This window comes from Diadema setosum, chromosome 5 (assembly GCF_964275005.1).
Source record: "Diadema setosum chromosome 5, eeDiaSeto1, whole genome shotgun sequence".
Classification (NCBI taxonomy): domain Eukaryota; kingdom Metazoa; phylum Echinodermata; class Echinoidea; order Diadematoida; family Diadematidae; genus Diadema; species Diadema setosum.
The window spans coordinates 11,697,650-11,769,738 of record NC_092689.1 but is presented as its reverse complement, the minus strand read 5'-3'; the positions used below and the strand labels follow the sequence as shown (position 1 = coordinate 11,769,738).

The window sequence follows — 72,089 nt, the reverse complement described above, 5'->3', positions numbered from 1 at the left end:
CAAAATGAACAATTTCAATGCATTTGTTTTGGGATTTACATGGGTTTATCACACTGAATATCATAACATCCACGGATAAATCTGTTGGAGAAAAAAAAAAAACAAACCCAAATCATTTACATAATACATGTACAATACTCATCACTATAATTCATTTCACGTAAATGATATTTATTATTGGCTTTTCATGCTTTTTGTCCAATACTAATTAATTGGCAATATGGTCATTTCAGCTCATAAATTTGCAAACATAACATTTTAACACTGCATGTTTAGGGTTTTAACAGTAACATACCACGAAATGATTGTCTCTTTTAATGTGTCTGCTACATCATACACGGTACATGCACACACATTGCATTTATCATGACAAACATTAAGCATACTCCACACACCTACAATAAGATGACTGCACCAATTCAGCTATTCTCAAGCTGAGAATACAGTTGTACGGATTAATCCCTACTCTAATACCATTCTGATAGTTTATATAGCCTATATCATTTTTATCTTTCATTATATTACTGCAAGTGTTAAGAAAATAAATCAACAAAACAAAACAAGACACATGTACAGCCATGGGCAAACATTCCAAAAACCTGACTTTACGTACTCTTATCATATGCCAATAAGTCCGATCTTATGAAGTCATAGCCGCAATAACACCTTGTGGTGATGTGAGGTTAAACATGGGGGATATTCTCCATCTGACAGTGAGTCAAAAAAGCCTAGCTCCCATGGTCCAGCGTGAACAACACATGACAGAGAGGAAGCCAAGGCAGACACCTCTTTCAATACCAAAACCTGCACTGACAGAGATTTGATCCTTAACTCTGAACACTTGCATGAAGCTCCACACCTGCTGAAGAACTGTGTGAAATTGCTGTAAGACCAAAAATATGCCTTAAATTAAAACAAAATAAAACAAAACGCCGGCTTCTCTTCTGTTTCAAGCTACAGACCAATATTTTCCTCACAAGCTTTAATAGTAGGATCGTCAGCTACAAACAGTTCTTTGCAACTGCAGTAAAAAAAAAAAAAAAAATAACACCAAGACAAAAACACAAATAAACACTTCTTTGCTGTATTATAGTGCTAGAGCAATGGAACATTTATCATTTGGCTGTTGTCTAAAAATTTCAGAAAAAAAAAATGCCCATATACTTAAACTAGGTACAGCTGGAAAATTGCTTGTAACCAATCATCTCCATCTCCTACATGGGTAGACCTGGCAAAATAACACACCTGAACAGTTACACATTTTAAAATGTTACAATGCTGTCCAAAAGGGCTTCCGCAGTGTCATTTTCAAATAAAACCTACAATTGTCCCTAGCTTTTGGAATACATGACTTGTTGAAATCTATGCCAAACATATGAAATTTAAGCACAGATATTACACTGTTCCTCTATTGCATGCAGGGAAATATATGAAAATTGTCATGCCAACATTGAAATATAGAGCAAAGGGGGATATCGTCTATGTACTTTTATCTGGTAACATCTTCCCTAAAGCCATCACAGAAACCAGTGTGATAAAACTTCCCTAAAAGCTGGTAAAGTCCTCACTGCCAGAGTGAAGTGGTGAATGTGACCTTTGAACTATGCACTTCTGACCTCCCACACTTCGAACTCACAGAACTGGCTGCAACAATTGATACCAATGACAAGTGTAAAAAGAAAGTAAATAAAAATGCAAACTTCCTTCAAATTTAAAGTTTAACTTTCTTTTTTTTTTAACACATCTTCTTATGAATCACTCAAAGAATTTCCCTAATCACGGTTTAATCATTGTACCAAGTAACTGGATTAAACTGGCTGAGTTGCTCAACAAACAATGGATTAAACTGTGAAGTTTAGGGTCATTCATGAAACCCAACTACACAGATCAATTGCCACTGCATAGTCACACAATGCATTTTAACAAACTTTTGTCTATTACATATTTTTTCTTTTCACTTTTTGCCCCACTTTGTGACACTGACGTTCTTGACACGAAGCAGGCCTGGGCTTTGGTGAGGCTACATCTCTATCGTCCTATTTCTAAAGAAGAAGAAGGGCTAACCAGGGGGCCACTTCATCTGTCTACCTCCGATGACATGAATGTGAAGGTGATACACAGACTGACTGCCATGTTTACCATTGTTGATCACTGCACATACAGGAGAGAGAGAGAGAGAGAGAGAGAGAGAGAGAATACATTAATTTATCACATCTATTAGTTATTTAAAATTAATAGACTCTCTGCAAGACACCATGCCTGCCTTGAGCATTTTCATTTTGTGGTATAATGTTACCCTTTACCCTGCACCTAACACGTCTAGGAATACAGGGCTAAAGTTGCTTAACTCTTGAAGATTAGTCCCGAGTATACTCAGGCAGGTGTTTTTGCAACACTTTTAAAAATTTTCTGTAGCAGTGTGAGGAACACTTTGCATAGACAACAAAAATGGTACATCTTCAAGAAAGATGCACAGAACTAGACATGGTGAAAATCAGACACAAATTTAGGAATGCTGAATGGCATTAATCCTCACCAATTCTGTAGCCTTCCTCAAGGGGTTCAGTGGCAGCAATCTTCCTGGCAACAGTCATCAAGTGTCCGAGTAACTGTTGGGTACAGAGTATAGCGGAGAAATCTTAGGACAGATGAACCACAGAGGGCAATCATAATGATATTTTTGGCAGTGGAGAAATGCTTCATTAACTCAAGGCTGCACACTAACTCATTTTTTTCTGCTGGACGGACCTGTCTGTCAGACCAATAGGCACCCAGTTTTTTCATTTTTTAAAGTGGTCTATTCCTTAAAAAGTTTCTGGTCCAACAGTGATTTGTACTGGTTCGGACCAGTGCCAGTGTGCTGCATTGATTAACTGTATAGTTCAACTGGTCTTGCTAATAGATGACGTGACTGGTGAGGGGCTAATTGGAAATGGTGATTAGAGGGGGAGTTATACGGAATGTTCCATAATATCCCTTTCTATGCCAGGGTCATTGGACAGTGTTTACAATGCTATGGGATTTGACAGGCGACTCAGGCACTTTCCAGTGTAACCTGCCCGACATAGCATATCATGCCCTGAGGCAAGAATGTGTTGACTTCTTCCCTTATGTCATAAAGGTTTAGAAAAAGGTGTTTGCTGTTGTACAAAATGTAGCCGTAACACAAACACAAAAGATCCATCCAAAAGATCCAACTGCTGTGATGTCAGAGCTCTAGTTACAGCAGCAACAGACTGCCAAGCCAATAGTGCATGAGCATTGCAGTGGCAAAAACTTGCTGCATTTCTTACTTTGTCAATGCTCAATGTTTTGTGAATAGAATGCTCACGCAGCTCAATTTTTAATGCCACCACATTTCACATCGATAATAGGCCTACTGATAAAAAAAAAAAAATTACATGCTTTGAGCTTTGGCATAAAACTATAGAGTAATCAAAAGTGTTCCAAATAAAACACACACACACAAAAAAAACAACAAACAAATATTTTCCAGTTACAAAGCAGATTTTGTGTGAGTGTGTGTGTGTGTTTGGTTTTGTTTCTATTATCTTAATTTATTTATTTATTTATCTATTTTTCTTTTCTTTTTTTTTTGGGGGGGGGGGCAAATTAAGGAGTCAAGACGTCAGAAAACCATTCTACTTTTGGGAGTGGGCCCTTAGCTCATCAGCTTTATAATATTGCCATCACTTATCTAACGGTACACACCTGAGAATCACTGTCCTCCGCCTCACTAATGGTCGGTATCTCCTTCCTTGGGATGACCAGGAAATGGGTTGGTGCAACTGCATTCACATCGCGGAATGCAATGCACTGACAAGAGAGAATGAAATCATTTTTACAGCACATTAAATTTAAACATAAGGCACAAAATTTTGCATCAAATTGATTTTACACTAAAGATATTGTCAGAAAAATAAAAACAAACATGATTCTCATTTTGAATGTTATGCAACACTCACAATTTCACACATGCAATTGAATTGTTTGTTTGTTTTTTCAAGATTTTTGTTTGTTTGTCTGTTTGCATACATATGTGACCCACTACAACAAAAGGATCTGAAAGTTGGGGGAGGTCCATTCGTTGAAAATGACATGACATTATTCCCTTACTCTTCCACTTTAATTTCACATATAACACACTCATAAAAGTCCTCTGTTGCGGAGATATCAATGATTTTATGAGATTATGTCGAGTGGTCTAGGAAATCAGCGTTTAGAGAAAACCGCCTCCAAAGTTTCCCTTCCAATGCAATCGCGCTTGATGAAAGGTAAAACAGTTTTCACCTCCTAGCAATAGAAGGTACATTCACTGTTAGCAACCTCCACGATGTTCATTCAAGCTTAGGCCAGGGGCGTAAGCTTGACCAGTCAGTAACCAGGGAACCACGCATTGACCACTAAGATCACTCCCTTGTTGCTAGGGCGGAGTCGATCCGCAGCACTAAATCCAAATCGTCAAGACACACTTCTCTAATGCTAATTTCTTGCCTTTTCTTTGATCATTTAGCTTCGAAATTTTGGCAGATGATAGACGAAACATTAGACTATAAAATTATGCCCAAAACAGAAATTTGATGGTTTTGACCGATTCTGATGATCTGACTTCAAACTTGATTTTCTCGGTTCAGCCTTCCGCGACTTCCAGATCCTTTTACATGGCGGGTCATATATATGCACAAAATGCATTTCACAGCTCTGCATCATTGTCTATGTGATACACTACCACTTTCGTGCATATCAAAATATTGTAAAAGTATGGAATCATTTTGCAATGATACATTTAATCATGAGATCCATGGCAATAAATTGGGCAAGTCTTCAGGGAAATCTGTTTATCATAGCACCTTGCTACATGCACTACAATAATACTGGTTGACACTAGCACCAAATCCACCAAAATTCACTTCGTTCTGTTTTGTTTGTTTGTTGTTGTTTTTTTAACACATTAAGGATGAGTCCCAAGTATACTCTGGCAAGCGTCTATGGGAAATGCGTGTTGTAGCAAAATCAAACTGTCCTCAACGAGGTTAATGAGCAAAAAATTATTCCTGGTTTCACAATGCAATCTGACATCAGAATCGGGGAGTAACTAAGCTTGAGTATACTCTTAAATGAGTAACTTTGCTAAGCAAAATGAGAATATTAAATGCCTATGCTATATGTCAGATTTTTTTTTTTTTCTCATCCTGGACTAAATAACCAGTATTTAACTCTTTATGTGCCATGGTGAAAACCCCCTGTGTGCCACGTCATTCTGAGACACGAAGGTAGTCATGCTTTGAGAAAGAATTCTGCTTTTCCAATTTGTATAACTTCTACAAATTACTGTTAAGCTGGACATAATAGTGAGCAAAGTTAAAGAGGAATGTCAAACCTTGCCTCTATATACAATGTATAGCAATTATATTTTCAATTTTTCTTTTGAATAACCAGCTGCTACATTACTGTAAAGGCATGACTTTTGCACATAAAGTAGTGACAGAAACTTAGAATGTACACACAAATCTAGTTGGGAACACCGCTTGATAGTCAATCACCACATAGAATGCAAGCCGTATGTGAGAGGAACAAAAGCGCGAGAAACGCTTTGATTGTACCGCGGGATTAGTGATTTATCGATCGGTTTTGGCGGCTTTGTTTGTTGAGCAGAATATGCGAAGTTGGCACGCCGTCGACTGAGCAGGACGTGCGAACGTGGCACATAAAGAGTTAAGAAAGTAAAAGAAAATTTGAGGTCTTGCTGTAAAGTGTCGCATGCTTCAAGTAGGTTGCTAATATGCCACACTCTATCGGCAAAATTGCAATACAAATACTATACAGTGCTGGAAATTCATGAGAAAAAAAAAAGTGCTCAAGATACATTGTACCTTGTATCGAGGATCAGCAACCCACTATGCAGTGCATCATTCTATTTTAGGAATGCAAAGCATACAGAAGTTGTTTTTTTTTTTTTATTGCTAGCTTTTGAATGCTTGTGTTATTGACTACATCCTCAATATGCCATGCGTCTTAACACAAGAAATTCATCCAGACATGTAATTTATTTCCTTTTAGCTTACTTTCTGAAGTGGGAGTGTATAGAATTTTAAACATGGATGCATCTTTCATAAATCTGTAGAATGGAAGAATTGCAGGCTCGTGCAGTTTTGCTTTGCAAATACTGAATTAACAAATTAACAATACTGAATTAACATTAATGTGAATGAATGAATGTTACCTTATAAACATAGGAGCAAACATCATGTTATACACTGTGAATGATTTACAAAACTCTATACCTGGTCATCTTCGTAAATAAGGTCAGCGGGAACCTCCTTGTTCAAAATCTTGGTGAAAATGTTTGGCTTGTCCTTCTTGCGGTCAGTCTTGCGAGCTTCTGATGCTAGAATGCTGGCTTTGACCTCTCCATCATCACAGAATGGACGGAGCTGCATCACAGTATAAAGAAAGAGAAAAAGAGAAAAAAAATCCATGAAATCTCTGTTCTTCCAAAAAGACTACTTCATGCATTTTAACAACTGTGCCATTCATTGCTATCCACCACAAACTTCTGCAGTTCCTATGACTCCAAAACTTTCTTACCTGAAGTGCCTTGAATTTGAAGTGAACTTCAAATTCTGATTCATTGTTATCCAAAGATTAAACAAAGTTTCATCTATTATATGAAATTTGTTTCAGGCATCATTCATTTCTAGTCCAGGTAGCAGGGAGAGATAGAAAAAAAAAAATCACTCATGACCACACCATGACTCACTCATGACCATGTGTACTCTTTTTTCCAACTCATTTGCAGCTGCGAGCTGGGGATTTGACATCACTCACTCAATGACAACAATTTGAATTCCCCTACAAAATTCCACATGATTAGTTGGCTAAATCACAACAATGTCCAAAAAAATCAAGATCTACAAAGATAAAGTAGAGTTCTAACGTTAGATCAATGTCTATTTTCTGTTGTTGTCATCGTTTTTTTTTTTTTTTAATGTTAACTGCTTGTAAGTTGAAAGGGTAGACCCCTGCCCCCCCCCCCCCCCTCCCCCCGGCTAAAATAGTATTAATTAAAGGTTCTATGTTGCAATGCAAATTGTCAAGATTGGTTGAAAAAGATGAATCGACAAAGGAGACTATCAATCAATTGCAACAAATTGGAATAACAGCCATTGCCTTTGACACCTATAAAATCCAGGTACCTCTTCGTAGCTTTTGTCCCATCCCAGGTATCACTACAGCTCACAGCTCAGCTCAGTACACACAATAGGCACTCATTATTGCCCAGTCGCTGTACACCTTCGCACAGCGTCTGATCAGGGTGTTTCCACCTCCCTGGTCTGATCAGGCTATCAATATACAGTTTAATACCACTTGCAATGCATGATCATTCGCCGTCTCGACGACAGCACATTCTTCAGTCCCATATATTTCAATATACGTTGGCACTTCAAAGTCTAGATATTTTAAAATCATTTTCTGATGTATCATCGTCAGTGGTAAACAGAACTTTACCCGTACATAATGGGAAAACATACCTGGACTGCAGTCAAGTGCTTAGACACCGAAATATTCTTAAATCTAAACGTTTCTGGCCTGCAGATTGAAGTTCGCACTGCATACCGCAGGAGTTGGCTCACACCCCTGCAAGCAGCCATGACTAATCTGTACACAGACACGTACACGATCGAGCGCAAAGCACGTACCGGTACTGTCATACTTGTATACATGTTCGGTATTCGTTACGGCGCCACGTGCGCCACTAGTAAGATGAGTTGAGATTGAGGACCCTGTGCTAATTAGTAATAGCATCGACAAAAAAAAAAAAAAAAGAGAGAGAAAAAAAAAAAAGAAGAAGACTGGGATCCATAAAGATCGAATAAAAAAGAAGGAGGGAGAAAGAAAAAGTCGAAGATGAAGGTCGAAGAAGAAGAAGAAGAAGAAGGAGAAGGATGAGGAGGAGATGGAGGTATATAGTTGTCTTTACAAAGCGTCTTATAAACATAAAAAAGATACGTTTTCAAGGATCTTAGAGATTGCTCCTCAGCAGGGGCGGATCCAGGAATTCCGTAATGGGGAGGCTCCTTTATGTTGAAGGGGAGGGGGGCGCATCCCATTTTTCTTTTTATGATCTTTCGTTTTAATCCCCATTCCCCCCCCCCCCCCACAAAAAAAAGAAGATATTATAAGGGGAGGGGCGGCCCGATGCGCCCCCGCCTCAGTATCCTGTCTCAGTATGTCTCATTCAGCCCTAAATTCCTCGAAATCGGTGCTGCAACAGCAAAATAACTACATGTATCTTCATAATTAACAGGTATAGGCCTATAGTACTATCAAACATGTCAGACGCTGTATACCAAAATGAAAGTAAAAACGATTTAAAGCACAGTGCGCATTTATACAGTTTCACAATCCTGCAAAAGTTGCAATTTATTGCTTTGTAGTCGTACAAAGTGCGGTCTATTGCTAGTATTCCGTCAGTTGCTATTATGAAGACAACCATAGAGTATAACACAAATGAAGAAATATGATGCCTATAGCTTGAGTCGCGCGTATGTTGCATATAGTGTCAACAGATTGAAATATAAGACCCGGGTATATATACGACCATGAGAAATAGCAATACAAAATTACGCTGTTCTTTATCGGCGTCGATTTGTTCTTTTCTTTCAAGAAACAATACTTTCTTAGTCCTTCGAAAAAAAGGAAAAAACATAGATCAAGGTAGGGAATAAAGGAGAGACTGATTATGTAATTTGAATATTTTCATAATTAGCCTGAGTATTTCAAGTTCGCCTTCCACAAAACAAAATGATTCATATTACAGTATAGTGACTTGGATATAGTGAAAAAAAAGTTGATTTCATTTTAGATGGGAAAAATCGAGAAAGTACTGGGCGTTATCATCTTTTTCACAGATAATGAATTAGAGTTGCAGCAGCCATGGAATTTATGCAGGAGGAGAGACTAGGAAGCTATTAGCAACATATTTATGTTTATATAATACTGGGGTGTTGAGAAACGTATGTAAACATAATATTGGAGAAGCAAAGGCATTCAGTTCAATTCATTTATTTAGTCATTCTCATTGTTCTTCCAAATATCCAACAAAACATAACATAAGGTAAATCAGAAAATCTATCATTATTAAGCATCCACATAAAGTGCGAAGGATAAACGATAACGATAACTAATATAACTATAACGACAACGATAACGATAGCTAAAATAGAAATAAATCATGTGTATAAAAGGGAAAATACAAAGTACATGTATATTATTTTGAGGAGAAAAAGAGTACTGAGAGGTCCACTAAAAAGTAGTGCTTGTAGATTGTGGACCACTCAAGAATTCATGACTTGAGTATTGGATATAATACCTGTATGGTACGCATCCACAGAGGTGATACTAGGACATGATAAGAAAGAGGGGGAAAAATCCTGATGAACAGTGTGAAACTTAAATCGGATTAGAAATAATGAAGTTATTAATCCATTCTGCTCTTTTTGAAACTTTTCAGTACAAACTTCTTGAAAAGTCGTTATAAAATCAGCAAGTTAATGATGTCATACTCTCACAATTTCTTATTCTTTTCCGCCATACACAAACTGATAAAAATCTCATATTTCAGTTGTGTGAATATAAAACTTGCCTTAAAACCCGCCTAAAATGAATTAGGAACAAATATTAACTCTGATATATATATATATATATATATATATATATATATATATATATATATATATATATATATATATATATATATATATAGCGAAGAATCAAGAAATAAACTAGTAATGCATTATTTCGCCAATAAGAATGAGTTTATTGAACAACTCAAATTAAAGGGTACGCACTCTCATAGCAACCAATTCTGTGTATATGGGTGCGCGCTCTTCATGTTCAATTTATGTTTTGGTATTCAGTTGACATTCCGCGTCGAGACTCCTGAAGAAGGTGGAGGCCACCGAAAATTTGAGTTGTTCAATAAACTCATTCTTATTGGCGAAATAATGCATTACTAGTTTATTTCTTGATTCTTCGCTATATTGGAGCCAATACGTGAATTCGCAACATATATATATATATATATATATATATATATACATATACATATTGTATTACTGAGTGGAGAGGTTCAGAGACACTCATTAGGCACAGAGCTACGTCAAGTATTGCTCCTAAATAAATGTCTCGTAACTGCTGAATCACGCCTGTCAAGGAATTATTCTTTGTGTCAAGGATGACAACATAACATTTATATACACTGTATCTTTATATCTGGGGATGGGAATAGGCCTTTGCTTTCACATGTATTGGTTAAAAATGCCAATTTTTCCTAATTTCATAATCATACAATCATGAAAAACTGCGAGGGTATGACATCATCAACTCGCTCATTTTGAATAATAAAAGGACTGGTCAAGGAATGTTTTCAGAAAAAAAAATTGAAATTTCAAAATGTCAAAATATGATCTTTTTTATTTGTTATCCGATTTTTGTCATTCCCTGGTTGGAACGTTGTGGAGGGAATTTTTCTTTTAGAGTTTATAATTCATATTATTTGGGGGTAGATTTCCTCTTTAATAATGTGAAAGCAAATAAGTGATAATGCATCCACCTCTCAGTTTCCCGTTTTGATCGTGGAAAACCGTAAATCAGCTAATAAGATCGGCAGTAAACCATAATTTTATTCCTGCTGCTGAATAGGCCTATTTTCAAAATATGATCGGTCGGAAATGAATTATCATGATTGAGACTAGGTCATAACTGCATCAAAAAAAAGAAAGAGAAAAAAAGAAGTAAAATGGAAATTTCAAGTAAGGGCCTATGTTATTTTGATAAACTTTTGATATAAATGGCAAGTTGTGAGGGGCGGTGACATCATGCACCAACTGGTTCATACATGTTCACATTGACCGTTTGACAATTTTTTTTCTCGAAAATAAACAAAACTTCACAATTTCATTATATTTCCTGATTACGATCGGATTGTCACTCTGTTGCTTATCACTCTTTCTTCCCGTAGGCCTGTATAGTTCCATATTATACAGTCAAACCTGTCTATAGCGGCCACCCAAGGGAAATAACAAAAGTGGCCGCTATAGACAGATGGCCGTTATAGACAGGGTGGCGGCCATTTTGAATTTCATTACTTGCATTTTATAATAGCCGAAAATACCGCATGTTATTCTTAAAAAACAAAACAAATCAAAAACAACCAACATATAAGTTTGCATGTGCAGCAGCTCTGCTATTATGGGGATTTTCGTTGTACAATTCACTTCATTTTTTTTATCATTCCCTCCTTCTATTCTTTTGATGTTAAGAATAATATTTCGGGCCTGAGAAGTGCTCTGGTTCATCCCTACCGGTTGGCATGAACGGGGTTCACGAGAGCTGAGTTCGATGGAGGATTGATAATGTGTAAAATTTACATAAACTGTAGAAACAATACCCAGTGGCAGACAAGTACCATGTTGTCCTTATTCAAAGGGACTTAAACACTAATTAGTCTGCATTTCGGTAACAGTCTAAGTTGTTATTAGGAGTTGCCTTTGCCTTTGTAGCATCTATTCAGGGCTGCATTACTGAAGACTAGATCTAATCTAGTCAAGTTGGTGGTAAGACGGGTTTTCGTGGCAAAGAGCTGCATTAATTTTGTCAATCATGTCTGTGTGATTGTGACTGAGCAAGGACTCGGTAGAAATCACGCAATGAACGTAAAATACATCGTACTCATTGCTGCTTTAATGGATCAACTCAATTTTTGTGGCCGCTATACGCAGGTTGATAGTCACCACGGGAGACAAAATGAGAGGCCGCTGGCCGCGTTAGGCAGGTGGCCGCTATATAAAGGGTCTATAATACAGCAATTGCGTTCGGGGGATTTTTCAGTGGCCGTTATAAGCAGGTGGCCGCTATAGAGAGGTGGCCGCTAAGACAGGTTTGACTGTAGTTATAACATTACGTCATCGTTGGTTGTGCACTATAGTCTAGCTAAGGAGTACGATCTGAAATTAGCCGTAAATATGACGTGTGACACTCACCAGTCGTATTTTTTTATTCATGAAATGTGGTTAAATCCCAACCAATATCACTGGTCCCTTAACCAATGTGGATTGGTTATAGATTAACCAATTAAACTAACCAATCCATGTTGGTTAAATGTGCAACCAATGTAGATTGGTTGATATTTGAACCAAACGAGATTGGTTACTGTAACCAAAAGATTGGCTGGACACATATCTACCAACGAGATTGGTTAAATTTAACCAATATATTGGTTATTCCAACCAATCTGTTTTTAGAGTGTAGAGTAACTTTTGACAGGTCCGGACTTTTGGATCTAGAGAAGATTTGTGCAGATTCTGGGTTTTTAAATTCAGATTAAAGTTTATTATCATCTAAAATTCATCATTTTGAAAAATATGCCCTTAACAGAGAGAGAGAAAAAAAGAAAAAAAAGATGTCAATTACTGTTTTCAGCAAGGAATTTATCATAAGCTGCTATTTTCGCGAATTTCGCGAATCACAGTTGGATCACGAATTTAACAATACGTGAAAGTGTGTCGCATTCAAAGAGGTTCTTTGGTCGCCTTGCGCTGCAGCGCATTGAGGATATGAACCAAAGCGCGAAAACAAAATCTCGCGAAAATGTCTGTGACCCCCTCATTCGCGAAAATATATGTATGAGAAAATAACAGCCTTTGAAGACCCAGGCAATCACGGAGCCATGGCCTGAACAACGTGAACAAACAGAGACGGTTTGATACATCGTACCACCACCTGCTGCTGGTATGCTGCCATTCGATCGGAAGACAGGCAAGTTTGGAGTTTTAATTATTTGTAGATCACAGTGGTTTGAAATGTGACTGAGGTTTTTTTCATAAGATGGCATGATCATCAACGAAGTCAACGAAGGTTTGTTGCAGAGGTGAAAATTAAACATGAATTGGAGGGGTATTACGCCGTAATTTACGGTTACGCCACTAACCTTCTGGCGCGCCGCGTCGTACACTCTCTCGTAGCTACACACTGCACTTACTACCCAGCTCAGGCCTATGTATCCGTCTATCCGAAAGGCGCCGCGCGAGGCATTCTCATAGTCCGGTCTGTTCATTTTATTGTTAGTTGATGTATGCAGCGCAAATTTATATGGATATGCAGTTAATGTTTTGGAACGGGTCAGCTTTTGCTCTCCAAGTAAAATGTCAGTTTTCATTTGATGTGTCGATCTTTGCACACTGGTTTCGTCCTTAACTTACAGGAGTGAACCTGTCTTATCGAGCATAAAGGACAAGTTCACCTTGAGGATTGAGAGAATGTAGGCAGCAAAATTAGTAGAACACATCAATACTCATTGAAAGTTTGAGGAAAATGGGACAATCCGTTCAAAAGTTATGAAATTTTGAAGTTTTTGAGCAGTAACCGCTGGATGAGAAGACTACTGGAACTGCAGTGCATGATGTCACATGCATACAACAATATAAGGAACATAGATCTACATTGTATAAAGAGAATTTCACAAAATTTCATCTTTTGAAAAAAGTACACATTCCCTTGACTCGTTACTGACATATGTTATGATGGGTAATATTGTTCCCATTGCCTTTAGAAAGAGGCAAGTCAAGTGCTCTTTTATTATGCAAAAAAAGTGAAAATATGTTGAATTTTCCTTACGGTGTTACATTTTCTTTATACTGTTGTACTCATATGACATCACAAGCCTTAGTAGTCTCCTCATCCAGCGGTTCCAACACAAAAATTTCAAAAATTCATAACTTTTGCATCGATCGTCCAATTTTCCTCAAACTTTCACTGATGTGTTCTACTAATATTGCTGCATTCTCTCAATCCTTATGTTTATGAAGGTGAACTTGTCCTTTAAAGCACACCGATTGGCATCGATCTGATCTAAAACTTACTGACAATACCATGAATACTGTCTGTAACAAGGCGTCTACACAACCATGACTACAGCTTCTTCTTCTTGGGTAAAGTTTCTACTGTCCAACACCCCTTAGTAGGGGCCAACCGGACATGGGGTGCGCTGGTGTTTATTGCGCGGAGAGAGAAGTTTGGAATCTACAATGTAGTTGCTTTGCTCTTGGACGTACTGAAGGATTGCTGCTTTGAAGGAGTCTTTGTGTTTGTGATGCTGGTGACTGTCGATGGGAGTGTGTTCCAGTCTGTGATAGTTCTTGACTTGGGATGAACGAGTATATACATTGTAGATCTATACTTATTATAGCAGTTTTTGTTCGTGGCGAGTGGGATGTAACTTGTACTTGTAGATGGTGATTTCCGAAGAACCCTACGGACCGGACGCAGGGCTTGTCGATATACCGAGCCGAAGTACATGTGCTGATGATGTAGGTCCCTACATTGTATGCTATAACTCTTAACTGGTAGTAAACTCCCTATCTAGAAGCTAGATAGTAGACCCCTGGGGTTGTATTCTGAGGCCGTAATTAAGTCTGTAATTAACTTCGAAATTAAGTCGAGAAGTTAATAGGCCCTTAATCATGGGCAAAATCGGTATTCTGAGGTAGACTGAGCTGAGGAGATTAAGGTATGATTAAGTCCCCTATGATTATCTTAGGTTCCTCCCATCGAATTGTTATTCCATCCAATCAAACGCATTGTTAGAAGCCAAAATGATGATCACGCGCGCAAATATGCCCTCAATGCGCACTCCTCCACACACCTGTAATTACAACGCAAGAGCTCCGTGCGCACACTCTGGTCTTCGATTACAACCCTTCACCTACACACGCGAAGAGCTCACATTAAATGACAAAATTCCTCGAAGATCGCCTATATTTCTTTTTTTCTCTGAATTCTATGGATACCATGACAACAAGAATCAACTGCTCCTCGGTTGCTGAAGACGGTAAGCATCGTTTTGGCCGGGAAAAAACGCTGCAATGCGTGATATCGAAGTAGTTAATGACACTCTATGGATGATAAGTTTTCCATTAACTTTCATACTTAATCACACGCTCAGAATACCGATTTGTAAGTAACTCTATGATTAAGTCCTCTTAGAAGTGCACGCGCGTCAATATGCCAAAGCGCGTAAGACTTTCCCGCCAAAACGCTTGTTGTCATGGTATTCAATAGACCCCCTACTTAATTAAGCTCTCAGAATACCAATTCGGTAATTAAGTGCTAGTCAGACACTTCATAAGCCCTCAGAATACGGCCCCTGCTTTATATATGAGAGTAGACATTCTATATTATAAATTGTGCATGATCATATCATGGTTGAGCATGCCATGGTGGTGGAATCAAAGTGGGGCCGATCAGGCCGAGATTCTTATAAATTTAAAGAATCTTTGGCAGAATCTATATCTTGAATCTCGTGATTTTGTCCCATGCACTGTCTTTTTTTCCCCTCCTTTCTTTCTGTACAACCAGATGTAGACAGGTATGTGACCTCATTTGTATGTGACGTGCTGGCCTGCCTTTCAAATTACCAAAATAATGGCTGTCCTCTTCTTCTATGATAGTGACCACAATTGCCTTGCTGATTATTCTGTCACTTCCTTGACCACTGTATTCAGATTATGGTAGGCCAAAGGGCTCCTTTCAAGAAAAAGAAGAAACAAAACAAGTTGTGTACAACTTACAATGTACAAGACTGTTCACGACTCTTGATAACCTGTTGAAGATGAATCCCGAGAATCCTCGGGCAGACGATGTCTAGTGTACATGGGAAATGCGTGTTGTAGCAAAGTCAGTCCGTCCTCAATAGGTTAATAGATGGCTTTTTGGTCAGTTTTATGTCATGGTGATTGAAGTTTGAGTGACTTTGAATCTTAGTAATGACTAAGGAAATCAAGCAGGACTTGATCCTTTCATTCATAATCATCCCTGCAAAATTTGTATGCTGCATCTTGTAGGTAAATGCAGTATTTATTGGGTGTTTAATTTCTGTGCTGTAAAATGAATTTAGTGTTGAATTAATCCTTTATCCTGAAATTACATACAGCGTATAGTCATAATGTATGACTTCAAAATATATTTGTGTCCACATTCTGCACAATAGGCAGCTAAACAGGCAGGGGATCTGCAGTGACCAAACAAGGAAGCCCAGTCAACATGGAGGTGCCAAGTTGTAGCACCAAAACTGCTGCAGAGGTTCGCATCGCACATGTACATTGTGTAGTGAAGATTGAACCCAGAGACTGGAGTGAAAATGGTAAGAGAAGCTGTATTACAAGTACATTTCTAGACTCAAAATCCTTTGATGCCATTTTCAATTAACATATATCACCTTGGTAAGAAGGGATCAATATGCAATCTTGCATCACAAAACCCACAAAATATTGCACACAGCTCAGTTTTCTGGGAAGACTGAAAAGGTTACGAGGTCAGCAATACCGGGTATTGATTTCTAATTTTTGGTATTATTCAGTTGAGTAATCCACCTTTCATGAAATGAGATTAAATGATTTTGTGTCTGTTTGCCAGCTGTTCTTGCTTGATTTCCCCCCAACATTGAAACATTTTATTTTCCCCGTATTTTCCAGTCAAAGATTGTGAGCAAAATTGAGTTTATGCTCTACGTTTATTGTGTACATAGTAGATGATATTGATAGATGGTAAAAGTTTTGTGAAGTGTTAATAAGTTCGACCCTCTCCCACATAAACCTAGGATGACTGGATTTTTGCTTTATACTGTACATTGTACGTTTACCAAAGGGTATCTGTTAACTCTTCGCAAGGCTTGATATCTATCAGGATCTCTTTGCCATGTTCAGTATATTTAGGGTACTTCTTTGATTTGTTTTCTTTAGATTTTGAATTTTTTTGTTTGTTTGTTGTTGTTCTTTTTTTTTGGGGGGGGGGGTAAAGATAAGCTTGATATGTTTGGTGACAAGATTTTTTTTTTCTTTGTACCCTGTAACATGTCAATACATTGTGTGTGTGTTTTTTTTTTTTCTTTTGAAAGGATTCTGCTTTTGAAGTCGCTCATTTTTCATAGAAATGTAAGCCAATTCTTACTCTGTCATGTTCATATTCAAATCTTTGTTGTAAAAGCAAAATGCAATGTCAAACCTTTCACATGACTTTAAATCAATTGCTTGATGAGGTTGTGCTGTTACAGTAACATGTAGTAAAAGACAGTGTCTGTGATATTAGGCCATGGGGTGAGCTGGTTTTTTCGCTTGTTTCGTTCCGACAACTGCGGCACTAAAATTTCTCCACAGCTACGTGTAAACAAATAACCAAAAAGGCTACAGGAAAAAGTTCGACACAAACCCTCCTGCAGTATTTTGGTAATTTAGGGGGAAACAGTGAACTTTTTTGTCACTGAGGAGCTGAATATGTACACTTTGCCGTGTACGATATTCATTCGCGAACGATCATGTGATGTATGTTATCCAATCCGAATCGAGAATTATTGTTTACGAGTCAAAATGGCCGCCCCCTGTGAGCCTGTCGGCGCGTCTACGTCGTCTGCTCTGCCGAAAATTAAGATAGACGAAACCTATTTTGTGTGCCAAAGAGTGGATCAAATTGAGTGGGGGAGACCGTGAAATCGCAGACCAGAGCGAAGTGATTCAGCTGCTCAGGGGGACTGCTGCAACCTACATGTACATAGGATAATTTACAGGTTAGTTTACGTGCGTACAGTCGTAGCAGTCGACACTGCAGTGTAGTCTCATCCTATGCGTAATGACTACAACTTAGTACAACGTTAGCTATGTTATGAACGTTGCTTGTGTATGTTATAATGGACGCTAATGTTGTAGCTTAGCCGTTAGCGTGTCTGTTACATTTTAGATAAATTATCTTGAATTTCACCTTGGCATGGCATAGCGCCGTTATACAGTAATGTAGCCTAGATGAATTTTACATGTTGTTCTATGTACAGCCCAGGTTAGGTTGATGTAGCTGATCGGTGATATTGTTTTGTAAAAATCTTGACACACAGGACTGGATTGAAAAAGGTCTAAACTGCATGTAAATTTATATTTTCATAATCATGGCCATGGAGTATTAATATTAAAAATCCATCCTGTCTCTCTCACCCCGAAATCGGCGAATCCCCCCTCAAAACACACATTTAGCATCTCATTAAATTAACTTATTAATATTTGATATAAATAGGTTTAAAAAACCAACAATGACAATAATGACATAATTTCAACAATTAAACTCCCTAAAACATATGATTACCATTATGTTGTGCCAAATTATAAAGCAGTGGCACTGGGTGGCGGTGATAGTGAAAGGCCAAGGATTACTAGTATTAATGATGATAAGGCAGTTGTATTCATAATTATGATAATTGATATTGCATGTGATCAGGTGCTGAAAGCTGTAGATGTCATTTAAAATCAGTAATTGCACTGCAAGTACAAGTTGAAGTAGTTGATGATGACAATGATCATGAGGTGTTAATGATTACCTGGCATAGTACTAGGGCCTATTGGTAATTACAAGATTCAAATATTGGCAGTCAATAGTCTACCGTACATTTAATGATATATTGAGTGTAATGTTCAACCCCTCCCCCTAGCGTTTAGCCTTTTTTTCCCCCTAACAAAATCCAACGGCTAATCATTGCTGTTCATTTCTCCATTGTATTAAATAGGATTCCATGAAACGTGCTACAAGAGGTTTATAGATAGCAAACGCCTGAATCTCGCTAGGAAACGAAAGCTGAAGGAGGAGCCTGGTCCGTCAGCAGGAGCATCTGTTTCCTCCCCTAAGACGCTCACATCAAGATCAAGATTTTCTTCTGGAAGCTCTTCACGTTCTGCTGTGTTGCCTGTAAAATGCATCATTTGCAACAGAGTCAACCTGCTCATTACTTGCCAAGGGAAATAGGTCAATATGATTAATATTGAAGCATGAAAACATTGTCATGTTACTATAAGTTGTCCTTGATAAAATGGAGCAATATATATACACCACTGAAACATTCACACACATACACAAAGAACTTCAGTGCAAAGTTCAGAAACAACAGAATGTACTGTATATGCACCAATGCTTTGGTCAATGTGATTAATGTTCAAGAATTGACATCTTACCAAAGTTGTGCATGATAAAATGTCTTTGTAATACAGATTGCTTCATGTATTTTGAATGCCAATGTTTATGCAACATGTTTTGACTCCTTGCCTCAGTATGTGATTGTTCGCCCTTTAGTAAACATTTCTGCCCACTATTATGATTTGATTAGGGTTGAATTATTCTAAGAACAAAGATGTTTTCCTAAGTGTGGTTTTTTTCATAAAACTGAATGACTACGATTAAAATTTGTTTCTCCCACTCTGGGGAAAAAAAATACCTATGTAACTATTATTAATACTGAAACAGAATGTTCATGTAGAAAGGTCAGTACAATGTAGGTGTGAGTACAAAATCAGTTTGCTAAAACTAATACCAGCCAAATGAAAATTGTGCATAAGTTGAGTCAGGTTTGCACAGATCCTCTGATATTGGAAGTTAATTGCAATGTTATCATAATTTTTAATGCCAAACCTGTTTTACTCTCTCCAAGATTTTCAGGTACACATTGCCTCCAATACAGAATCCAGCAGTTTTCACTCATGAATGGGTAAACTATAATATTGCCTTTATTTTATATATTGGCATTTTTCAAAACTTTTACACCCTTTCAAGGATATTTGGACCATGGAATGTTCCAGAAAATTTATTAAAACTAGAAAATTTGACTGATTATCATTTTGAGCTATCTTACATGAAAGGAGGTAGTGTCCCACCAACCTAATGATAGCAATGAAAACTTCAGGAATTCTTATGAAGATTAAATTTTCTAAAGTACTGTAATATTTCATGAACAACGTGATTGCTATGTAATCTAAATATATTAAAGCTTCTTAAGAAGAAGAAAAGAAAAACATGTTTACTGATAAACAATATGATCTGTTTAATAGTAATGTCTCATGTGTGTAAATGAGTTTGTATGTGTGCGTGTGAGTGTATATAATATGTCAGCGTTTTTATGCACGTGTGTATGTGTAATGCACTGATCAATACATGTATTATATCATTGTGTGTGTTCATGTTTATGATGATCTTTTTTATGATGCTGATGTGATAAATGGCCAAGGCATGTAGAATAATATTGTAATACACTTGGGTATCTTCATAACTATGTGTGTGCGTATGTGTGTGTGCATGTGAGGGTGTGTGTGTGTGTGTGTGTACAATAAGATTCTCCCACATGCACGCGGACACACACACAAACAAACGCTCTGATTTTTTTTTTTTTTTTTTGCCTTGAATGATTAGTCATTTGATTGATAACGTGTCTTTGAACAGAATATAAGGCATTTGCCTTGACCTCTGATACACATCAGGAAAAGCTGAAACATGAGATATAATGCAACTATTAAACCAAAACTTCACTTTTTTTTCTAGGTACTATATGGTTAAAAGCAGTGCTTTACAAAATGTGCATATGTATTTCAGCTTAGAAACACTATGGGAACTATACAGCGGCTAGCAGCCCCATACGCATAACTGCGGCCAGCAGCCCCATACGCATAGCGTCATAGGGCTGTGAACTGTAGCATACAGGATCATGACGGATATTTTATTGCGGACAAATATCAACTTAAAATCGGGAAAAAATCTTCAATTTGAAGACTTATTAATAAATTTGAAGTATTGATAACAGAGTTCGTGCAAGGTTTGCTTCTGCAAATAGTTCCTATCTGTTCAAATTGATGACTAAATGTGACTCGGTCGAGAGGAAACTGGGAGAGCTACACTGAATTGACGGCCAGCGCATGCGCACACAGACATCATATCCAGTCAATGGATTCGAAATTTGTGCGCAGTGATGTGTGCACCTGCGCTGACCGTCAATTCAGCGTAGCTCTCCCAGATTCCTCTCGACCTAGTCGTATTAAGTCATCAATTTGAACAGAAAATGACTATTTGTAGAACCAAACCTTGCACGAACCCTGTTGTCAATACTTCAACCTTACTTGTAAGTCTTCAAATTGAAAAATTTTTGTTCGATTTAAGGTTGACGTTTGTCCGCAATACTAGCCTGTCATGATCCTAAATGCTACAATCCGCAGCCCCATTACGATATGTGTATTGGGCTGCTGGTCGCAGTTTATAAAATATGGATTTTCGCAAAAACTGCAGGATATTTCAAGGAGAACTTTTTACTGTATATTTAGGATGTACAAAACATCACATTTCCGCATTCAAAAAGTAGTGCCCGTGTTACTGGAACGAAACCCATTTTCTAAGCCTCTTTTTCCGCTTCACCCCATGGCCTATATGTGATTTACCCAAAGATAGCTACTGGCCAAAGAATATGTGTACAATTGTACTGAAATTACAAGTTTTCTATGATGATATACGTCGCTGTATATATTTTAAAAAAAAAGGCTGAAAAAACTGTCTTTGTTTTTTACACTATTGTTCATCTCATGGTTAGCAAGACAGTTTCAGAAATCTTTCTTTTTTTTTCTTTTTTTTTTTAGTCTTTATGTGAATGTATTACATACAATTTTATTGTGTATAGTATTTGTGGTTATGTTCTTCATATTTTAGATGTGAATAACAATGTACATGCCTCACTAAGATTTACTGCAAATTATTTTCTGTAGACTTGGTCACACTTCATGAAACTATGCATAATTCTGCTCCTGAGAACCTCGCGAAATTTGAGCAAGCCATCACACCACAGTATATGCAATATGCATTTATAAACAACATGAAATGGATCTTATCACAAGACAAACTTCTTGAAGTTTCAGCCTTGGGCAGTCACACTGCACAAAACTATGCACAGTGTCACAGAGAGTGAGAACCTCCCTGAGTGCATTCCGGAAGCTTTATAGGAAGTGTGACTAGTAACTTCTTGAGAAGCTTGCAGTCACATGCCCAAACTACACAAAGCAAAATATGTGTAGGTTCGCATAGTGTGACCTTGGCTATTGTGACTCAGATCTTTGGCACTTGTTTTGTTTTCCTACTAAAAATTGTCATCCATGTGAACTTTCTGCAAAATTAAAATTTTTATATTTACTGTTTCTTATTCAGATACAGCCATTGAAGATCAGGGTCAAAGTTCATCCCAGGAACTACAAACCAACACCAAGCACATAACCAGTGAAATGGGGACAGAATCTTGTGATAGGCAAGACGGCAGGAACCTGGGTCCGATCGCAACGGAGGACTCTTGTGAGGAGGAATTAGATAGCTGTGAGGTGTGCCACAAAATGTTTGATGACAAAAGCCACCGCAGGACAATCTTCCACTCCAAGCTCCATGACTTTGAGCTGGTGCTATGCAGCATCTGCTTCACGTCAATCGAATCCAGGCAGATGAATGCGGAAGACAACTGCTTGACAGATGGTGAGATGACAGTGACCGATGAAGATGTTAGTGAGAGTGAGCCAACGGAGGAGGAGCTGGTATCCAGCGGCAAGGAGGAAACTCAAGAGGGCCTCCTTCTAGTTGCTTCCGCCAATAGCATTTATGCAGGCTGTATTCCTTTACTACCTAGCATTGACCCTGATGAACAACAGACCATTGTGGCCGATCATAATCATATACCACAGAGCCTGCTAGATGGTGAACAAAGTGACCAGAAAAGTGAAAAGAAGCAATTTCAGTGTCATCTTTGTCCCAAATCATTTGCCCAAAGTGGTTGCCTCAAGAGACACATCAGAACACACACTGGTGAAAAACCCTTTGCATGTAAAGTGTGTGGCAAGACTTTCGGCCGGTCCAGCAACCTGCACTCTCACATGCGCAATCACACGGGGGAAAAGAATTTTGAGTGCCCAATCTGTGACAAGAGGTTTGGTCAACGGAGCTGGTTGCTGAGGCACATCCGAACACACACGGGAGAAAAAATGTCCCAGTGTGAGCTGTGCCAAAAGAGTTTCAGCTCACCGAGTAATTTGCAGTCCCATATGAGGACCCACACGGGAGAGAAGCCGTTTCAGTGCCAGGTGTGTCATAGGGAGTTCTCAGCAAAGAGTACTCTCATTAAACACAGCAAAACGCACACTGGTGAAAAACCGTTTGAGTGTGAAATCTGTCACACCTTTTTTTGTCAGAGTGACCAGCTTGAAAGTCACATGGCGACGCATAACGAAGGGAAACAGACATGTAATATCTGTTTGGAGGAGTTCAATGAGCGAGACAGCCTGAGAGCTCACATGCAGAACTGCCACGGGGAAAATCAGTTTGAGTGCAAGATTTGCAACATGGTTTTCAGGAACATCCAGGACCTCCGCCGCCACATGCTGATCCACATCGGGGCAAAGTCGTTCAAGTGTCACGTGTGCGAGAAGGAGTTCCACAGGAAGGACAACCTCAAGGCGCACATGAGAGTCCACACGGGGGAGAAGCCGTACAAGTGCGACATATGCCATGAGACGTTCAGTCATAGCAGCCATGTCAAGATCCACATGAGGAAGCACACGGGAGAACGGCCCTACCAGTGCAACATTTGCCAGAAGACATTCACTCAGAGCGGCAGCCTCAAGAGCCACAAGAGAATTCACACGGGGGAAAAGCCCTACAAGTGCCACATCTGCCACAAAGTGTACAGTCGGGGCACGACAGTCAAAAAACACATGAAGAAGCATTATGCCGCTAACGCCGTAGTAGCGCCGACAATAGAAATGAAAGGCTAGAGTGTGAGATGACCAGTGAAAGAAAATATGACTGCAATCCAACGGGGTACTCGGTGCAGCTGACACATTTGAAACATACTCATGTACATGTACTTATAGTTGTACTAATGGGATAAATGATAAGAACCTACCGTAACTGCTCAATAGATTTAAACCTGTGTAGCAGGGGTGGGGGGCACTTGTACATGTAATAAGCCCATTCCTAGGCATTTTTTTGATAATTGTTAAAATGCATTATTTTTTTGCTGAAATTTCATGACTTTTTTCTTGAAGGGCTGGTACAGTATTGGTGGAGATGAGAATTGGGCTTTTAACTTTTTGCGAGATACCAGGAAAACACTTATGAAATAGTACAGAGCATACCATTTTTAGAGGAATTCAAAGTTTATTTGATGAAAATCGGGTTTGGAATGACTGAAACATCCAAAAACAAAGTAAAACAAAGCGATGGTAATAAAGCGTGGGTCCCACACTTTATTAGAATCGCTCTGTTTTGGATATCTCAGCCATTTCAAAACCAATTTTCATCAAATAAACGTTGAATTCATCATGGAATTACATGCTCTTTCATACATGTATCTCATAGGAAGTTTCTCATTATCTCACAAAAAAATGTTAGAAACCTGAAATTAGGGCTCAACCAAAACCAAACGATCCCTTTAAACAGCTTGCGCCCATCTTTCCACCCTATTTGTGTAAAATCATGGGAATGCCGAAATATAGCACATTTCCATGGCCAGTGTCTCTGAAAATGGCATTTGATAATGACTTTTGTGTGTGGGTTTGGGTTTTACAAGGTGTGTTGTCAGATGTATGCTATTCTTGTTTTTACTGTTTAAAAAGAAAGCCAAATAAGGGGGCACCCCCCCCCCCATACAGTTTGAAAATAGCCAAAGCTATATTAAATGGTTAAGTCATCAAAATTATTTGACAACACAAGCAGTGATGATAAGATCAACAAATATCTGAAATCAGAGGGTGACTTCAAACTTCTGTGGTGGAATTAGGTATAAAGCATATTTTTTTATTGAAAGTAAAATTTTAAGCATACAATTTACCTGTATTAGAATTTGCTCACTGTACTTTTTATTCATACATTGTATTATGCACTCCATTCATATCTGGCCTTAAGTATACTGTGTGATACTGCATTTCTATTTAATTCCATTTTAGAGTGTTTAACATGAATTTTATCATGAGCATGTACGTGTAAATATATGGTTAATGTACATGTACACCTGCATTTTTATGGATATATATGTACTATAGACTGTTTTATGTGTAGATGCTCAACTCAGATTATGTATAGTTGAAATAGGGGTTGTGATCCCTTTTACTGTACTGTAGGAGAAAGAATGAAAACAAATTTTGTAGTGATGGCTCTCAGTTTGTTTATCTCACATACTGTATATTCTTGTCTTTTACATTTGCATATTTTCTCTGATTCTCCGTGTTTGTGATAATCAGTTGCCCACCTGTCTATCTGTTCTGCCTTACCACCTGCTCTTCATCTTGTATAGGGTGGTGAGATTCTTGTGGATATCATAACTGGTAATGGATTTTACTGTACTTGACCCAGCTATTAAACAGCAATAGCTAATGGCCTAGTGTATGATGTTACACTGCCTAATTTCTAGCTCATGCAAACTGTTGAATGCCTACTATTTGAATACATACAAATTGTACATGTACAACGTAGGTCACATAAGAAAAAAAAAATCTGATTGTTACAAAATGACAATGAGTATGTTTAGCTTAGGTGCTGGTATTATCTTTGGGGCTTGTTTATATTTCTGAACTTTGTATGATTGTTCTGCACATTACAGTTAAACTCGGATACCTCGACGTCGGATAAGCCGAATATCACTTACCTCGGGGGCAAAATGAAAGTCCCGATTGTTCCTATGGAGTTTCCGTGTATTAAAATTCGCGTAGCTCGAAAAAGATAACTCGAAGTTCGGTTACCTCGAAGGGAAATCTAATGTCCCGATCTTAATTAACTTATTGTTTTTCCCAGCATGTTGCTCGAATCGAAATTGCAAACATCACTCAGCATCTCCGATTAAGCGCGCGTGGACAGCGAAGACATGTCACAAATGTTTTCACACTCGATTGTAAATATTCTGAGACCCAGAACAATCGCGCGCCCAAGAAGAAATACCCGATACACAGCTGACAAGGAAAATCCCCAACACCTACCAACACACGTACATGGTATGCACATAGCACCCGTGCCAATGGAGTGCTTTACGATAGCACTACGCGCTGCCCCATCATTTGCTTTTCTTTAACCACTGTGTTTTGATTTTTGATCGAGACAGTCATACCGTGCGCGTAGATTTCTCAACCGTCGGGGCGCACCTGCTTACGTTGACAGTTATATCTTTGCCATTAATCACGCTCCACTGTCAAAACATCAATCTCCCTCGTAGTGCCTTTTTTTAAACTATTTTTTTTTTTGCCTTTCACGAAGTTTAGTTCCCCGAGAACAAGAACGCAAGCACTGAAACTTTTTTTTTCCCCAGCAATGCGATTATGAAAATCTGGAAGTATAGGCCGATCACAATGAAGAATAGAATACACAGGGCTCCGCACTAAGTTTTATCGGGCCACCAATATCATTGATTTTTATTTTCTGGTGGTCGAAAGTAAAATCTGGTAACAAAAAAAAAATCAGGAAAAACATTACAAAAACTAAATCGGTCCTACTAAGCATAGACAAATTAATATTAAGCATTATTGAAGTGATACAGATGCCCATGTCTAAAACAAATGAATAGAAAATTCAATCATCTTACTCTGTGTTTAAAGATTTGACAAATAGGCGTAGAGATTATTTAAAAAGTTGATGCCCATTATATTGAGGAGGTCAAAACTTACGTTTGAAATGAGAAAATGGGAGCATTTGCTGACATTTGTTAGCATCCGACATTTGTTTTAGCATTGTAAAAAGCCGAAAGTTACCGTTATTCATTTTTAAATGTAAAAGCAAACAACCGACATTCATTTTAGAATCTTACGGAGCTGAATACTATCCTAATCCATTTCCAAACGTGAAAGCAAACATCCGCTATTTGTTTTAGCATCTAACTGAGCGGATTAATACTATTAATCATTTCCAAATGTTAAAGCAACAATCTGTTATTTATTCTTGCATCGTACGGAGCAGAATATAACCGTTATTCATTTCAAACATCCGACATGTATTTCATTATCGAACGGAGCCGAATGTTACTGCTGTCCACTTCCGAAAGTGAAATGAATCATCTGACAATTATTTTATCATCGCATGGAGCCGAATGTTACTGTTTTTCATTTTTGAACGTCAAGGCAGACATCAGACATTTTGGACCATGAAACGTTGGACCATGTTACTGATATTTATTTCGAAATGTACCGTAGCAAATATCCAATTTTTTTTTCATCATCGTATGGGGCAGAATGTTACTGCTGTTCACTTCCAAACATGCCAAACGTAAAAGCAATCATTCGACATGATTAGCATCTTCCGGAGCTGAATGCTATTGACATTTACTTTCGAACGTAAAAGCACACATCCGGCATTTATTTTATCAGCGTACGGAGTTGAATATTATTGTTATTCACTTCAGAACATCAAAGCAAACATTCGACATTTATTTTAGCATCTTCCGGAGCTAAATGTTATTGCAATTTACTTTCGAACGTAAAAGCAAACATCCAGCATTTATTTCATCATTGTCAGGAGTTGAATATTATTGTTACTCTTTTCCGAACGTCAAAGCAAACATCAAACATTAATTTTACCATTAAACGCAGCTGAATGTTACTGTTATTCATTTCGAAATTTAAAAGCAAGCATCAGACAGTTATTTTAGCATCATATGGACATGATGGAGTAGAATATTACTGCTATTTTCTTCCGAACATAAAAACGATCATCTGACATCTATTTTAGCATCTTCCGGAGCCGAATGCTATTGCTATTTACTTTCGAAAGTATAAGGAAACTTCCGACATTTATTTAACCATCGTACGGAGTTGAATGTTATTGTTTTTCATTTCCGAACGTCATAGCAAAAATTCTACATTTATTTCAGCGTCTTCCGGAGCCGAATGTTATCCTTATTCATTTCCGAACGCAAAATCAAATATCTAACATTAGTTTTAGCATCATACGGGGCTGAGTCTTATCGTTATTCATTTCCAAAAGTATGAGCAAACATCCGACATTTATTTTAGTATCGTACCGAGTCGAATACTGCCGTCATTCATTTCCACAATTAAACGCAAACCCCTGACATTTATTTTAGCATCTTACGTAGCCGATTGTTACCGCTGTTCATTTTCAAAAGTGAAGGCAAACATCCGATTTTTTTTTATTTCTGAAATTTTGATTTCATTTCCGATTTTCACTCAATTCATTCATATAAAAGTTGATTCAATTCAAATTGACAAGCATGCAAACAATCAGTAGGCACTATAACAGACACCATGTTGAACATCGATAAACGTCGAACATCGATAAACATCGGATAACTCGAAGAAAATTCGACGTACGCGTACCTCGAAATTCGCGTACGTCGAACCATTTTCTTCAGTCCCGACGAATTCGAGGTATCCGAGTTTGACTGTATATATTTTTGTTGTGTCAGAAATATTGTAATGTCCATCTGATTTATTAGCTTTTTTTTTTGTTTATTTACACATGCAGATAAAAAAAAAGAAAGAAATCAGTTGCATTTCATATCAACCTGAGTCATATACATAGGCCGAACAGTCAACTTTGCAGTAGGTCATATCTTTCATGATTGGAGAAAATACTTTAATTTCAAAATACTTGACCTTTGACTTTGGCAGAGTTGACCCTTCTTTGAAGAGCCATGAAGTTTAAGTACAAGTGGCATTCCAATACTTGATAGTTTAAGGAGATACAGTATACATGTAAGTCTTATGAGTTGCACCAAGGAGGTACAGTATTTGGTACCTCCTTGGCTTCACTAAAGATACTGTCATTGTCATTGCCATTGGGTACAGTGCTCACCTGTGTTTTCATACTGTCAAACATGATACATTCGTGGCACGAAATTTTCGCGAATTGGAGCAGACGGCCTTTTTCGTGGCATGAAATTTTTGTGAATTGCCACTGGCATTCAATGCATATAGTGTAGACAAGAAATTTTATGTTGGTGCTTGCGAAATTTGTGAAATTGATATGCATGCGAACATTCCTCATTTTACAGTAACATGGCCTTGTACATTGTATGTGAGAATACAGTGCTCTCTCATTATGACAAGTAAAATATACATGTAAGTATAATGATATTAAATATTAAGTGAAAATTCAAGTTCCAGTGTAATCATATATTATGTATTTTTATATTCATTATTTGTTCGGCTATAAAGAAATTTCAATGTAATGAAGGAAAATTGCCAGTCTCAAAGACTTTGTTATACTTTATTAGCTGTTATTTTTACGTACAGATATTTTCGCAAATGCGGAGGTCACAGCCATTTATGCAAGGTGTTGTTTTCGCAAATTGACACCAACGCTATCATAATGCATTATTAACCTAGCGTATGGTGACATTTTAGCATGTTGCTAAATTTGCGATCAAACTGTGATTCACGAAATTCGCGAAAATAACAGCTTATATACAGTAATTAGAGTCACTTGTATAAAAATTGAGACCACACCATAGGAGTAAAGTACGTGTATCATCAAAAGGCTATTAAAGGTAGATACAGTCACTATATGCTTTGCAATGTTATCTGTAACATTCTTTTTTTTTTTTCTGGTATGTGTTGTAAATCAGGGTTTTTATTGTAATTATGTTGTTTTCATCCATCGGGTTCAATGTACTTTGCTCTTGTTGTTTGTTTTCTACTGTATGAGGTGATGTTTAAAGAATATTATGTACACCAGCACACTGCGCTACAATTACGTATCATTGTCGTTCCTTGTGGGCTTGGAGAGAAACATCAATTTCCTAATATAGAAGCCTTTTGTTTACGGCATCAGCTTCCAGCTACGCGGCGCCTCGCCCAAGCAGGGCACGCTTATATACGGCCTATATTTAGCGAGTCTAGATTTTCGTGGATCGGGACTTCCTGACAATTTTGCAAGTGGTTAAATTCATGATCATGGAGTACTGTACTGAACAGAGAAATGTATACATGTGCATCACATTCATATCGGGATCAGAGCCATTATTTTCATGTGTCTTTAATTTCACGAGTAGCACCTGACTCACAAAATTCACGAAAAAAAAACCTCGCGAAATATTCGGCGTATACAGTATGCAAACCTCTCATACGTGCAGCTTGAACTCCCAATCCCAAGTTCATTGACCCTATCTGCAAAAATATAAAAAAATCCTTCAAAAATCCATAAAAATTCCCAGATTACTTCCAAAATTGAATCATCTGTTCCTTGTGTCATCAACTTTTTCTATGAGTTTCATTCAAATCCATTCACAACTTTTTGAGTTATTTTGCAAACAAACACACCAGTGCCAATGATCACGTAACGTCTTCCTTGGCAGAGGTAATGAATACTCTTACAGAGCCTAATACTCATGGTGTAAACTGAGATAATATATTGCCAATACACTGGGAGTGCTCCTTGGTCTTGTGAACTATGCTGATATGGGCCAAAAATATCCAATTACAATACAGACCACTGCATGTATTAATTATAGTAGTCTGTGTATGACACTCCTGCAGTTAAGCCTGACAGAGGATATATGTAGGCCTACAGTATAACGAGATACGGGATATGACTAGTTATTGTGCAGGTCCTATTCCTTTTATTGTATATTATTTTATGTGTGATATGACGAGATATCTATCACAGTAAATGAGGAAATTTCAGTGGGCTCTAGCAGCTAGTTTTGTCCCCATCCTTACTGAATTCTGACGTGCCCATAGACTTAATACACAGGCCACCAGGTTCCCATGCAGAATGGGTTCCCCTGTATGTTGGCATTTTCTCAGGCCCAGCCAAATGGAAACCCGCTTTGTCTGCTTGTATTTTGATTCATGTGAGTTTCTCTTAGAAAGCTTTCTATCATTATTATTATTATTATTATTATTATTATTATTATTATTATTTAATTAATGCATAGATTTCTGTTAGAGTTGGCTCTGTGGGGGCATTTCATAAAGCGTTTTCGTCAGATATTTTTCTGACAAACATTAACAAGTTACTGAAATCCTTGCATCGGGCGGGGGGGGGGGGGTGTTTCATCAATTTAGTCTGCGCTGACAAGTCGTCAGTCTCTGACAATTTCAGCAAAATCTGTGGATTTGATTGGCTGAGGAGCTCTGGTCACTGACTTACTAAGGTGATTGTCAGAGACTGACAACTTGTCAGGGCTGACAACTTTCATGAAACGGTACCCTGAATGACTGAAAGCAAATTGGTCCGACAACTTTGTCGGACAAAATGCTTCATGAAATGCTCCCAAGGTCTTCTTTGTTGATATACTATGTACTTTAATTCGCATAATTGGTTTAGAGTGTTTGTCTTTGTGAGTGAGTCTTCATACATATGTAGTTTTCCATTGTGACAATGTAGCTAGCATGCCTTGCTTGAAGGAGGGAAATTACATCTTGTAATCAGTGTTTTCTGTCAATGTGAGTTTAAAAAACAAATTTATGATATTTCAGTGTGTATTCATCATGTGTCTTGGTACTGGTGTACTCCAGTATCCAAATTTCCCACAAACATTTTTGTATTATCATATTTCTGTGTTGTTCATATGTATGTGTCATATTTAAATTTGAAATAATATAGTATTGAATACTGACTCCAAAAATAATTTTGTAAACACATGTACAGTAGGAGCACATTCGTGGCACTTTTCACAATATTGTACAGCAAAGTTTACATGGTAATTATGCTATTTAGACCAAAATGGGATCTTAATATTGGTAAATGTTATGCAATGAAGTGAAAGCAGTTCACTTTTCAGGGTCTCTTTTTTTAATGGATGAAATGCTAACAAGCTTCTCTTTGCTCTGTATAACAATCAAACATTCAGTGAGCTCCAGTAAGGAAAGTACAAAGTATAGAACACCCCTGACTTAATTGGTGGAGCAATTAAGTCACTCCTTTTGAGCAGAATGTACATAGGATTATTTTGTCCCAAAAGGCATCAAAGACATCATTGTTTTTAATGTAGGTAATCTGTCTTGGTCACTCAAAACAAATCCTGATGATAAGGAATCATCATTACCTCTGTTAGGTTCTTGGAAGAATTCTATTTTCTTTGGCAGTCTGCAGAATTTACTCAGACACATAGCCATGCTTCACAGTTTCTTATTTCCCACAAACATGTGGTCATTCATTGTGGTATGCGTACACAGTAGTTTGTTTTGTACAAAAATGTGTGTGAGACGTACAGTAGTAGGAAGTTGTCCTCAATATGTAGATAATAATGATAATGCTGCTGAATCAAATTTATCAAAGCCTTAAAATCATGCACTATTTGAAGTGTTGGTATGAAATTGTGCTGATGAGTGTTCATGTCTTTCAATTTAGCTTCTGTTTTAGGGAACATCATGTTAGATAACCAACACTTGGTGTAGATTTTAGGCTGTGTAATTACTGATACTGCAGAGTTTAGAGAAATAGTCAAATGTAGTACAAGATGTTTTACATTGATATACAGGTTATGATTATGTGATGCCTACAATGTATGTAGTGGTATTTTAACATGTTTTGAAAGATTGGTTTCATCTTCACTAACAGTGTACTAAAAGTAAATTATTGCTAGAACTGCTCTTTTCATTATTGATGCATCCTTGTAACTCTTATTCCCTCTACCTATTTCTGTTATGTGTGTACAAAACAGTTCCATGTTAGCCACATTTTGTACTATTAGGTGTATTAACATTTCCAGGGCCTATGGGATTTCTGTGTATTCAGTCCTATTAAATGTGGTGCAATCTTTATCTGTTACACTTTTTGAATACTTCACATTCTTGTACAGGTTATAGAAATAACTTTTAGGTAATGAAAGACTGGTGGTACATGAACATTGAAATAATTGTCCTCATGTTTATATGTTAGTCACCTTCTATGCAGAAATCTCTGGGAGTGCGTACTGATTCAGATAAAACAAATAGAACACAAACACACATCACACACCTCTCACATGTACATGTATTATACATAACTGTAAGCTTCCAGAGAATTGTGCTCCATTTTCTTTTTTTTGCTTGCCTGTTAGTTTGTTGTTTTCTTTCCTGCTCTCTGACATTTGTACCTGTATTTTTTCATGAAGTACCATGCATTACTAAGTAGCACTAAAAGGTGTACCTGAGGGCTGGTACATATAGTGTACAAAATGTACTTTGCCTTGAGAGTTTCTTGTTAAAACTATGGGCAGAGGTGACTCAAAAGAACTATACACTGGGGGGGGGGGGGCAGCCCGAGGTGAATAGTTCTTTTTGAGGCACTGAGGCTATAGTTTAACTCGAAATTAGGCAGAGTATATTTGTTTTATATTTTGGATCAAAAATTTAAACAAAAGAAGGGGAAATGGGGGGAAATGCAAAGCGAAAAAGTCGTATGATGGATGCGATGTTGTGAAGGGATCCTACATTGATCCTACATTATTTAAGAAGCATGCCGCCCTCGCACGATGTCGGACCTGCTTTGTGGTGTTTGTTGAATATTACTGTACATTTACAAGGGTGACGAGCGGTGTTAAGGTGCGAAGCAATGCGCAATGTCAGAATTGTTTTTATGCGTCACAATTTTGTTAGAAATCGATACATTTCACAGAGTGACGGTACTTATATATAGCAGTCAGTGTGCACTGTTAAAATTGCTTTGTGGTGTCACAATTTTTTTGCTAGAAATTGTTACATTTCACAGAGTGACGTTGCAAAGCTGCGCACAATTTCAGAATTGCTTTATGACATCATTTTGCAAATGGTACTTTATGGAGTGTCAACTTTCTGAAATAGCTGAAAATACCTATAATCACAAAGCTCTGTCAACCAATCACCAGAGGATAAATTTTTGATCCAAATTATAATTTGATCCAAATTATAACAACCATTATATCACACTAGAGACAATATCAAATCTGCAGAACTAAGACACAAGCTAGCAACTAACCTTGGCACACAAATTCACACACACACACACACACACTATTATGAAATGTATAATATTTTTAGCTCACCTGAGCCAAAGGCTCAAGTGAGCTATTGCGATCGCCCTTCGTCCGGCGTCCGTCGTGCGTCGTGCGTCGTCCGTCGTGCGTAAACTTTTTACATTTTCATCTTCTTCTTGAAACCCCAAGACCGATTTTCATCAACTTGGCAGGTAGCATCCCTAGGGGGTTAGGAACTCAATTTGTTAAAATGGGCACCATGCCCCACCCAGGGGGCCCCCAGGGGGGCCCAAACCCCCAAAATTAAGGAATCTGTAAAAATCTTCTTCTCTAGAACCAGAAGTGATAGAGCTAAGTTAATACTATGAGTTAGTACATTGATGACTGTAGTTTCAAGTTTGTTCATGGCAGAATCAGGGGTGCCCCCTTGGGACCCAGGGGAGGAGGGGTGGGGAGGGGTCCTAAGGGGGCCTAAATTGTACATTTTCATCTTCTTCTTGAGAACCCCATGACCAATTTTCACCAAACTTGGCAGGTAGCATCCCTAGGGGGTTAGGATCTCGATTTGTTAAAATGGGCACCATGCCCCACCCAGGGCCCCAGGGGGGCCAAAACCCCCCAAAATGAAGGAATCTTTAAAAATCTTCTCTAGAATCAGAAGTTCTAGAGGCTAAGATAATACTATGAGTGAGTACATTAATGACTGTAGTTTCGAGTTTGTTCATGCCCATCCATGGGTGCCCCTCTTGGGGCCGGGGGGGGGGGGTTGGGAAGGTCCAAATGGGGGCCTAAATTGTACATTTTCATCTTCTTCCTGAAAACCTCATGATGGATTTTCGTCAAACTTTGCAGGTAGCATCCCTAAGGGGTCAGGATCTCAATTTATCAAAATGGGCACCATGCCCCACCCAGAGGGCCCCAGGGGCCCCAATCCCCCCAAATTAAGGAATCTTAAAAAATTTGGGCCCTTATTGTACATTTTCATTTTCTACTTGAGAATGCCTGGTCAAATTTTAGTAGAGCTGTGAATAATTTAGATTAGACCCCGTTTACAGTGCGGGGCCCGGGCTCGGCCGCGGCTCGCCCGCGGGCGAGTCCGGCCTCAATTGCGCGGCCGAGCCTCGCAATTTGTCCGTTTACACTGCTGGGCTCGGCCGCGCTTTTGATTCAAACCTTTCAATATTTTGTCGTAGTGGCGCTCTGCTTGTAAACAAACGCAATTTGGTATTGTCTGGTTTCAGACCCTTTGCCAAATGAATTCCGTGGCGACGAAGTCGCCGTTCGGGCAAAGGCCTTTGCCGAAGGAAAAATCCTTTGCAGGACAAAACCACCTTCAACTATACTAGTTTTCCACGTTGAGGGGGTTAATATCGTGAATAGCGAAATAGTACGGGCAGAGGGTCTGGAAGGCAGACAAAATTGGCCGCGCAATTGGCCGCGCATTTGGCCCAGTTTGCGTTTACACCAAGAAGAGGCAGGGCTCGGCCGCGCCGAGACCACCTCCAGAGCGAGGCCAAATGCGAGGCCAATTTTGGCCTCGCATTCGGGCCTTTTGCGCGTTTACCACTCAAGCGGGGCTGGGCTCGGCCGCGGCTCGGCCGCGGCCGAGCTCGCACTGTAAACGGGGTCTATGACCCCGTTTACAGTGCGGGGCCGGGCTCAATTGCGCGGCCGAGCCTCGCAATTTTGTCCGTTTACACTGCTGGGCTCGGCCGCGCTTTCGATTCAAACCTTTCATTATTTGGTCGTAGTGGCGCTCTGCTTGTAAACTAACGCAATTTGGTATTGTCTGGTTTTCCAGACCCTTTGCCAACTGAATTCCGTGGCGACGAAGTCGCCGTTCGGGCAAAGGCCTTTGCCGAAGGAAAATATCCTTTGCAGGACAAACCACCTTAAACTATACAAGTTTTCGACGTTGAGGGGGTTCATATCCTGAACAGCGAAAGATACAGACAGAGGGTTTGGGAGCCAGACTAAAACTGGCCGCGCAATTGGCCGCGCATTTGGCCCAGTTTGCGTTTACACCAAGAAAAGGCCGGGCTCGGCCGCGGCCCGAGCCGCGGCCGAGACCACCTCCAGAGCGAGGCCAAATGCGAGGCCAATTTTGGCCTCGCATTTGGCCTTTTGCGCGTTTACACTGAAGCAGGGCTGGACTCGGCCGCGGCCGAGCCGCGGCCGAGCCGCGGCCGAGCCTCGCACTGTAAACGGGGTCTTGGTGACTGCGTGAAAGGTGATCTTGCGATACTCGGGTGAGCGCTAGACCCGCGGGTCTCTTGTTAATGTAGGCTATAGACCTCATCTGGCTCTCCTCTGTGTGTGTGTGTGTACTGTGTGTGTGTGTGTGCGCGCATGACACATGTTTACATTTGTTTTGTTGAAGAGATGAAAATATTCAACAATGTCATGAGTAATATGACCATATAGGCGTTTTCACATCTAATCAGCCGATAAAAGTCCAAGCTCGAAATATTTTCCGCGATTGCGAATTAGAGCGCTATTTCATTTCTTATTCACATCAGCCGAAGAGGGGGTAGCCCGAATAGTTAAAAAATTTTAAAATAGCTAATTCGACAGCTGAGTATGTGCAAACAGCATCAGTAATGTGTATGTCCTCTCAAAAATTCCTCATGACTTGTGTGCAGTTTGCCTCGATCGATCGGGTCACACACGCTATATAGGCATAATGGGATTCATCGCGCTAATTTCTCGAGTCGTTTTCACATTATCAAATAGCGCGCTACTATCCCGCTATTTCAGAAATTTCCCGAGTTGGAGTCGAGAAATTTTCTCGATCAGAGCGATTAGCGCGGTAATTTGTGTTCATATTATCAAACAGCGCGCTATTTCGCTATCGGGAAAATTTCCCAAGTCAGGAAATGGCGCGCTATTTGAAGACATCGGGCTGATGTGAAAACGCCTATTGAGTCTATTCTAAGCTAATGAAAGAAAATCTATGACTTACAATCAGACTGTAAAAAGTTCTTGCTTAATCTGCTTTTATGCTGTAGGGCTATAGGGCTTTTATTTGGATGTCACTGCTTTTAATCATTTTTTTTTTATGTGAGCTGTATACATGTACAATGAAAATTTAAATTCATCAAAGCTTATACAATGTGCAATAAGTACAACTACACAAATAATGTGCATATGTTTTTTTTTTTTTGCCGCATTTACATACAATTTTATGTTATATATATATATATATATATATATATATATAATTATATATATATGTTGAATGTTGAGATTTCACGTATTGGCTCCACGAAGAAATGGAAAAAAAAAAACCAAACAACTGGTAATGACTTTTTGGCAAATAAAGCTCAGTTTATTCGACTCAAATTTTCGGCGTCCTTATACGCCTTCTTCAGGAGTCTTGACAATGACGGTATCAAAACACAGCAAAACAAAAATTGGACATTACTAGTATAATGTTATAATTTTCACATATATATATATATATATATATATATATATATATATATATATATATATAATTGAGAGCATGATGCATTTCTGGAGTTCTGTACATGGATTAGGCCTATATATTCTGACCCTCGGATAAGACGTAAAATGAGGTCATCATATCCCATTATGGCATACGTGGAAAGGCCTTGGAGTGGTTCACGAGTTACCTATCAAACAGATCCCAATTTGTACATGTCAACGGCTTTGACCCTCAAAATAAAACAATTACATGTGGTGTTCCACAAGGGAGCTTAAAAGGCCCATTGTTATTCATTATTTATATCAATGATTTTCATAGATCCTCGGAGAAACTATCATTCATACTATTCGCGGGTGACTCTAACCTTTTCTTTTCCCACCCTGACCCAAATATCTTAACGAGAACAGTAAACGAAGAATTGAAAAAGGTCATACAATGCATATACGCAAATAAATTGTCATTAAACATTCAAAAAACAAAATTTATGTTTTTTAGTAACTTTTTAGATATAGCCTCCCAGGCAATATAACATTTGATACTACTCCCCTATAGAAGAAGTTTCTTCCTTTAATTTTCTTGGTGTTTGCGTTGATAACAAGCTTTCATGGAGGAACCATATTGATAACATTATGTAAAACTATTTCACGTAACATTGGCGTAATGAACAGATTAAAATATTACCTTCCTTCATCTGCATTATTAACTCTTTATTCTAGCTTGTTACTACCTTATTTAAACTACGGGATCCTTGCTTGGGGTAATTATCAGATATTACTTTATAAACTTTTTTTTTTATTGCACAAGAAAGCGCTCAGAATTGTCTTTAACCTACATACCCGAGAACATACAGATGCTTTGTTTTTTTTACCATAAAATATTAAAAATAAAAGATTTGTATGTGTTTCAACTTGGCCAGTTCATGTTTAATTATAAAAGCAATTTTTTACCCAAAATATTTCACAACTCATTTCATCGAAACAGTCATGTACATAACTATCCCACGCGACTATCCGATGTATGGGCGTAAATCCCGGGGGGGGGGGGGATGGGGGGATATATCCCCCCCTGAAATGGAGGAGGGGGGGGATGACCTGTACAATCATCCCCTCCTGAATTTTGAAGAAAAAAAAATGGAGGAAGCAGAAATGTGATTGTATCAATTTTGGCATATTGCATGACGTTTGTACGCCGACCTTCAGACAGGTAACAGAGCTGAACAGTATTCTATCTTGTAGGAAATCGAATGCATAATTTTCTCAAGCGCTCGCTCGCTTCGCTCGCTCGCGGACATGGACATACACTGTAAGGTATGGCTCAGACGTTGACAACGTCAAATAGTGTAGGCCTACATGTAAACATGCTAAGTAACTTGGGACCATCTGCAAAATATGTACGAAAACAAACAAACAAACAAACAATAACAAAACTATATTGCCATAATTGAACCCCCTCCATTTCCTGAATCATTCATGAGGAACGACAGTGACTGATAATTCAGTCAAGATACATCTATGGGTATACCCAGGGAAGATCAGGGGCGTCGAAAATATCTCGGGGGGGGGGGGGGGGGGGGCAAAGGGCATTTGCCCCGCCCCTACGAAAGTGTTTAGGCAGGCAAATCATTTATCCCCCAAGCAATTTCCGAGATGAGGACAAATTTCGAACTTTCTTAATGGAATTATTGTCCAAATACCGCCAGAACTATTCACCAAATCGTTGAATTGCAATCATAAACATGCAAAAGCTCCGCTATGCTGGATCCCTTTCGATAAGTACACTGTTGATATTGACGTATATTTCCCTAATTTGTCAAAGAGTGTGCAGCATATTCTTTCACTTAACAAAAGCTCCCTCATATGCAGAGGCGTCGATGGGGGGGGGGGGGGGAAATGGTTTCCCCATAAAAGTGGGACAAACCAAATCGCAAAATATAGCTACACCCCTTAATTTCCAAAGCGAAAAATATAGCTACAAACGGCAGTTTTGGGACTGTAATAAGTCAAAATTTTCAAGCTCACTCGCTTCGCTCGCTCGCATTTAATCGTTATGCCATTCTCCTGATGTTGCTGCCAGTACGAACTGCCAGCAGTTGCGCCCCTGTGCGCCCCCTTAATTTCCAAAGCGAAAAAATACAGCCCAAAACGGCAGTTTTTTTTTTACTGTAAAATGCCAAAATTTTCAAGCTCGCTCGCTTCGCTCGCTCGCATTGTATTGTTATGCCATTCTCTTGATGTTGCTGTCAGTAATTGACAGCAGTTTCACCCGGTGCCCCCCCCCCTTAATTTCCAAAGCTAAAAATAAAGCTACAAACGGCAGTTTGGGGACTGTAATAAGTCAAAAATTTTGAAGCTCGCTCGCTCCGCTCACTCCTCAATCATTATGCCATTCTCCTGATCTTGCTGCCAGTAATTGCCAGCAGTTTTCGCCCGGTGTGCCTCCCCTTAATTTCCAAAGCGAAAAATGCAGCTACAAACGACATTGTCTGGGATTGCAAAATGTCAAAATTTTAACGCTCGCTTGCTCCGCTCGCTCGCATTTAATCGCTATGGCATTCTCCTGATGTTGCTGCCAGTGATTGACAGCAGTTGTGCCCGGTGCGTCCCCTTTAATTTCCAAAGCGAAAAATTTAACTACAAATGGCAGTTTTGGGGACTGTAAGATGTCAAAATTTTCAAGCTCGCTCGCTTCGCACACTCGCATTTAATCATTATGCCATTCTCATGATGTGCTGCCAGTAATTGCCACGAGTTTCGCCCGGTGCTCCCCTTAATTTCCAAAGCTAAAAATAAAGCTACAAACGGCAGGTTTGGGACTGTAAAATGTCAAAATTTTCAAGCTCACTCGCTTCGCTCGCTCGCATTTAATCGTTATGCCATTCTCCTGATGTTGCTGCCAGTACGAACTGCCAGCAGTTGCGCCCTGTGCGCCCCCTTAATTTCCAAAGCGAAAAAATACAGCCCAAAACGGCAGTTTTTTTTTTTACTGTAAAATGTCAAAATTTTCAAGCTCGCTCGCTTCGCTCGCTCGCATTTAATTGTTATGCCATTCTCTTGATGTTGCTGTCAGTAGTAATTGCCAGTAGTTTCACCCGGTGCCCCCCCCCCCTTAATTTCCAAAGCGGACAAAATACAGTCACAAACTGCAGTTTTGGGACTGTAAAATGTCACAATTTTCAAGCTCGCTTGTAACAGTTTGTCAGAAATATATCACTCTCCTCCCACTTTATATTTCATGCAAAAGAGTGAGACATCCGATCCCTGTAAAGTGTGTATGTGTGTGTGTGTGGTGGGGGGGGGGGGGGGTTACCAAGCTTCTCTCACCCCCCGTCCCCCTCAAGGCTGCGCCGGTTCGGTTATGGGCTTGTAATCGTGGTGATGGTGACTATCGCCGATCATCCCCCCCCCCCCCCACTCCTCAGTATGGATTTACGCCGTTGATCCGATGAATTCCATCTTCCATTAATGAGAACCGCCCATGCCCAAAATACATTTCTTTATACCGGACCCAGACTTTGAATAATCTAGATAATAGTTTTAAAAGATTCCCCCAAATTTGTCACATTTAGATACAAATTCAGAAAATACCTACTCTCTACTTATAATTCTAGATGATTCAAATTGCTTTAATTCATGCTTGCGCTTTCACCTGTCCTGATGTCGCTCAGCACTCGGCGTGTTTGTATGCAGACCTCTCTTCTTTCTTCTCTCCTCTTCCTTTCCTGTCTTTGTTCTTCGTAGACTTGTATTGTTATCGTCTTCTCTCCTCTCGGTACTGTCTCGCGTCTTATATGTGTGTGGGTAATTGAATGTGTGTACGAGTGTGTTGTCCTTGTCATAATAAATTTACATTTCCCGGTACACGCGGTTCAATGAACAGTGTCTAGGCATTAGCATTGATACTTTATTTTTATTTTTATTTTTTATTTTTCCCGACCTGCGTATCTCAAAATAACTACATGTATATCTCTACAAATGATTTAAATAATTCATATTAAATACAATAGCTATAAAAAATTTCGAATAATATATTGTTTACTCGTTATTTATCTAGCGATCCACGTCCCACAAGCTTTGCTTTTTAGTGGATCACTATTTTCCATAATCGAATTTACTTCCCGCACGCCCACGAAGTATGTATGCATTGCTCCTCCTAATTATTGTATATATATATATATATATATATATATATATATATATATATATATATAATCGTATACTACATGAATCTTTTGCAAATGTCTGAGCAATATCGTTTCATGACATGTATACTTTGTACTATGTTTTGATTTTCGTTGATTGGAAATAAACTATGACTGAATTGATGTGTGAGAGAGTCACAACTCGTGCACGAATTCAAGATCCCGCTTCATTCATTTATCGCAATGAGCGGGTGCATATTAACCCAGTGAAGTGGTCCAGCTTCACATCCAATTGGGCCCCATGGAGGACCAGCTGATAGCGCAGCTGAATGAGTTATCCAAACCCGCTCGCCTATATAGTACCTCCATGGGCTATATATCTAGACATCTTCCCAGATGGAAAATGAAACAAACAATAAGGGGAGCGGTCTTTAAAAATTGTAATCCAGAATATGATAATCCCTACGAGTAGATGGTACATGTACATTTAGTTAAAACTCATAGTGCCGAAAACATTAGTAAAATGGACTAAAATCATTAAACCCCAGTTTTGTTTGTTCCAATCGTATACTGTACGTGGTTGATGGTCAAAACCAATCTGATTACATTATTTTGAAAACCTATAGGATGATGTCCCTGAGCCACCCAATAATAAGGTAGATGAGCAGAATATAATTATTTTTCCTGCATGTCAAGCAAAGTGATGGATACCGTGGAGATCATGGCTCATTCTGCTATTTACCATGCGATTCATCCTTTCAGCTAAATCAGCTGAGGTGAAAGAAGTTTACCGCTATTTTCTGTGTTATTGTTGAGCTATACTTAATGATGTTTCCTTACCCAGGCTGCTCCCTCTTTATTACTGTACGTGGACAGAGTTTATTGCGAGCTGCCTTCCTTTATAAACTTGTCTAATTAATATGTGACACACATTGTGGGAGCCTAGGCGCTTTCTTTGTTATATTGCAGACTATTAATGACGCAATATAGATGCTGCTCATCATCATTATCATCAGATGACTATGGCAACTCTGATCCGTACATTCGAGTCAGAACTGACCCGGAACTGGGTCCGTGGGGTCACACACCGTTCCGGGTCAAAAATGACTTGGAATTAACTTTAGTCATGAAGACCCCGAATGGGGTCACCCTGACCCAATTCATGACTCTGAATGGGTCATATCTGACCCCATTCCTTGTCATTTGTGACCCGGAACGGTGTGTGACCCCAACGGACCCAGTTCCGGGTCAGTTCTGACTCGGATGTTTTAAGAGTGTAGGGCACTGCGTCGGGCGTATGAATCATGATACAGTTCGACCTCGATTATCCGGTCTCCTTTTATCCGCAAAATCTCTATTATCCGGACGCGTTCACGCAGTGAAGGACTTTTTTTTTTTTTTTTTCATCCAAAAATTGAGAAAAAAAAAAACAGTGACTTTAACATCTTTCCATGGATCTATTTCACTAATTTCATAAGATGTGCATGATAGGTTTCTCAATATCTAATGAGGTAAAACATGTATGATTTTCACACCGTCATAAAGATATAGGCCTACTTTATTTTTGTTTCTCATTATCTCGCCCAAATAATGTTAGAAACCTGAAGTTACGTCAACGATAAATACAGTACGATTTTTTTGTTTTGTTCCGTAATGATATTGAGGGTTACCAAGTTACACATCAGAAAAGTCTCATTTACCTATACTGTACCATGGATGTAGGCCTATTGAGTGCAATATATTGCCCCCCCCCCCCCCAAAAAAAAAAAAAAAAAAAAAGTAGAAAGTAACACACTTCATAGAATGTGGGAATATTGTGACATTATTAGGCCTAATGAGGGGCAGGGTTTAGACCACTATCATAATTATTCGCCCTTGAAAACCAGGAAAACGTGGTCTTTGTCAAATTTTTATGGTATCGATCCACGCCAGCTTACTTCCTGCCATGGTTGCAATACTAGTACCCGGTTTCGAGTCTTGGGGGAAGCCCACAGATGTTTCCACACTTTGCATGGTGATGAGTGTAATCCGTGGTAATCGGACCGCGCCACGCCGGCACACACAGACGAGTATGAACTTGTTTGTATGAGACTGAAGACGAAGTGACAGTGATCTCCTGTAAAACGAAAAGGGTGGTCGTTTCATCAAGGAGAAAATGTAAGTGAATCAAGGCTGGAAAAGATGGCGCATTCATTTGCAATATTTACCATTAGTTATTTTACAGCATGTCATGGCAGTTTTAAAGCAGGAGGAAGTATTAATGATGGTAGTTCCAATTTAGTTTCTGCATTGGCGCTCGGCTAGCGGCTCATACAGTCCCATATGCGCCTGTTGATGTATGTTAAGTGTAAATTACTTGCCGCTGCGCTGTAACGTATGTGACGATGACACATCCATCAGTCCATTCACATTTACACTGTCTGTTGTTGATTATCGTTGAACCAGGAAGTGTGGTGAGAAAAACACATCAAGAAATCTGTGATAAGGTATACGTTTGCAGCTTGTTGAAATTACCGCAGCCCACCACCATTTGTATTGTGTTGGAATTAAGGTTGAGAGATTACTTAAAAAGATATTGTTGATCCTGAGTGAAAGTGAAATATTCGTCAATTAAAGTTTATGTGCTTGTGCCTGCTGTGGAAGGGAATTTATTATTCACCTGTCTTGTCAGGCTTCTGGAAAGACAGTACAGTAGTCTTGTAATTGCCCTCCCACTTTCAGCAAGTTTCCACTGTATATGTCAACTTGATGCTTCGTCTTTATTGCAGTAATGACTGCTACTAACTATTCAATATGAATTATGATTACTCTGTGGAGTATGAGAACTTGTTATATTTCTTTGACAGGAAAGCTTCTATTTCTGACTTGAATCTGTTGACTGTAGTTGCTTCCACAGCTGAAATTGGCAGCATGTTCCAGTGAGTTACTACCCTGTGACTATGAGTGAAGTTGTTTTTCCTGATGTTCAGATGTGCATGTTGTGTCTGGATCTTTGAGTTGTGGCCCCGAAAAGAAACTTTCTCATCCTTTGTCTTGAAGAGCTTGGAACAGTTGGTGTCAGTGAAGCCATTCATGATTTTGAAGACTTGGATCATGTCACCTCTGAGTCTTCTGTAGGCAAGAGTAGGCAGTTTCAATTTCTCTAATCTTTCAGATGGCAGATTTTGTAGGTGAGGTATTGATATTTTTGTTGCTCGTCTTTGGACTTTTTCTATGGTACTTATGTCACGCTTCAGTTGTGGGCTCCAAACACAATTGCCATATTCAAGATGGGGTCTCACTAATGATTTGAAGAGGAGGGAGAACATGAATCTTCATCAATGTGGTCGAAAGTCCTTCTGATAAGGCCCACAATCCTATTAGCTTTAATTTGCCACTCTTCCTACATGCTTACTGAACTTGAGTGTGGGATCAAATGTTACTCCCAGATCCTTCTCTTCCTCTCTTGTCTCGATTTTGGTTCGTGTTATTCCATCTCTCATGTCGTATGTGATAGGGGAATGTTGTTTCCCATAATGCATGATACCACATTTCCCAACATTGAATTTCAATTGCCATTTCTCTGCCCATTCACTCAAGCTATTCAAATCGTCTTGTACACTTTTTGTAGTACATCGGTATCCTGTGAGTCCTTGATGTGGGCAAATATTTTAGTGTCATCTGCAAACATCTCTGCATGACCCCTCAGGTTGTCAGGAAGGTCATTTATGTACATCACGAACAGACATGGCCCTAATATGCTTCCTTGCGGAATTCCGCTTGTGACTGTTGCCCATGACGACTCTTTCCCACTCACCACCACACGTTGTGTACGATCAGTCAGGAAATTTCTGATCCAAATCGATATGTTCCCACGGATACCCATGGCTTCCACTTTCTTTAGAAGTCGCTGATGTGGGACCGCATCAAAGGCTTTGCTAAAGTCCAGGTAGGCTACGTCTACTCCTCCGCCTTCGTCAAGCATCCTGGTCTACGTATCCAGAACCTCGATAAGCTGTGTCACACATGATCTCCCTGAACGAAAACAGTGCTGGTGCTCACTTAAGAGCTTGTTATCTTCCAAAAATCTCATTACATAATCCCTAATAATAGATTCCATTATTTTACTAACCACCGATGTCAGACTTACTGGTCAGTAATTTCTTGGATCGGAAGATTTGCCCTTCTTGAAAATGGCAGTAACATGTGCTTCTTTCCATCCGTCTGGGACTATACTGTTTTCCACAGATTTGTTGAAGATTGCTGTCAGCAGGTCTGCTGGTACTTCTGCTCCTTCCTTTAGAACTCTTGGATGTATTTTGTCTGGGCCGGGTGACTTAGATGGATTCAGCTTTAACAATTTCTCAAGTACCTCCTCTTTACTTATTTATAGGTTTTGGATTGGCATGCCAGGGTACTTTATATCTGCATCAGGAACAGAAGATGTGTCTTCCTGTGTAAAGACACTGACAAAAAACCTGTTTAGCAGATCCGCTTTTTCATCATCTGACTGAGTTTTGGTGCCATCTTCTTTGATCAAAGCACTGATTCCACTTTTCACTTTTGTTTTCGTTCTAACGTAGCTCCAAAAACTCTTCGGGCAATCTTTGATCTCTCTTGCCAGTTTTTTCTCAAACTGCCTCTTTGCATTCCTCACTGCTTTGGTTGCCTCATTTCTGGCTAAGACATAATTTTGATGATCCTTCCTCTGTTTACTCATCAAATATCTCTTCCATGCCCGATGTTTCTTCTTTACTTTCACAAGGACCTCCTTACACATCCATATAGACTTTTTTTTTTTTTTCGCCTTTTCTGGGTACCTCTGTTAACAACAGAAGATAACTTAATGTTGAGAACTCAGAGATAACATGAAAAAGACAACTTAGAATTTACTGTCAGATCCAGGAGGGAACACCCCTAGGCCCTTACTGGTCAATAGCTACATGTGACAGGAATGGAATCGCAAGAAACGCTTTATTGTACCATGGCATTTGGCAATTTATCGATCGATTAATTGCATATGGCGATATTTGTGCATTTGACTTGAGCTAAGTATGCGAACTTTGCACACCGTCAACTGAGTCTAGACTTATTTGTATCTAGTGTGCGAAAATGGCACATAAGGAGTTAAATGATGATAGTTCCCGGGATAGTTCCAAGGAGCTGCTGAAAAGGGATTCATAAATTTACTTCAAGGTGGAATCAAGGTTCACATTTGTATTAGATTAATCATTGAAGTAGTCTTGATTCATTAGACCTGTTACTACACAAATGTAGCAATGATGTAATAAAAATGCTAGGCCTACAGAGGCCATTGCAGAACTGACAAGTGTTAATCAAGTATGAATATACATGTAGTTGCTTTTCCTTTTTAAGTTCAAGTTTTCTTAGTTAAGTAAACATGTTATTTCACAGTATTTTCTTTTTCTTTTAATTTCCTATCTATGTGGTTGCCTTGTGTCTGTGCTGCAATCTGTGTTTGTAAGTGAGAATGATTAAAGGCAATTATACATACATAAGTACCATGGACCTTCAGTAGGTCCATGCATTTTCACACTCGTTGGGGGAAAAGTAATGTTAGTGTGTGTGTTGTTGTTTTTTGCAAAATCTAGATGTTTGATATCTTTTACATATAAAGTCATTGCAAATATCTGTGTTCACCCAGTATTCCGATGATAAATAGTGATTCCATTTGATTTTTTTATGTACTTGTCTTTTGGTCTGAAAAGTTTGAAAGTCATATATACCCTGTCCATTCATCTAACGGAATTTCATTCTCCTCTTTGAATGGATGCCACAAACAAGACAGAAACTCAATTGTCCTTGTCATTACAGTAAGTAACATGAATATGAGTATATCATGGGACTTCTGGTGACAAAGTGTTAGTGCTGTGTTGTCATGAACTCCTTGAAATTCACATTGCACAGCTTCACACAGATTTGAGTTCAGAGCAATATGGGTTTCCTGACATATTCATCACTTTTATATTTCATTGTGTCTACCTCTGTCCATCAGATTCTAGAACTCTCTTCTTGCACTTCAAAAGGTGTAGCATCCCAACATGGCAGATCCTGTGGAGACTCCACAGGAGTTTAAGTATGAGACCAAGTTCGTGGTCTTGAACTATCTGGGCATCCTTCCAAAGTTTGAAGAAATGGGAGGAGATTCTGAAGAGAGCGAGGCTGATGATGAAGACAGCGAGGGCAGCAGCTATGGAATGGGCAGCCAGGCCAGCTCGCATTCGAGAGGTGAGATTTATATGGTACTCCCTGATGGGTTTACTTTTCCTGTCAGTTCAGTTTGTTGATGAGGATGCCATGTTGCATTAAATCCTCTGTATCATTGAATGTGATATGTGACCACCAAGCTCGAAACCTACCAAAAGTCATGGAATAGAATTCTCTGTTAAGGACCGTCACCAATATGTCATTTCCATTGACAAACTCAATTTTGTGAAGTTCATCTTACCGATTAAAGAGAGTTTTATTTTCTCTACCTACTGTCAAAATTTGGCTACATAGAACAGAAACAAACTTGAGAACTTTCTGTTTTGTTTTGTTTTTAACAATATTTGTTTCAGCATTGAAACTTCTACAAAGCATGCATGGGTGACCCGAGTCTTTACAACCTCTTTTCTCTCTTTTCTATGACATTGCACCTCCTAACTTTTTCTCATTTCAATCACTTTTTGAATGGGGTATATATGTAGGACTGTCCAATCTTTACCAAGTTATATAATATATCAATTTAAAGCATAGAGCTTACTTAGTTTTTTAAATTATGTACAAAATTGGACATTCATTCACTTCTACAAAGCATGCATGGGTAACCCAAGTCTTTACAACCTCTTTTCTCTCTTTTCTATGACACTGCACCTCCTAACTCTTTCTCATTTCAATCACTTTTTGAATGGGTATATGTAGGACTGTCCAATCTTTACCAAGTTATATAATATATCAATTTAAAGCATAGAGCTTACTTAGTTTTTGTAATTATGTACAAAATTGGACATTCATTTTTGCCTACTTTTTGTAGGTTTTGAGCTGGGCGGTCACATATAACATAGTATACAACACAATCTAACTTTAGCATTTGGCCTGAGCTGTGTCCTGAGAAACAATGGTCAATAACTTTATCACCCAATCATGGCCATGAATAAGTAATACATGTACATTATTCGACAAGTCACTGGTCAAACCAATCAAGCAGCATTATTTCATTTGACTTCCAATCGCTACTGATGTATCATTGCTATCAGAAGAGGACAAAAGAAAGGCAAACTCACAAGTTACCATGTAGTGTCCAACTGCTAAGTGAATGACAGTAAAATTGATTACCCTCAAAAGGTCAAAAGAAAGAACTTCACATTGAAAGACTTACAGCAACGTGGTTCTATTTGGTAATGTAGAATCTACATTTCCCATGTTAAGAGAGAATCTGTGTTACGTGAGGACTCCTTGCAAAATATCCCTCTCTAGAAGATGAATATGAGTGAATGGTAGTACTCATATCTTTGTTTTAAAAACGAGCTACAAATACTTTCCTATAGAAACCTCATCCAGTATAGAGAGTGATAGCAGAGATAGTGAAGACTTCCGACAAATCCGACGGATGGTGGCGGCGTCTGTAGCAGTTCCCTTCCGCAGTGAGACAGAGGCGGAGCCACAGAGCAGATCCTTCCCAAGGCTGGCCGCTGCCCAACCTCGCTCACTCCACCTGGATACTCCACCACACATGGACGACTCGCAGCTGCTACCCAAGATCAGTGAAGACACATGCGAAGGATTCAAGCTGATCTCGGAAGACGTGGTGACGGATGCTCTGCCAGATGTCTCTCAAGCCAGCTATGCTACCACCGGATCATCCTCACCATCTGTAGGGAGCAGTGCTCCTCCGTCTTTAACCATCTGTAAGTTGCGATAGTGGCATTGCAACATATACAATATGTAGCAGTGTCTTGAGAAGCAAGGCACTTCGTTACCACATCAGTCATTTGAATTATGCTCTTACTGCACTAAATTTTGGGTCAGGGCACATGCCTATTTAACCTGTTCCTTACGGGAACCTGACCAGGTTCCCATGGCATCAACTGATGTACCAGGTTCCTGTGGCGTAAACTGATGTACCAGGTTCTCAAAATGTAGACAGGAGTGCCAGCATTCATGGCCTAAATTCATATTAATTTGTGTTATGCTGCCCCCAAAAAATGGCTTTAAAGAAAGATTAGGGCTTCTTCTATCCATAACTGTTATCTTTCTGAATAAAAGCTGCCTTTTGTTCCAATGTTGTGTGCACTTGTTTTGCTGAAAAAAACTTGTTTGAAGATGTACATAGCGATCAAGGCTGAGCTCAGTAGATGTTCGCGTTCGCTGACTCCACTGAGATGCCTTTTTTTTTGTAAAACAAAAGATTTTGTCAGCCCACCAGCGCACGCTCTATTCATACCTCGCACCCGATCGATATTTTTTATTATTTGATAGCATAGTTGACAGTGGAAAGTTGGTACATGTACCGCTTCCTGCTTTCGCACAGGTGGATTACCAACCTGTATGTTCTCTGTCGACCTGCAAAGTAAGAATCTTGATTGGGTGCATTGAAGGCGCTTGAAGAATTGTTGGAGGAGCGGGTTAGTGACTTGTTAAAAAATATTATATTCTTGGCATACTTAGGAGTGCAAGTACCACCATTTTGTTAAAAAAGAAAAAACAATGACTGCTGAAGTGGTTAGGACTTAGATCATATCATGCTTGGTTCAAACCATATGCTATAAAAAGGCACATTTCATCAATGTTTCGAGTTTGAAAAATCTGAGCTTCATGGTCCTACAATTTGAAAATACACCGCACGTGAATGCTAATGTGTACACTGATTTGAGAAACTGTCTGGGAATAAATTTGTTCATTATCTTAAAAGAAGTGAGCAGTCCACTCGAAATTGTCTTGTCATAAAGATTTACTGAACTATTCCAGCATATGTGTGATCAACATACTGAACTGATGCTTAAAGGGAAGGTAAACCCAAAGAGCAATGTGGATTGAGTGAAAGCAGCAACATTAGTAGAACACATCAGTGGAAGTTTGAGAAAAATCAGACAATCGATGCAAAAGTTATGAATTTTTAAAGTTTTGGTGTTGGAACCGCTGGATGAGGAGACTACTAGAGGATATGACGTATGAGTGGGCAACAATACAAAGAAAATATAAAGGATATTCAAGAAAAATTCACTTTTCTGGAATTATGAAAGAGCAGTGGACCAACCGCTTTCAGAAAGCAGGGGGAATAATTGCTACCCTTAACATATGTCAATATCAAGTTGATGGAATTTGTAATTTTCATGAAAAATGGATTTTTGTAGTATTTTCTTTATATTTTCTTGATATTGTAGTCCACTCATACGTCATAACCTCTAGTAGTCTCCTCATCCAGCGGTTCCAACACCAAAACTTTAAAAATTCATAACTTTTGCATCGATTGTCCAATTTTCCTCAAACTTTCACTGATGTGTTCTACTAATGTTGCTGCTTTCACTCAATCCACATTGTTCTTGGGGTTTATCTTCCCTTTAAAACTTATATTTGTGCAAGAAATTGAAATGGACGTAGTCTGATCTACAGCCAACAGAAGTATCTGATTTTCTAGTCTGTTAATGTACAGTATGATGGCTATTGATATACTTCATCTATACACAGAAAGAATTCATGTATATGCACTTAAAATAACTTGAATTTGATTTTTCTTTTTAAAGAGGGAGGAATCAGCATGTGTGTAATCACCATTACATTTTGTCAGTGCTCTCTATGTCTTTTAACCCGTTCAAGACTAGTTCTGGGTATATGCGGGCAGGCGTCTATGGGAAATGTGTGTACAGTTGTATAGCAACATCAGCTCGTCCACAATGGGTTTTTATGATTTCAATCTTATCCCTTTTCTGTCTTCAGCACATTCGGGCTCCCCCAGACCAAGGAAGGTGGTAAAGAAAAGGAAGAGTAAAGATTTACTTTTTGATGAAGGAACGAAGGACAGAATGAAACTGGTTCTGTCAGAGTTAGAGACACAATTCAAAAAAGGTGAGTGAAAAATTGACACCATGTCCTGCAACACTTTAAAGGCTTAGCTCATTATTTTCAAGACATAAAGTAATAAATTGATCACTCGTGTATGCATATGTATCTGAAAATTCTAGTGATTTTCCAAGAAAGATATGTTTTATGTTTTAATATCTGTTGATATGACTCTTGAATGATTCCCAGTTAATTCAGTGTGAGATTGACGAAATGTACGCGGACCCTCTCTTTAGATGAAAGTTATAGAGGTTAAATTTTTGTGTGAGGATTTTCAAATTGTTTTGCTATCAGATGATCAACTTACCTGATCTTCGTTAGAAATTTAAAGAGCTTGGAGAAGATAAGAGCACAAAACACAAACAAACAAACAAACAGAAGGAGCATAATGCGTTTTGACTCTATGGGCTTTTCATGGTAACAGAAATGCAAGCTGAGGGCTTGAACTCATCGGCAGTGCTCTGCGCAATCAGTCGCGAGGCCCTGGTCGCCGAGAGAATCGCGCAGATCGGAGACTGCATCATGATGCACCACCAGGGAGAGCTGGAGACGGCCTTCCACCAGGTCATGGATCACGGCAAGGGCTCCATTAACTATGGTGTCTTCAAGAGTGCCATGAAGAGTCTAGTGAAGAACACCGTGCCGGGCTGGTATCATGTAAGTTTCTACCTTTCAGAGTCTCTCCCACACAGCTCTATACCTACACTTTCAGATCTAGCCTAAGTAAAGTGTACTGTTCAAGGGATAAAATCAGGAAAAGAAATTGACTGATATCAAACAATTAAACCAGTAAAAGTTTTCATTACATTTGACCACAAATTGAAAAATGATGGCAGGGTAAATTTTCACAAATTTGTTGAAATTATGATCTCAGTCACAATAGTATGAATGTCATGACATAATTTTTCTGTTGGCTTGCACAAGCAGGTTCACTACTAGATGTGTGACCTCACAAGTTCCTGGACAACTTCTGGTGCACTGTAGATTATGAGAGAGAATCTTTTGTTATAGGAATTGTTTGGTATGTACTTATCAAATTTACTGTAACTCTGAGCCTAAATCTTCAAAATGAGTAATTTTGGAGGTTGTATCTTATTCATGGGCAAAAGGCCCTTGTTAGCAACCAAGTTTCTAAACACTGAGTTCAGCAGAGTTGAATATCCCTTGTCACTCCCATCCCCTCTTCAGGTGGAGCTTACATGGAGTAGCAATTCTGCCTAGAATTTTGGGAACTCAGGTCAGAAGTGCCTTAGAAATACAGATCAAAAAGACATTTAAACACCTCTTTGCATTAAGATGAAACAAATTAATGAAATAATGAATAGTTTTGTGCACACCTTGGTATAAAAGTTTGTAAGCGCTTTTCAAATAATGCATAAAAACATACACATACACTTAAATAATAATACTACAGTACAATAAACAAATACAATGTAGATTAGAATGCATTCATGAAAATGCTCTAACAATGTGAACAAGAATTATGTTTAAGACATAATTTGAAGGAATCAAGTAACATAGAATAACAGATAATAATTGTCAAGCTGTTCCAAAGTCTAGGAGAGTAAGCAAAGAAGGCATGGCCACCAAAATGGTGACGTGGGGTATGTTGGAGACAAAAATCTCTACTCGACCTTTTTATATGGACAGATGAAATCATTGGCTGGGGGAGATCACTAAGATACAGAAAGCTTTATAGCTGACTTGATGTTAAATGTGATTCAATCCAAGATATATCATAAACTCTGGCTGATAATGCTCCCTAGTACATACTGAGTGCCTGATAATCCAGCCTCATAGTAACCCCATCCCGGAAGAAGGTGAGATATGTCAGGGAGGCAAACTTCCTGATCAGGCAGGTCTCATGGTCAAGTTATGTCAAAACTAGAAATCATATCTTTTACATTGCCTGTGACAAAGTCGTTGACCTAGCATGGATGATCTTGCAGTAGATTCATTGCCATTTGATAAAAGACCCAAAAATGATTTGTGTGATGCTTTTATTCATCAGCCAGTATAATGGTTGTGAGGTTATGGCATTATTGTTTTTCTCTAATTGCTGATGTAACAATGACCAAACGTTGCTTAGAATTCAATCAACAAACAATCCAAGTAATCAAACAACACAATGAGCAATGAACAAGTGATATAAAAGCTTAATTCTCCAGCCAAATATTGAAAGGGGCAGAATCAAACAGATTCAGTCTCCAGTCGCTATCGTAATAAATCACATGACGTAAGAGAATGTCTATAACTAATTGACTGTGTTTAACATGGGGCAAATAAAGTTCAGGATTTATCATAAGATAACAGAGATTGCTTCCTCAAGTAACTGTCAAATGTGTCTTTCTTTTGTGCTATAACATAATTATGTTTGTACTTTTATTCTGAACTGTGAAGCAAATCTCATGTAGCTGTTGCTTCTGTTGTAATCTGCTCAATGAAGGTAACATACTCCATGTTTTTCTCTCTGGGGACATTCCACAGTTAGCGGTGATGATGAAATTCACGCGACAACTGGCCGTGAACGTCCTCCACCAGGGTAGCAGAGGAGTTGCCGCGGTGACTGATTATGCTTCGAGATACATAGAAGAGAACCTGGCACAGGCGATTCTCGAGCAAGGTGGTTGGGTAAGTATCAACACAGTTAACACCGTTTACTGGGGTCTCGGATATTCTCATAAAGAATGATCTCTGCTTTGAAGAGACAAAATCATAGCAATAATTCCAAGGAAATTTAATTTCCATCGTCTGAAATGGATACAGTAGTTCAATAAAACACATTTCTCATCAGATATTAGTACTAAACACAATTCTTATTTTCAAGGTTATATGGTATTGAAGGAAGAATATCTAATCAATGTACACAGCAGAGCATTAGCCGTGGGTATTTAAAAACATATTATCATTCATGAAAACTCTGTGTGTGAAGACACGTTCAACAGTAGCTTACAGTTTAAAACCAGACAGCACCTTGCCTAGTTGTTTGGCACACTTAGCACTGCATAGCCCCAATTTCAGACCTTTTTTTTTTAATTTATTATTTTTTTTTTTTTATTGGGGCATTGCTTCTGTGTTGTCCTGGTAAGTGACTTGTCACTTGTGAGCATTATTACAGATTTAACTTTGTGATGCAAATTGAGAGCCTAGGCAATTGCAGGCTAATCACTGTTGTTTATCTTTCACTTTGAATCTCCCTTCTCTGAGACTTTGTGACTAAGTGACTTTGTGTGAAGCTCGCAATAAGATGAAAGAAAATCTGAACAAACATCACAGAAACCCACACCTGTTTAATTACTCTTTCAACTGTCAGTGACAAACTCTAAGTATTATGATTAATAGTGCTAAATTCTGTCTGGAATGTGTGTTTAATTTGTTACTTTTTGGTTAAGAGGCTTTGGCTAGTTGGCAGATACAAACCCTTGACGGATGTAAAGGATACTGTGCTAAAAACCTACATGCACCATTGGCCCTGTCCCCTAGGCTTTGTACTGAAGCTGGTCCCATCTTGTCAGAAGCAGCTACAGTGCAGGGCACGTGGTATATGTAAAGACCCTAAAAGGGATGATTTGGCGCATACTATGTTAATGACCAACAAGGGTTTGTACTTGCAAATTAGGCCATGGGTACTTGGGTATGAAAGCTTTTAGCACTGTATGCTGCTATCCGTTCTCTTCTTTTTTTTTCCCCCGGTTCTGCAGGATGCAATGACCATGGTCGATCTGGACAAAATTGACAGTGACACATGGTCAGAGATTTCATCAGGCAATCCCTCGCCCTTCCACAACCGATCGCCAATGCCAGCCTCCCCGCCCATCTTTACAGACCAGGCGGGGTATTTGACCCCTCATCCCCACTCAGCGGCGGGGATGGGAAGAGGCAGGGACCAAGCAGATTCCGCCGAGCTGGGCGTCCAGCCTGCCCACCAGGAGGTGACGATGAGTCAGACAGACTCTGCCAGAGCTGCTAAGAGGAGAGTGAAGTCCGATACCGACGCCAAGGATGCAGCCATGGGTGACGATGACTCTTCGAGGGGCAGAACCTCCAGCTTTGGGACTGGGTCAATGATCGCCACAGCCGCCGCGGCCACTGCGGCCGTGGCGGTAGGTGCCGTTGTTCTCCTGAAGAAATAGGCAAAGAGGTGGCACAGACATGCGGCCAAACCTGCTAAGCTGCAACAACCCCTGCACAAAGGACGTGTGTCTGTAATTATGGTTGCGATGTCCTTCGCATGCAGTTTCAATGTGATGGGACTCAGGGGGTCCCAATACCTGTGCAGGGAAGACTTGCTCTGCCATTTACCATCAGATGGTCCTTAATGCACTGGCTCAACTGTGCTGGAGGCAAGGTAAATGAAATAGCACAGAAAGGACCGATGTTCTGCTCTGGCATGAAATGTTGACATACATTTCAATTTTATCATGTAATGCTGCTTTACGTAAATGTCATCGTTCATGATAATTTTACTCTGCACTAGGTGCAAGGTACCCAGACAACCTCTGCAAAGTAATGTTTTCTTCTGATTATAATTATGTGAAGATTTGAACGTTTCATCTCAGGACTTTCATCCACATGTTCTTAAGTCTTGATATAACTGGGGTAGTGCATTATGGGATGGAACACTAAAACTCTACTGCCTTTATTCCTTCATACCTATGTACTAACATATTAATGATATCATGAGGATAATGAAGATACAGGTAATATTTGTATGGACCTATAATCATATTTGCTGATATCTCAGATGTGGGGGTACATTTGTATATTGCTCAAATGTATCCTATTTTAGATGTGTGATTCAAGAACAACAATTTTTGCACAAAGAAATAAGAAAACTGCCCTACTGTGAATCCGATCCCAGCATGATCATTGCTGTTCTCTCCTCTTTTTTTTTTTTAAATATCATTTTCATAGGGATTGTGCACAGCTACAACTGTAGTAACAATTTCATGTGACGCAAGAGTTTTCTCCACACTTACAAACCACATTTCAGGCCACCCATTTTCTGTTGCTTTATAGAGCACAGCCCCAGATATGACAGTATTTTTAACCTTTCAGAATCATAGCATGAGTACGTTAACACTTTGTGTGCCCAGGCACACAGCTGTAAGTTGACAGTAAAAGCGAAGCTTGCATGAAATTAGTGAGTCACAAGTGTTCGCCATGCTGAATAACTCTAAGCACTTGTCGACACCCAAAGTATGCACACCACAATTTACATTTGCACCGAAACAAATACACTGTACATGTTGCTACAGACCTTTCTTTAAGAGAAATTATTTGGAACAGGAGCATCTTTGATATTGATTGTTGCAGTCCCAGTGCAATTTCTCCACTGTACTTTTGTTTTTAAAATCACTAGATAAATTAATAGTATCGAGGAGGTTGAACTTACTCATCATGGCTGCTTACAGTGCAGATATGTCAAAGGGAAGACACCAAAAGGCTTTTCTCTAAAAACCTGAAATAATTGATGTGATGTACATTATATAAAGCTTTTGAATATATCTTGTCTGTTGTGTGAGCTTGCAATTTTCTTTTGTCACAAAATTACGATCTGCACTTTGTTAGATGTGGCTGATATGCTCCTCTCTTTTCCTTCTCCTGATGAGCAAGTAGTTTAGTGCACTGTGCAGTTATGTAACATTGTATTATGGTAAAGATATGTATGGTTGAATGAAGGGTGTCAAATATTACAGAAACTGTCATACACTTGTGTAGAATTGAGAAATGGCTTGTAGAACCAAAATGAAGTAAAAGCAGCAATAATAACAAAGGAATAGATAATGCATAATGTAAGTGATGCACAGAAAGGGAGAGAAACTTGTGTGAAATATGTAGTGGGGAGTAAGGGATGACGAGTGCTGCGTGCGCAGTGTCTTACTACAGAATCTGGTTAAGATTTTCCTACTTACATCTACTGGTACAAACAGCATAAAATATAAAATTATATGGCCATAGAGTACCACAGCGTGATGTCATAACCATTCATCGCCATGGAAACGGGTTTTAAACAACCTCACCCAGCACATAGTTGTGAACACTGTTGTTGATAAACCATGCTTGCACGTGGTTCCAACTTAATGCTGTTACTATAAAAGACTATGACATCTTCTTTTTGGTCCTCTATACTATCTTTTATGTGAATTTTTTGTTTTCGTTTTGTTTTTGCCTCATTTTGAAATAGCAGAAATATTATGCAATGAGATATTCAGGAAGATTTAATGTACAGACAAGAGATGTATACATGTACAAGTAATTTTGCAGACACTGTTGTGTGTCAATATTTGAGAGGGAGCTTCATTGCCAAAGAAGTTGTAGGAATCAGGAAGTGAAACCTGTGCTGGCCTCAGCACAGATGAATTGATGGCAATCACACATTACCCAACTCAGTGTGAACAGCTTGCAGTAAATAGAATGTTTATTTTTTTATGCCTCCCACTCTTCCCTCCCCCCCCCCCCCCCGAAAAAAAAAGGTTCATTCACCAAATGCAATGAATCTCTCTGACAGAAATATGTAGGAATCATGGAGTACACAGTAAGATGAACCTGTTACTCTTGCTGTGCAAATGTATGTTTGTATGATGATAAAAAATTGCTTACCAGACTATTACTTTTGTGACTGCGATATTTGCAGCTGCAAAATGCCAAGTGTCAATATTTGAACTTTATTTGTAGTGTCTGTTTCAGTCTTGCATATTCCATTCATTATTTTCCGTATTCCCCTCTACCACCAAAGTAGCTGACATGGTTGGACCATGTCTAATTTAAGTTTCTTTTTCTTTGTACAGTGTACCTCTGTTTGCATTGTTCTGCAGCTACAGACCACAGACTATTTATGATATTTTGCATGCTGAAAATCATATTCTGTAATCGCTTTTAGGAGCAGTATGAAGTTTAGAGCCTCAGCAATTATGCAACAAATCCTGTAGTGGTTTCTGATTTACTTTGGAGAGGATGCTTACATTAACCTGTTGAGGATGGGCTGATTTTGCTACAACACGCAAATCCTATTGACATCTGTCCAAGTAATTGAAGTTGTTTCAGAAATTGTTTCAGCGCCATCTGTGCGATCATTCCGAAACCGACTAACGGTTGATCACAATGGCTAGTTATTTTCTTCAAATTTTCTATGTGCTTGTAAATATCTGTAAATAAACTGTATTGTAATGTAAATAGCACAGTCTGCAAGAATCTTAAGCCTGTTGTAGGAGGCAGACTTAATCAGAAGAAGCAGAAGAAGTATACTTGGGACTCCTCCTCAACGTGTTAATGCTTAGGTGGGTATCTCATTGGTTTAGAAACTAGGTGGCAACATGTTGGTAACTTGGATCTTGCTGGTCATGGAGAAGTCTCCTGTGAAGACTAGGCTGGTCTCCAGGGAGTTACAAGAGAATTGAACATGTTCAGGGTTTTTTAGACTCTTTCCAGTCTCCAGCTGGTCTTGGAGATGTCTCCCCAATGTCTCCAGGATATTTTTGTAGATGTGTCCCAGTCACAGAGACTAAGTTTGTCTGTGAAATTCTCCAAGATGTCTCCGCGACCTTGCAGAGACCCATGGCACCCTACCAGCAACAATGTGGAGACGTCTCCGGGACTGAGAGGACATTGGGTGAATATAAAGTTTTCACCTTGTTTGAAGACGTCTTGGACATCGCCCTTGAGTCACCTTCTTGGTGAGAGTGCAAGCCATTCTTTGATCTTTCGAGTCGCACATTTTGCATTGACTGATCAGTCATGGCAGTCCCATGATGTCTGGCCTGAGATACGTGTAGGTCCTTTTGTCATGTAAACAGTGTGCAAAGCAACAGGAATCATGTCTCTATGACAATGTCTCTGACCCTGTATCTTGATGATGACTTGTATAAAGAAGGTGAAAGCTTGCCATTGTTTTCTTTGAGGATTTCCCCATGAAGGCCACTCATATTGGTTTCCTGATGCTCGCAGTATTGCACCATAGATGTTTTGTAGGAAAAATATGAAATTTGTGTTGGAAATAGACATATGTGTGCACATCACTTAGCAGATAAAAGGATAGAAGTGATGCTTCCATAATCACAAAATTTGAAGATTTTTTGTTTTGTTTTGTTTTATGCATAGGTGCTGAATAACCTTACTTGACTTACTTGACTTAAAGGCGTAGGACGGTGTGTCCCTTTGCACTCCTCCAGGTGAGCTCACTCCAACCTCTCCTGTCCTTTGCCTGGTGTTCAAGGCTCAGTAGGGTTGATCCCGTATCACCGCGAAGTTGGTCTCTCCATCTGAGGGGAGGACGACCAGGTGGTCGTGCTGTGTGGAAGTCATTATAGTAAGCTTCACGTGGCAGCCGATTCTCTGGCATGCGGATGACATGCCCAAACCATTTAATTCTGCGTGAGGTGATTTCTTGGCTGATGGATCTTGTGGCGTTCAGAGACTTCCTGATGTCCTCATTCCTGATGCAGTCTAGAAGCTGAACGCCTGCAATGGTCCTGAGGCATCTCCTCTAACAGGATGCATCAAGAACTGATAATTCTTGACACGTCTTTCTCTAGATAATTATAATAAGCAGGGTAGAAAGTAAGCAAATAAGACTCAAGGAAATATATTCCTACCTTTTGATGCCCTGCATTTACAGTATCATTATGCTATTGTGCTAATATTTAGTGTGTGAAAATAAAGATGATTTACTGTCACTCCCTCCCAAACTAGCTACAACTCCCCAATAATAAAAGAAAGAAAAAAATCACCAAGATTGAAAAAAAAAAGAATAAACATGAATTTCAAACATGCATTGCTGTACGTTGGAATGAAATGTTTTTTCAGCTGGAAATAATGAGTAGCCAAGTCATATTCTTTTTTCATCCTCCACAACATGATCATGTTGGCAATACACTGATAAGAGATACTTTACAATTTTACCGCTTGGAAAAGGAAACTGTGATGTCGAGCAGTAACAGGAGCTCTTCCCCTGTTCCCCAAAAAACTCTTTGTAATCCTACTCTCCCACTGGAATGCTGCCATCTACAGTTTAATTCCAGCCAGTCTGACTGTGCTGAATGATGACAGCGGATTATTGTGTACTGCAGGGAGAATGGTCGGTGTATGATAATCCCGTGATTCTATCTTACCGCAAAGGCATCCCATTTTTCTGTTTGTCATCAAGGCACCTGGTGCCCCAGATTAATGCCATTTGGCGGCTAGTTCTTGTTACCTGGGGCAAAAAAACCACCGGAGGTTGGTATCATTCACCTGTTACTGCAGGTTTGGTGTACCCTGGACCAGCCCCCAGGGTTTGATTTGTGACTCTTTTTGCTCTCTAGACCTCCGTTTTCCTCCCAGTAATTAAGAACTGAGTGCTTGACCTCTTAGCGGAGTAGATGGGATGATAGCTCACAGCTTTGACTCAAGTAATTGCCTGTGCACCTCAGAGCAGTGACTTGATTGAAGGGAGACCATTGTTACCAAGTGAGCCAGCTCACCAGCCATACAAAGAATAGCAGACTAATTTAAGGATGGCTCTGATCTTGTCTATTTTCATCCGCTAATTCAAATATGATAAAGTATCGTTATTTTTATGGTAATAAAGGACTAATCTAATCACTTCACTGCCATACACAGTCCCTGTATTGATAATTTTGCAAGAATGTAAATATTTATGCATGTAAAGTGAATCAGAATGGGGGGGGGGGGGGAGGTGGTGGAATGAATGAAGACGTTAATGGTGCTTATGTGTTGATTAAGCCTGTAGCATGCAGTTTTCCCACAATCTTGGGAAGCAGAAAATTCCAAACCTGACATTGCGTGGGTTTTGACAAATTGATGTATTTAAGAAGAGAACTAATTTACAGAGGAAGATGCAACCATAATATCCACTAGGCATAGAACACGCACCTTTGTACATGCTGCATCCCATCAATGTGCGCACTATATGTGTAGATCTACACTCACACATGGTATGGTGGGTGCGGGCGGTTTAATAGTGATATTGAGAGGGGTAGCAGTGGACAGATCAGGGTCAAAATCTTAAAGTATCATGATGTACAGGTGTGTTGCAGCAGTGAGGACAGTTGTTGCGAAAACATAGTGAAACTTCAATCATATGTCTGAGATTGCATATAGCAAACTAATCAAGAACATAACAATTATGCTGAACGGCCATGGAAAGTTAATCCATGTTTCATTAATGGCTTTCTTCCTCTACCATTACTCGTAATCATTCATTTGTTTATCATTTTGGTTAAAAAAAAAAGTTTTATTTAAGCTATAGAATTAAGTGCAATACATTACATAATATCCCAAGGTACAATTTTAGCTGTAATCATCACTGTAATCCCACCTAGTCCTCCTCCTCATCATCATCATCGTTATCATTGGCTTAAACTTGGATATCACTGCCACCACCACAATCCTCAAAACTGTAAAAATAACCAGTATCAATAGCACCAACACCACCACCATCTTTATCATCAACATCATCATCGTCATCATCGTCACTATCACCACTGCCACCATCATCTTTATCATTATCGTTATCATTGTCATTACATTGTATCATCGTCAGTGTCCTAATCATCATCATTATCATCACCATCACCATCACCATCACCCTTCTTATCATCATTACTGTCACTATACCGACATCTTCAACAACCTCACACTCTTCAAAACACAACACCCCTCTGCCCGACGGCCGCCACTAACACCACTTGCCTCCGCTCCCTCTCCCTCTCCATCTCACAGTGGACTCACCTCCATCTTATTCATGGTTTCCTTCAGCTGGTCCAGCTGGTGCTGTGAGCTCAAGGCCTCCAACTTGACATCTGTCAACTTGCTCTCCTTGTCCCTCAACTGTTTCTTGAGGTCCGTGATGACCTCTTTGCTCTCCTGAGCATCATAGATCCTGGTTTCATGATGAATCAGGCAAACAAATACTTGAATGAATGCATAAATCAATGAAAAAGCAAAACAAAAAAACAATAACAAAGAACAGACTGGCATATAACTTCAATAACAGATGAAGCTGATTAGATTTGTTTGAACCATTGAGATATAAAATACCTCCATCAATACATTTGTAGATGTAGACTAGATGAATAATATGACTACATGAACATATATATATATATAAACATACATGTAGGGAAATAAATAAATATACAATTCTTTGTGCAATGAGGTGAACTCGATGAGGAGAAATCCCCTTCATGAATTACCCCTATATGAATGTACTCATATCATATGTCTGAGATTGCAGAAAGCAAACTAATCCAGAACATAATAATTATGCTAAACGGCCAACCTCACCAAAATACAATTATTAAGTAGAAACAGGTTCTATGTTTAATTGTGGAGCAAGAGTTTGTGTTAACCCATTGACGACTAGTCCCAAGTATACTTTGGTAGGTGTCTATGGAAAATGCATGTTAAAGCAAAATCAGCCCATCCTCAACGGGTAAAGTAAGGTTTGTAAGAAAATGCCGCGGGTTTTTATTTTGAAAAGATAAGGCAGAATGCTATAGTAATTCTCATGGTTTTCTTGCGTTTGTATTTCCAAGAAATGCCAGAGTTTTGAATAGCAACTGCTGTCATGTGTATGGAAGACTGTTATGTAATAAGTGCCCTCAGGCCAATGTGCATACATGTGTCATTTGATATAAAAATCATCCATAGCATTGGTCATGCGGGCACTGTAGCTGCCTGGAAATATATGATTTTAACAGCTATGCTGGATGTATGGGGAACATGAGCTCTGTTTTGTCATTGCCCCTTTTCTTGCTTTGTTAATGAGATACATGCATTGCTTCTTCTTTTCAATATAGACCGACCCTCATTTTTATGTTCATTTTCTTTGTGAAGAATACTTCTTCTTCTTTTTTTTTTCTTTTCTTTTTTTGGACATGTTTGGCAACTGTGTTATAGTCATAAAGCTTCAAGTACTTATATTTAGAATATCTGGTTACACTTTGTTTCAGGAAACATCTAGTAGAATATGATAATGTTTTATTTGATCACATTTTGATTGTCTTGTTTTCCTTTCCCTGTTAATTTTTAAGTGGCATTCTGCAAAACAACTACAGTAGTAGGACACATTCTCTTTGTTACCTGTTATTACATTATGAGCACCAGGTGGCACTGACACATGGCTGGTGATACTTTCCTTTGCCCGTCTATTATCAACTGTGCAAAGTGAGAGCTAACTGTGCAGTCATAGTCAATGCCACAAGTGTGCAATCTCTCCACGTACGGCTCCTGATGAAAAGAGCATGATCTTCTCTGGGCCCTGTTATCTTTGCTGCATGAAAGAAGCTATGGTGAATGATTCGTAAAATGGTATGAATGCTTCCCTGATGAGAATGTGTTTGCTGCGATGGCAACAACAGCAAACAAACCAAAATATGAAAAGGAAATTATGAAATATATGAAAGATTGACAGTGTTCTGTGTTTGGTAGCAGTTTTTCCTTTAAATTATGGCAATTGGGAAGATCTGTTTTGTTTGTATGTATGTTTGTTTGTTTGTTTTTTGTTCTGAGACTCTGCCCAGATGCCTCTAAAGGCAGACAGCAATTGCTGCATATTAAAAGTTTTGTATCTTTTGCTGACATGTGCCAAACTACTAGTACATTGCAGGTAATAGTTCCTCTAAAACTAATGAAAAAGTGGCCCAGACTCTTTTTGAATTTGTTATTTGGAATTTAAATGGTTTTGTTGTACATTTCACATCAGTTGTTCTATGATTGAGGCAGTGTAGACATTTAGTCAATATCTGTGTAATGGAGACATTTCATTTGTTATGTATCATTATTGTTGTTGTTGTGATTATTTGCTCCTGCCAGTCTTTCAAACAGACCCCTTTCTGCCTTTCTTCAAGAAAAGAGAAGGAAAAAAAAAAGGATTAGAACAGAATTGTGGAATATGCAAACCAGAGAATATGAATTATCATTTTTTTTTTCTCCCATGATAATGATACTGCAAAACAGGTAAAGTGGAACACTTCATATCAAGTGTCCAAACCAAAAATAGGGGCATGCTGACATGTTGATGTTATTTTTGGGATATTTTTAGACGTAGACAGCAGGTTGAGTTGGAGCCTGTGTCTGCTGGTGGTAAACATTACTCATTACCGGGGCGACTTGCCAATATCGCATGCACATGCACGGAGTGTGAACCCTGACTAATGCACCTGGGCATAAACACATATGTACCTCCTCCCTCTTTTTTATGCATTTGTGTTATGTCCCTTTTATTTTATTGTATTGTATTATATTCTTTACATTGAAAATATTCATGATGACTTTAATGAATACAGTGACATCAAACAAGGTAGTAAAATGTTATTAACATCAGGGGGAAAAATGGATTACCTAAGTTCCAATGATTGGTCACAGTAATCAATGGTGATTGACACTTACTTTCTTTTTATTTTTGAACTCTGTTAAAATTATTCGTCTTTTTTTTTCCAATCAATTCATGTACATACCACAAAGGGCAGTGCTGCCAGGGGTGTTAGCATCAGTATTCCATCCAACTGACAATGCAGTTATATATCAATTCAGTTGTTTTGTCAAATTTGAGAATGAAACCTTTTTTTTTTTCTTTTATCTTTGTCGAATTTTGATAATTACCATCTGTGTTGCGTTATTTTGACTGAGCTCTCCTTCATTTTTAGTCAATGTGAGCATGAAATGGAGTTTCCCTGCAAGACCAGTTATGCATTCTCAGGCTTAACTTTATTGATGCAGTGGTATAAAGTTTAAAAATGAAAATGAATCGATGTCAATATCAAGTCCACAAAATATTCCGGGTATTCGCAGAGATTGCTTTGTTTCTGGAAGGCAAGTCATATGGTTCTATTGTAGATTAATCTGTGGAGGCATATCAAGTAATGAAAGAAGTAATAAAACATGTGTCTGCTCCCAATACAAGATAATGTATCCTCACTTTTGAGGACTATATGAGTTACACTCAAGCATTAGTATGCCGCTACCATGTGACCAAAGTATATCACAATGAAATAACATGTGTGTGTTTTCAAGCATCACCCAAGTTTCATGTTGGACTCTGTAGGAGTGATAAAATGGTTTGGGTGATGTTCATTAATTTGATCTGTTTGTTAACGTGTTGAGGACAAGTCCCGCGAGTATACTCGGGCAGGTGTCTATGGGAAATGCGTGTTGTACCAAAATCAGTCCATCCTCAACGGGTTTAATGAAACATATATAGCAATCAACTTAGAACTGAACATCCAAAATTGAATAGGCCTAGCCTAGGTCTCATCTTAACTTTAAAAAGCACTAATCCAGGCATTCTGGTGGTGTGTAACATACGTGTGTGATTAAGCATTAGCAATCATGTGACTAACTGTCACCTGACAGGGAAAGACTGCCGTTTCCCTACGATAAAGATCTAGGAATGTCATATCAAACATTCTGTGCGTGGCTGTGAGCCCTGGAACTGAGTCGTGCGGTGGCGAAAGGATTTTCGGCTGTTTGCAAACTGTGCTATCTGTCACTGATGTTTGCATGTTGCGATGAATTATTGTACTGATGACTTATGCAGTGTGGGCCAGAGACCCTGGGCCTACATACACTCAGACACGCCCAAGCTGTATCTTTCTGGACGACTAATGATCTTCCCAAGGTTTAGGGCTTTTGGGAATCTGTAGTCGGCATTCAAAAGTTTGTTGAAAAAAGGATTTTAGATCATGGCTGAAAGCAAATGGATGTGTTTTTTTTAATCAAAGTTAGACATAATGGTGACAGGAACAATAAGAAGACTGTTTGATAAGCTTGGTATTCTTATCTAAGAATCATGTAACCAAGAAGAAAATGTTTTCTCATAAGTCAGACTTATTGTAGGTAAAGTTGACCTCAAGTCTGATGTTTGTAAATTTATGTATGTTTATGTATAACTGGTGAAATTCCTCATGAACCCCTTCCTCACTCATGTTCCAGTCCAATCTCCCTCCAGAAAGTGGAAAAAAAAATAAAGAGGACAGGTGAGAAAATGAGAGAAAACCAATCTTTTCTATTTTGTTATTAACTATTTTGTTATACAAAATTTATGTGGGTGTGACAACATTAAGACACCCTGAGATGAATTAATGTCCATTGTTGTTTATCTGTTGTATTGTCTTCTGCAAGCTGCTGTAATACAATGCATCAAGTTTTATGCATCCTAAATATATCTTGCCATGGCTGTTTATGATGTTTCTGAAACTGCACCTCTCTTTTTTTTTTTTATTGAGGTCTTTTAATGTCCCCAGTCAATTGTCGGTGTTCAGTTGTTCAAGTGAACAAGTAGGCCTAACTAGCCATTCCATCTAGCTGTTCATGCTCTCAGTGCTTGTAATGCACTTTGCATGCATAAGTTGTTGATATGTCTGGCAAGACTTGGTCAAACCTCAGGCAAGCCTTGCTTTACAGAAAATGATATGTGGAAATTATATTGAAAAGTACCCAGTTTATGTCCCAGTTGAGTACACCAGTTTTTCTTGCTCTATAGAAATGTGACTCTACTTCATAATGTAGTGGATGTTTCTTGTCACTGCATTTTACTAGTGAATGTTTCAGTCGGTGCTTAAAAGTATGTTAAAAAGTGAAATTATAGCTGTTCATCTAACAGAAGACCCCAAACCTGAAGTAACCAAACAGTGGCCTTCCTTCTAAGGCTCATTATTTGGTCTCATGAAATATCTTTTTTTTTTTTCTTTTTCTTTTTAATGCTGGCCACAAACTGTTTATTCTGTTTTGTCACAATAAGGACTATACATTGTCTGTATAGCCCAATGTATTTTCTCAGTTTCACTCACTGCTATGTTCCTTGATTGTTATGCATGTTTGTACATCATAGTTAGTGAGCTAAAAGTGTCATAATAAGTACTTTACACATTCCAGTCAGACTCTAGCTGTAAAGATGATGGCCAATTTTGTCACAACAAATGATAATAATTAAGCCTTTGGTACATAAAATTGATTGTTAAAGTTATTTCGACCACTGCCCCAGAAATTGTGATGATGATGCGGGTCGTAATTAATGTTAATATTATTAGTAATATATATTGTTGTGATGATGATGATGATGATGATGATGATGATGATGATGATGATGATGATGATGATGATAATGATGATGATGATAATAATGATTGTAATGATGTCCTCCTGAATATACTTCAGCTACCATACCTTTAATGAAACAACAGACACTGAAGCTCAGAATATAAAGACAGAAAGCTAAGACAGAAAAAGAAAATAAAAGTAAATTTTCATAATTTGTCCATTTTCAACAAAAAAGAAAAGAAGAAGAACTGAAAAGACTGTTTTCAAATTAAATTTGTGACTTCTATGAAGTACAATTGAAATGATCTGTGGTGTCTACATGCAAACTTTTAGGCATGCTGCCTGTATCAAAACATCAATGTTTTCATGGTGTGTTTGCTTTGTAACTTGCTTTCTCGATCTGTTTTTGTGCTAAATTTGTAGATTTGAAATTAAAAAGGAAGACGTACTCTGTTACTCGAAAGCTTTGCAGATGCCTGAGAATTACACCAAAATCACGAACTTGTCATTCAGTGCTAAATTAACCCTATTCTAACTGGGCTATTTGAGACCAAGTTTTTACTGAGGGGGGTCAATTTGACCCCCCCCCCTTCAGATCTCGGCCGCCGATCGCGCGATCGCCGCGAAATTTTGCCTGAAGATAGAGCTGGATGTCAACTACAAGATTACATCGTCATACAATAGAAAAATATTACCTTTCTATTTTTAATAAATTAATTATGCAAATTTGTGCATGAAATCATATTTTCACCTATAACTCCATTAAAAAGACTGGAGGATTGCTAAATTTTTGTGTCAGAATTCCTCAAGACACATCAAACAATTTTGTGTAAAAAAATAGCTCAATTGAAATTAATTTCTTTTGTTTTTATTGTTTTGTTAATTTCTTATGTATTTTATTGTTTTTCAACCTTTTGTTTTCTATTGTTTTATTGCCAAAACTTGTTGCAGGCACTTTTTCAGGCTTATGTACACTAGAATTGATTAATTTCAGTGGTTAAAAGTTGAAATAATCTAATTTATATCAATTTAACCAAAAAACACAAATTGCATTGGATTTGCACACGATATCATGAATTTGAGCTGTTTTTTGGTTGACATGCATATGCAAAACACTACGTAACTTCAAAACGGTGTACCCGGACGTCGCAAATTTGGTCTCAAAATATGCGGGAGACTTCAATGAAAAAAGTCGTGAAACGACGCGGCAAAAGCTTTGCGCGTTGCGAAATAGTGGCGCGAAACGTCGAGGGGGGCCAATTTGACCCCCCCCCCCCCCCCAGTTGGAATAGGGTTAAGATAGCTTATCTTATCGAATGTGGTGACGGGTTTCTGTATCTTTTGTTTATACCATATGACTGTGTGAATTGGTGTTTAACACTTGTATTTGTTACTACTCCTTGAATGGAAAAAAGAAGTTGTAGTCTGAATACATTCTTATTGTAAGAGATAAAACAAATGTGAATAAACCAGAAGAACTAAATTGCCATCATATCCTTTAATTTTGAACTCCTCTTGTGTGATTTCTCGGGTGCTGTTCGTTATTCCGAAGGTTCGCTATTCCGAAGGTTCGTTATTCCGAAAGGTCGTTAATCCGAAACACGCAAATTCCCTATACCTAGAGGTTCGTTAATCCGAAAATGAAAAAGGGTTCGTTAATCCGAAAATTTGTGGCGTTATTCCGAAGGTTCGTTACTACGAAGATTGGTTAATCTGAAAATGAAATTCGGAACAATGAACCTTCGGAATAACGAATCTTAGGAATAAAGAGCCTACGGAATAACGAACCTTCGGAATAATGAGCTGTAACCGATTTCTCAATGTCTAATACATGTAATCAAGGAGGTACTAGCTCGCCCAGTATCTCCTTGATGTAATCATCTTGTAGCTCTGTCTGTCTTTGAGTTATGTGTGTATGCGTGTGTGTGTGTGGGGGGGGGGGAGGCCTAATGTGGGGATATGTGTAAGAATGGATACGTCTTTTACAAAATATGAAATTCATGGTATTATACCAGTTGAGCTTTGCCATTTAGGTTTCTATCTCCAGTTCCAAAATGACAAAATAAAACTCCTGTGCATTAAACACAGACAAAAATAAACATAAGTTTATGCTACAAGGAGTGGTAATGCGTGTTTTATCATAAATGTTATTGTATAATTGATGATTGATAAAAACACTAATACACACACATACATGATACACAATATTTACACTCCTTATGAAAGGTAATTTAATCGGCTATCAACTTGGCAAGTCAATAAAAGGGGAAACTTTACGCATGAGTGAACACATGTTTTTCTCTTCCAAGGCACAAAAGTAAAAATTGCAAAAATGAACAAGTTGTCATTCATGCGTAAATGCTCTCCCATGTAAGAATAAGAACAAAAGACAAATTTAACACAATAAAAAAACATGAATTCAGTGGCAAAAATATACCTATGATCTCTATGATATCTTTGAAGCTCAAAAGATCAATAAAGGCTAAATATAATGGAGGGAAATTAAGAATTTTCTGTCAAATCCAAATTCAAATGAAATGAGAGAAGAAGCAATATTAACAAAAAATGGTAGGATTTTAAACTGACTTCTCAAATTAGGGAAATTGTAAATTATTTGGTACTTGAATTTGTCTCATTAATTCTTGAATTGCTAAATTGAATGAATGAAATAAAGATATTCTGTTCATTTAATCATCTTTGTGCCCTTACTCCCTATGCCATTTGAAGTTTGAGTCGACAGAATATTCTTATTCCCCCTTAAGTTTCCCATTTTAATTTCGTTTAAGGTTATACAGTGATAAAGAGAACGGGGACTTATTTTTGCTATTTCATTCGTGTCGCTCATTGTGTCAAACTGGTCTTTTGTTATTATCATATCTTAAAGGCCGTTTGCGAATGAAAAACAATAATTATGTCAATTATTGCAATTTTTACTTTTGTGCCTTGGAGGACAAAAACAAATGTGTTCACTCATGCGTAAAGTTTCCCTTTATATTGACCTATTAGATTGATAGCCAATTAAGTTATCTTTAATATGGTATGTAATACATTAATTTTCATCAAAATCCTCTATGAAAATAATGAACTCAAAAAAGTGTTTACTTTCTTCTTTTTTGCCGAGTGTACATAATATAGAATGATAAATTATACATTCATCCATATAGATACATTGATACACATAAACATAAGATATATATTTGCATGTGTGTGCGTGTTTGTGTGTGTGTGTGTGTGTTTGTGTTGGTTTTTGTGTGTATTGATACGTACACCCCTGAAGATACCCCATCTTCAGGAATCAAAACCATCCCTTTATTCCTTGACTAGTGATGAACATAGCGTGAAGGGAAAAAAGAATAATCGTGTGCCCGTCATTCATTGTGCTATAGCGCCACCATAAAGTATGTTTTGTACCACCATGACTACAGCACTTGTTAACAGTTATTCCATCGCAGAATATATATTTAGCTGAGTGGATGAACGACTGTATTTCCTTTTCCCTTGTGAGGATTTAGCGTCCTTCTGAAAATCCATCCATCTTCAATTGTTATCTGAGTGAGATCAAAATTAAAACATAATCTCGCGTTGACTACAAGAGTGAAATCAAGTCATTTTCTCTATTCTTTTTTTTTTAAATCCTTTTCATATAATTTATTACTGTAAGAACGTAGGCCTAATGCGACTTAACACACACACACACACACACACACGCACACACACACCCTCACACACACACGCACACACACACTCACACACACACACACACACACACGCACTCACACACACACACACACACACACACACACACACATTGTTCTTTCTGTGCCATACGTCATGAAAAGAAAGAGAGTCATTATTATCATTGACAAAAAAAAAAAAAAATCCGTAATGAACAGTGCAGATTCTTATATAGGCTTCTTCACCCAATTACCAAACAAAACAACCCAAGCAAAACATGCATATATATTATTATATTATATTCACCATATAAAATTACATGTGACTGTGTGACCAGCAAGAAGTCGCACACCCCGATTTTACGTGAGGACTCAAATAGGTGTAAATGGGTCAGCCTAGTCAGTGTTAGTTTTTTGTTTGTTAAATTATTTTCTTTCTGAAAGAGGAATTCTTACACATAATTATATATATATATATATATATATATATATATTTATATATATACATAATATATATACATTTTATAGGACTTTTGTATAGTTTAAGTGGTATGATTTTGCATACAATTTTTCATTGCATGTTAAAAAAGGAATGTGATTTGGCAGCACAAGTGAGAAAAATACAGCTGCTTAGCTTTGCTTATATTCGTTTTTCATTATCTTCAGAGCGCCTATAATTATAAGGCCCTATGAGCCGTTCTGACCTGTTATCTTTACCAAGTTCAGCATCACTCTCTTTGAATTTGTGCTGTTAATGTCAACCACCTCTTTCAGGTTGATCGCTTCATCGTAATGAATGTAGTAGAGGAGTGCTAAAGACGTTAGCCGACTTCACTGCCGCACCCAGTAATATTTCACAGGAGGTACAAAATATACTATGGGGAAACTCCCTCTAAAGAGAGGGAGAGGGTGTGGAATATAATATAGCAAATTCTACAAAAATTCATTTTCATGAGAACTGCAAATTCCGTCAACTTGATACTG

General features: G+C 38.6%; 3 protein-coding genes across 3 annotated transcripts; 2 read left to right on the top strand and 1 right to left on the bottom strand.

Moving 5' to 3' along the window:
* Window positions 1-150: 150 nt before the first annotated feature.
* Window positions 151-7,656, bottom strand: LOC140228593 (adenosine 5'-monophosphoramidase HINT1-like). The gene is made up of 5 exons (XM_072308822.1): window positions 7,533-7,656; window positions 6,285-6,434; window positions 3,712-3,816; window positions 2,537-2,609; window positions 151-2,151 (listed from the first exon to the last, which is right to left on the bottom strand). The coding sequence occupies exons 1-5, from the start codon at window positions 7,650-7,652 to the stop codon at window positions 2,060-2,062; spliced, it is 540 nt and encodes a 179-aa protein (XP_072164923.1). The 5' UTR covers window positions 7,653-7,656; the 3' UTR covers window positions 151-2,059.
* A 14,132-nt stretch (window positions 7,657-21,788) lies between these two features.
* On the top strand, window positions 21,789-23,710 carry LOC140228513 (uncharacterized). Its single transcript, XM_072308744.1, has 2 exons — window positions 21,789-21,807; window positions 22,048-23,710. The coding sequence occupies exons 1-2, from the start codon at window positions 21,789-21,791 to the stop codon at window positions 23,652-23,654; spliced, it is 1,626 nt and encodes a 541-aa protein (XP_072164845.1). The 3' UTR covers window positions 23,655-23,710.
* A 23,680-nt stretch (window positions 23,711-47,390) lies between these two features.
* LOC140229094 (uncharacterized) lies at window positions 47,391-55,523 on the top strand. Its single transcript, XM_072309359.1, has 6 exons — window positions 47,391-47,577; window positions 48,879-49,238; window positions 51,268-51,396; window positions 51,815-52,047; window positions 53,878-54,021; window positions 55,092-55,523. Exons 1-6 carry the CDS (start codon window positions 47,391-47,393, stop codon window positions 55,521-55,523), a joined length of 1,485 nt encoding a protein of 494 aa, XP_072165460.1.
* The last annotated feature ends 16,566 nt before the right edge of the window (window positions 55,524-72,089 follow it).

Excerpts from the sequence above, each read along its gene's own strand:
- LOC140228593 (XM_072308822.1), bottom strand. The coding sequence starts at position 7,652 with ATGGCTGCTTGCAGGGGTGTGAGCCAACTCCTGCGGTATGCAGTGCGA. Across the intron at positions 6,435-7,532 it reads AGCACTTGACTGCAGTCCAG|CTCCGTCCATTCTGTGATGA; the intron begins GTATGTTTTCCC and ends ACTGTGATGCAG. Across the intron at positions 2,152-2,536 it reads TGAGGAAGGCTACAGAATTG|TGATCAACAATGGTAAACAT; the intron begins GTGAGGATTAAT and ends CTGTATGTGCAG.
- LOC140229094 (XM_072309359.1), top strand. The coding sequence starts at position 47,391 with ATGGCAGATCCTGTGGAGACTCCACAGGAGTTTAAGTATGAGACCAAG. Across the intron at positions 47,578-48,878 it reads GGCCAGCTCGCATTCGAGAG|AAACCTCATCCAGTATAGAG; the intron begins GTGAGATTTATA and ends ACTTTCCTATAG. Across the intron at positions 54,022-55,091 it reads TTCTCGAGCAAGGTGGTTGG|GATGCAATGACCATGGTCGA; the intron begins GTAAGTATCAAC and ends CCGGTTCTGCAG.